Source organism: Schistocerca nitens, chromosome 7 (genome assembly GCF_023898315.1).
Source record: "Schistocerca nitens isolate TAMUIC-IGC-003100 chromosome 7, iqSchNite1.1, whole genome shotgun sequence".
NCBI classification, from domain to species: Eukaryota; Metazoa; Arthropoda; class Insecta; order Orthoptera; family Acrididae; genus Schistocerca; species Schistocerca nitens.
In genome coordinates this window covers 572,775,657-572,847,745 of record NC_064620.1, presented here as the reverse complement: position 1 = coordinate 572,847,745, position 72,089 = coordinate 572,775,657, and the positions used below count along the sequence as shown (strand labels likewise).

At 41.3% G+C, this 72,089-nt stretch overlaps 1 protein-coding gene across 1 annotated transcript; it reads right to left on the bottom strand.

The window, feature by feature from the left end:
* Positions 1 to 35,116: 35,116 nt before the first annotated feature.
* On the bottom strand, positions 35,117 to 69,351 carry LOC126195314 (exosome complex component RRP41). Its single transcript, XM_049933873.1, has 5 exons — positions 69,253 to 69,351; positions 68,992 to 69,159; positions 43,305 to 43,511; positions 36,013 to 36,222; positions 35,117 to 35,420 (listed from the first exon to the last, which is right to left on the bottom strand). The coding sequence occupies exons 2-5, from the start codon at positions 69,151 to 69,153 to the stop codon at positions 35,244 to 35,246; spliced, it is 756 nt and encodes a 251-aa protein (XP_049789830.1). The 5' UTR covers positions 69,154 to 69,159; positions 69,253 to 69,351; the 3' UTR covers positions 35,117 to 35,243.
* Between the last annotated feature and the right edge of the window lie 2,738 nt (positions 69,352 to 72,089).

Sequence of the window (72,089 nt, the reverse complement as noted above, 5' to 3'; positions counted from 1 at the left end):
AATTACATAGCTGTGGAAGTATAGCAATTGCAAACTGTATCTTAAAATTATAGTCATGCACAAACATTTTCTTGGTCCTTTTCTTAAACTGACCCTGTAAGGGGTTCACCACCCTGCTTAAGCAACTGTAATTTTGATGTACTGCTCATGCGCTGCCTGCGACAGAAAATATTTTTGCTGCAATAGAGTCGCAGGTCAAAGCAGTCTCGGCAGTTGTTGCAGTCACTCGCTGCTACAGTACAGTTGTAGTTTGTCGCTGGTACAGTACAGTTCATAGCCATGTACTGTAAGGTAAATTTTATTATTTTTATTGGCTTGCACATAGTTAAGTCACTTGTCTGAGGTGTCAATGTGAATTTGTTTCAATCTTTTTGTGATTCATCTGCACCAGTTGACCCAGATTCGTAAAATTCAATTTCTCATATAATGGATTGCAGGTCTTTATCAATAATGTAAAAGATACTCAGAATATAATTTTTACCAGTCAACAAAAAAAGGAAGGAATAATTTTGCCTTAAGTCATTACCAGTCCTGATCCAGTCATTTATTTAAATTTAAAAATTTCAGAAATTTTCTCAGATCATAGTAATCAGACGACCAGCTGTGTCAATAAGCAAAGTCAGTTTTTGTAATGATTCAGATCTTAGACAAATGTTGGCTGGTATTAGCAGATAGGTCAGCATTGCACTAAGCTGTGCCATTCATGAACAGATATGTAGACAGTGTTATCTGGTGACACCATCGTGAGGTAAGAATTTTTCAGTTTATTCAGATTGATTTCACAGGGCCATGGCGTAGTGCTGCTTATGTCAAAATTTATCAGTTTTCATGAGTTATGATATTAACAAAAAAACTATTTTTATTATTTTATACGGGAAGGTTACACTTGGCGACCCTGCCAGAATCGTAATTTTGAGAATTTTCTGAGAAGTAGTCAGCTATATATCCGCTCTTACTTATCCAGTGTTAAGTGTAGTTTGAGTTTGGCACAATGCATTTGCTAATTTGTCATATTTTTTTCACAGATTATCGGCAATTTATCGCTTTTTGTTATCATTGTACTTGCTCCGCTTTGTCTTTGTTTGATTTTGTGTCCACCTTTGACATATGAAAATGCCGCGAAAAACTGCAAACAGTATATCGTAAAGTGGAATGAATGAAAACGACCATTTGAGTAGTTTAACTGATAATACTAGAGACATTCAGTTTCACAGTTCTAATTCTTCAACCTTAGATAATCTGTGTGTGTCAACAACCAGTAACATTTCAAATTTAAACGATGTTCAAACAGATTTAATTATGTCCACAGTAAATGTAACAATAATTGATGACGCGGCGCGTTCCACTACAACGAACGCTGCCCAGTTCCACACATCTGATGTGCAGAATTTACACAGTGAGCAGCTAAATGTTACTAATGAAAACGAGCAGTTTACTGAAAATACGTCAGATTTATTTGGTTCCTATGTAGTGACCAACACTGTACAACCAATCAGCAGACCTTTTCATGAATCAGACAATGACCAAATAGTTACAGAACAAGTATCAAATGCAGATATACTATTACACAGCATAAAAAAACAATTTTGACGTTGATCAAGTTATGGCAATATTGGTACAACTTAATGAATCGAACAAACAAATTAATGAAAATTTCAAACAGTCAGATGAAAAACACTACAGGTCGATCAAACAAAGCAATGGAAATTTCAAACAGATTAATGTAAGACTTGACACCTCTATTGAACAGCTTCCTCAACAGATTACAGCCATTGCCGTGGAATGCAATGAAACTAAAAAACAATTACGTGAGGAAATTAAGGCCTGTACCAGGAACAGTAGTGATGAAATCAGATCCATTGCACAAGAGATACGCAACACACACGAAGCTACAACAAAGTTACTTAGAGATGAAATCAAAGCAGTCGCTAAACACTGTTCAGAAAAAAACACAACACAGTTACACGACGAGATTAAAGCAGTATCAGCAGAACTTTCGCGCGCTTTGCATGCGAAAATTGACGACAAATTTGAACAACAGAACACCCAAATTGACAAACGTTTTAATTACCACCTACAAAACAGCAAAACGCGTTACCGCAAATTCATATAAGAACGGAACAAAGTAAAGAAGCAATTCATGTAAACAATTACTACACGGAGACAGGAAGATAAGCAAAAGTTGTTCACGAAAGCAAAAACATACGTTGACACCATCATTGCTACAGTATCGGATGAAATTAACACGGTCAAACAATCGAACACGGAATTACAGGATGACCTTGCCGATCTTAAAACAAAAACAGACAGTAGTATTCAGACCTTAGAGAACAAGTACACAGAGTACTTTCAGATAGTTACTAGCAGACATTAACAACTGGAATTAGTACAGGATCCCGATGCCATTAAAGCAGACTTTAAGAAATTAAACAAAACCACGCGTAAAATGCAAAACCAGATTGCTGTGTGAGGCCAGAAATGACAATCAGGTAAGAGCACTAACTGAAAAATTTGACGAATTAGCCAGTAGAACTGACGTTATCGAGGAAATTTAAGACATTTAAAAATGACAGAACACAAATTCACCCACTGGCCTGGATACAACAATTTACTTTTCCATTTCCACCAACTTGGCCTGTAACGCACAAGCTAGAATTTATTTGTAGCTTTTTAGAAGGCGAACCGGCAACTCGAATAAGACCGATCGCAAGACAATGTTACTCAGTAGAAGGATTTCAAAATGCTTTTCTGTCAGCATATTCGTCGAAAACGACATAGCGCAGTATCAAGGATCAGTTAATCAGTCTACCGAATTATGAAAACTCAAATTTCTCCACTATCACGCAATTCTTTGAACGTATGGTATAGCAAAACCAATATTTATGCGAACCATACAGCGAGTCGGCACTAATCCAGCTATGTATTTCGAAATTACCACGATCGTTGAGTATCGCTCTTAAATGGACAACAGAAAGAAAACAGTTCGGCATTTAGAGATTTATTACAGCTTTTGGAAGCCCAGCAGTCAGATTATTCATTCATAAATAAAAATTTTCCACAACAAAACCAAGGCCAACAGGTATATGGCAACTACGAGCAGCCTCGCTATTTTAATAAAAATGGCTCTGAGCACTATGCGACGTAACTTCTGAGGTCATCAGTCGCCTAGAACTTAGAACTAATTAAACCTAACTAACCTAAGGACATCACACACATCCATGCCCGAAGCAGGATTCTAACCTGCGACCGTAGCGGTCGCTCGGCTCCAGACTGTAGCGCCTAGAACCGCAGGGCCACTTCGGTCGACGCTATTTTAATAGCAAGGGAGACAGACGGTCCGGAAATGAGAAGAACTATCAGCATGACTTTAATAACAGACAGAATTTTAATTAGAAGTGTGCACAAAATTTTCAGCAACCGCAGACACATTTTGGCAACAATCGAGGCATTTCCCCACAACAGCAACAGAACCAGCCGGTTGGCATACCTAACCAACAATGTAATTTCCGAGATCAGCCAAACTTTGATGTTACACCGCCTGCACTTAAATTCAATGAGCACAGTTTTCAACGCACATTTAATAACAGTAGGTTTTGACAGCAGCAGAATAACTCTCAATCACAGATTATCATGAATGAACCAGGCAGTCGATATCATCCCCAACCTAGTACGTCAGGACGAAGTAACAGAACAGTGCAGATAGTTGAAATGCCACAGCATCCTCCCGCAAATAATATCACGCAGAAAGAATTTGACTAGATACAGTACCGGTCATCTTCCAGTAACGTGAGAAACACCTTTGATACACAAGATTTTGTTCACGAAAATGTCATTACTTTTGACAATATACGAGATACGCTTTTACATGAAAAACCAGTTATACAAAAAACTATTTCCCACCTTGTTGTTGAAGTAGAAATTGGATCATTCACATTTTAGCAGTAATCGATTCTGGATCACTTATTTCGGTAATAAATGAAGAGACCTGCAACAAATGTAGCCGGCCGAAGTGGCCGTGCGGTTAAAGGCGCTGCAGTCTGGAACCGCAAGACCGCTACGGTCGCAGGTTCGAATCCTGCCTCGGGCATGGATGTTTGTGATGTCCTTAGGTTAGTTAGGTTTAACTAGTTCTAAGTTCTAGGGGACTAATGACCTCAGAAGTTGAGTCCCATAGTTCTCAGAGCCATTTGAACCATTTAAACAAATGTAACAACGAAAACAATTATCCTATGTTACCACTATGAAAAACTAAACAAAGAGGTGCAGTATCCGGTAAAGGAGTAGATGTAAAACTACAGACACACTTATCATTTTTTATTGCAGGTCATACGTTTCACACAAACTTTTGGATTGTTCATTTATTGACAACAGACATTTTAGGCACGAATTTTTTGGTACAACACGACGCAATTATCGATTTCAAAAAGTCTTATTTGATGTTAAAAGATGGAAAAGAGCGGCTGTCATCGAAATTTCAGCACACATTATCAGCAGAAGAAGAGGCAGTTAATAGAATAGATGTCTCGCGTGGATCTTCACGGAGATAACTTGTCCTCCGATGTGTGATGGAGGTCGCAGCAGTTATTGCTTTGCCTCCCATGCATGCCGATGTAATGCGTCCTCACTTGTAGATTGACTTCTTGGGTGTCTCCTCAGCACAGTTCAGCAGTGCTAGCTAGGCAGTGAGCAGGTGTGGCCATCGGGTGGTGACGCTGCGCGGCAGTTTTCGGCCCAGCGTCCGGATTTGGGCGTTGTGTGACCGGCCGGCACGTTCGTAAAAGGTGCGGGCGGTCGGCGGCGTTCCCCCAGACGACGGCGGCGTATTGGAGTACAGGGCGGAGCATCGCCTTGTACAGAGTGATGCCCAGCCGTGGTGGTAGTTGGGAACCGGGGTTCAGCACCGGGTAGAGTATGCGGAGCCTGTTCCGCACTTTGTTCTTCACTTCGCGGATGTGCGGACCCCACGTGAGTCGGCGGTCGATGGTGACGCCGAGGTAATGCGCCGTTGGACGCCACGGGACAGGGCTTCCACCGACGGTGAGCGGTTGCAGACCTGCAGGAACGAGTCTCCTGGTGACGATCAGGAACTGCGTCTTGGCCCCATTGAATTGTAGACGCCACTTGACGGCCCAGGCTGCCAGGGTATCAACGGCGAGCTGCAGACGGCGGTGCATGACGGCGGCATTGAAGCTCCTCGTATATAGAGACGTGTCATCCGCGTACAGGGCGAGCCGCACACGGTCGATCTTCGGTGCATCAGAAATGTACAGCGAGTACAGGAGTGGCCCCAAGACCGAGCCCTGCGACACACCGGCGTTGATGCAGCGGACGGAGGACAAGCCATGCGCGGCCCGCACATGGAAGGTCCGATCTTCAAGATAGGAACGGATGAGACGGACGTGCGACGCCGGTACCACAAGTTCAAAAAGTTTGAATAAGAGGCCGCGGTGCCACACACTGTCGAAAGCACGCGACACGTCCAGGAACACCGCGCGGAAGAACTCGCGCTGCTCGAGGGCGACGAACACATCTTCCACTAGCCGAAGGAGTTGGTGAACTGTTGAGTGGCCCCTGCGACAGCCGAACTGCTCTTCGGGCAGGAGGCCTTCCTCGTCAACGTGGCGCTGCAGTCACCTGATGTACACCCTTTCAAAGACCTTGGAGACGTCCGGCAGTAAACTAAGAGGCCTGTAGTTCGTGGGCTGGCACAGACCCTCCCCCATCTTCGGAATCGTCACGATCTCTTCATGCTTCCAGGACTGAGGAAAACTGCAGGACCGGAGTATTTCATTAAAGACGTTGGCGAGATGAGTAACAGCCACCAGCGGTAACTTCTTGAGAAGGGCGTAGGAAACGTCGTCTGGGCCCGCAGCTGTCCTGGGGTTCAGGGCACATAGGATGGACGACACCTCTTCCGCCGTCGTCTCTTCAATGACGTCATCGTCGTCGCGTGCCTCCAGGTAGCGTGGGAGCCGGTCAGCAACCAGGTCGTCGTGGACAGCGTCGGTCGGGTCTTCTATCGGCGTAAACGCAGCCTCAAAGACGTCTGCGAGGGCATCAGCCTTCGCAGTTGGTTCACAGACAGCCTGACCGTGGACCATCAGCGGAGGGATACGTTGCGTGCGGCGTAGGAAACTCTTCGTCGTCCGCCAGGCCGTGCCGTCGTCAAGGCAGAGGGTTTCGACCTCGTTATTCCAGTCGCAATGGCGATGGTTGTCAATGGCGGCCCGGATGTCCCGACACATCCTGTTGAGGAGGCGCTTGGTGTCGGCATTTCTTGTCCTCTGCCACTCCCGGTAGACCCGGTTCTTCTCAGTGATGGCCGCAAGGTAGTCCGGCGCAGCTGTCGGGAGTAGTCAGGCGGAGTCCGTGGTCGGGACGGCGTTGCTATTTTGGCGGCGTCGATCGTGGTTGCCGCGAAGTGCAGAAATGCTGCGTCCGATCCAGCGTCCGCAGGGGGCGGTGCGGTGGCGAGTGAGTCCGTCACGGCTGCTTGAAATCTGTCCCAGTCGATGCCAGCAAGCGAGGTGCCTCTCCTGGGCTGTTGTAGGGCATCCAGGTCTATATCAAAAACCACTGGGAAATGATCAGAAGACAGTGCCGTCCTCGTCGTGGCAGTCATCTGATGAGGGATGCCCTTGACGACCGCGATGTCGATTATATCCGGGTGGCTACGGGCAGAGAAGATAGTCGGGTCGTACGGCCCCACCACAAGCGCACAGTGACGTTCCGCTACCCTGAACAGGCAGCGTCCAGCAGCATTGGTGATCCTGGAGTTCCAGGTGACATGTTTAGTATTGAAGTCCCCGGCGACGAACACCTACCCCCTCAAGGAGAGCAGAGCATCTATGTCAGCAGGGTCCAGTGGACGGGACGGCAGTCAACAGGCAGTGACGAACGTGATGGCGCCCGCCGAGGTATGAACGACGACACCAGTGGCCTCCAGCGTTGCCAGTGGTGGAAGTTGTATCACGTGATGACGAATGCCATTGCGGATGTAAACGGCTGTCCCACCACCCGCCGTCATCGATCGGTCCGGTAGCTGGAGTAGTTTGCCGCCCTGACGTCGACCCCAGGCTTAAGGTGGGTTTCGTTGATAAGGCAGATGTCGACGGCTTCGTCTCGAAGAAATTGGCGAAGTTCGCCGGCTCGGCTGTGGACGCCGTTGGCATTCCACGCGGCGACCGTGAGCCCTCTAACGCTTCCCACGGTGCAGCTGGTGAGGGTTGACAGCTGTACAGTGGTAGGGGTCGGTGCGGCCATCGGCACTGCAGCGGTGAGTTGCTGCGACAGGACCTCGATCAACTTCGTGGCACTGGACACCAGGGCGGTGAGCTGCGCGACGAGGTTGGCCAGGTCAGCGGCGGAGGCAGCAGGCGCGGCCCCGTCGCTGGAAAGGGGAGGCGTGGCTGCTTCGCTGTGAGAGTCCACCTGGGGCTGCTCGACTGACGGTGCCGAGCGCTGGGTACCCACGGGGCGTCGACCCCCGCGCCGGCGGTTGGCGGGGCGCGGTCCGGCAGACGTCTCGGGAGAGGCAGTTCCCGGTTCCGCCACTAGCAGCTGTGGTGGAGGCGCACGAGCCTCAGGTGTAGGCACGGCCTCGGATGCGGGGGGAGCAGGAGCGGCCGACGTCGTCGGGACGGCGGAGGGCGCCCCTGACGCTGCCGCCGCGAAAGAGACGCCGGGCTGTCTCGTCGCTGGCTTCTTCGGAGGTGGCGCTGGTGTTTGGCCACGTTGGCGAGCGATGGCACGCTTCCACACCTCACACCCACGATAACTGGCCACGTGTGCACCGCCACAGACTGCACAAGTCGGCTTCTCGGTGGGCGGACGGGGGCACGCACGTCCTGCGTGTGCGCCGGCGAATTTAACACATCTGTCCGGCATAGAGCAGTGGCGCGCGACGTGATTTATCCCCTGGCAGCGAAAGCACTGCACTGGACCTCTCCTGGAGCGAAGATCTTCGGTCCGAACCGGAACGTCGGCGACCCGCGTCAATTGGTAGAGCTTGCGGTTCTCCACGGTGTCGGAGCAGACGACCAGGAAGAGCGGCATATCATCGCGTGATTTAGGCGACTTCATCTTCACGACTGCCCGGATGTAGAAGCCCAGGTCAGCGAGTTCACGATGCAGGTGATCGGCTTCCATGTTGAACGGGAGGTCGCGGAATACAATCTTCAAGACCTTGTCAGGTGCGGAAGCGTGGGTATAGAATGGTATACCACGCTCAGACGCCTCCTGAGTGACCCGGCGATAATTGTCAGCAGTGCGGAGTGTGACCCTGTACAGGTCACGCCCGCAGGCTTCACGGTGTACACGGCCGTTGTCCAGCTGCGCAACAACTTCTGCAGTTCCCCATAGGGCGGCCGAAACTGGAGGACCACCGGCGGAAGATGGGAGTCTTTCTTCGGCGCAGGATCGCGCGGCAGCTGTTCCGGCGCGTCAGCGAGCGCGTCGAATGAGTTGGCGACGGCAGTTGGAAGCGTCGTCGATGACTGCATGCGTCTTGCTGTTCGCCGGGCCGGGAAAAAACCGACGGCGTCAGGGACGAAATCTTGATTGGCCCTCTTCTCGATCGGCGAGCTGCGAACAGCGGACGTCGCGGCTGTTGGCCTCCTCTTCTTTTTCCCGCTTCGTCCGCGTGGCTGAGGCGCGATGGAGCTCTCATCTTCAGAATCGGGGAGCGGAGCAGACAGCGCTGTCTTCAAGGTTTCCGTAGCTGTGTCCATCAAATCCATAGCTATCGCACTGGTCGTCGTAAGTGGGGGGCCAGATGGGGCCGCCGACGGTGCAAGCGCGGCCGGACGGCGATATGCCACACCCTCCGCGTCGCTTGCAAGCGCAGGTGCGTCCTTCTCGCGACTGCACATCTCAGCGACTGTGTGCGTGGTGTGCGTAGTAGAACAGAAGTGTTTTCTATATCCCGTAATATATACTGGCATTCCACCTTTTTCACAGATACGTATGTACACAACTACGATACATTAGATGAATTTGATTACGACGTGATACAAACGATTTCTGAGAAAGTAAAACAGAGCAATGCAAATACAGTTGACGAACGTAGTCAACTACGCAATATTCTTTTACAGCAAACCCCAGTTTTTGACAACATCCCTGGTACTATTTCCAGTTTTAGATATCAATTTCAAGTTAAACAGCACGACACATTCAAAGGCAAACATTATCCTATTCCTTATGTCCATAGGGAACAAGTCAAGAAAGAACTACAAGCTATGTTGGACCAAGGTATTATCGAACCGGCAGTTATTCCGTATATAAACCCGCTTCACATTGTCAAGAAAAAAGACAGCTCACTTCGCATTGTACTTGATTCTCGTCACGTTAATGACATTATCATTAATGAAACAGATCGCCCACAGACACTAGAAGAACTTCTTCAGAAATTTCATGCTACTGCTATCTATTCCACCTTAGATTTAAAATCCGGGTTTTGGTAGATTCAGCTACACCCGAACTACAGAAAGTACACAGCTTTTCTCTGTTTTGGTAATTGTTATCAATTTTGCAAATTACCGTTTGGTTTAACAATTTCTTCAGCAGCACTTATTCGTGGTATGAACACAATACTTCCGAAAGAACTTAAAGATAGAATCACAACGTACTAGGCGACATCCTTATAGCAGAAGCTAACTGGTCTCAACATAATTTCATTCTTGACCAACTGTTACAAACTTTTCGTGCACAAGGACTCACAGTTAACCTTAGCAAATCGCACTTTGACAAAACCTCCATAAAATTTTTGGACGTATAATCTCAGCAGAAGGCATTGAACCTGACCCTGAAAAACTCCAAGCTTTATGTGATATTACTGTTCCAGCGACTAAGAAACAACTCCGTAGTTTTCTATGATTAATTTTTTTTTCGTAAATTTACTCATTACTTTGCTTTGGACACCCATAGATTATGCCAGTTGACAGGCAAAAACACTATTTGGTCGTGGGATAACCAAGCACAATCTGAATTTATTAATATGAAACAAGTCTTGTTGAACGCACCCTTTTATTACACCCAGAGCCCACCAAAAATTTTTCCATTGCTACAGACAGTTCTAATACCGCCCTAGGCGTACACATTTTTCCGGAAATCGAAGATGATGGTACCGTACTACAGTAATCAAAAACGTATTTGCAAGTCGCATACTATTACCTGCTGAACGAAATATTCCGTTACAGAGCTTGAAATATTATGTGTTGTATGGGCATTTGCCAGATTTAGGCATTTTCTTTATGGAAGACATAATACCGGTTACGCAGACCATAAAGCTTTACAGTTTTTACTTTCCGCCAAATTCACACACGACAGATTAAGTAGATGGAAACTTTATTTACAGGAGTTTGATTTTACAATGGTTCATATTTCCGGTGCGAAAAATATTGTAGCAGCCGCACTATCCCGTTCTCTCAGCAACGATCAGCAAGACTTCGCAGCCAACTTCTGCCAAACAAATTTCAGCCTCATGTATAATTCAACAAGTTGCATTTGAAAATTTTATTTCGTCCTCATTACGAGACGTTGAGAAAGAACAAAGATAATGTATGACAAGAAATTAAATACCTTTGGCAATATAGGGATAATGTTACCATTAGAAACAAACTATACTGTATGCAACAACATTGTGTTTCGCCGCTCTCGCCCTGACAGCAACAATTGGTTACTCTGCATTCCTGAAGAGCTTGTTAACAAATTAATTTGGTACACTCATTTAAGCTACGCCCAGGGTTGTGATATGTACGAGAATTCTCGTACGCATACGAGAATTTCGTCATTTGTACGATGTACGAGGCAAAAGTGAATATCGTACACGAACATACGAGAATTTTGCCTAAAACTTTTTTTTTTCGTTTAATCCGATCGATAACTGGAGTCGTTACAGACGACTTACTCTACCCTATCCTATCCTAACTTAGTCTACAGATATCACAGAAACATACATGCCCACGGGGGAACTCGAACCTTAGTAGTTGCGGGCTCGTGGCTGGTGACACCACACCAAGTCGTGTGGCTATGGAGGCTGGTCCAAATTTTTTACCAAATATACATTATACACATTTGTTTGGAAAATAATCAATTCATCTGTTATATTTAAAAAATGATTAGAAACTGTTACGAATCCATGCAGTCTCTGTCAATCAACAAATTTCAGGCAGGGGAGAGAGCGCCAAACTACCGACATGACAAAACGATTAAAGTCGAGAATGAGGCTTAGTTCAAAGCCTGGCCCTGGAAAATAAATTAAATAAGCTAACAATAACGAATCACTTTGCTTTACATGACATATTTCACTCAGTTCGAATTGCCAAGTTTCCGAAATACAGCGGCCAACGAATCTCAAAGCACTAAATGGAACTTTAATCGAATATTATTGGAAAGCAATTAACAGTAGACCTAATTACCCTACAATACTGTGGAATTGTTAAGTACAAAGGAAAGACATTTCATCAGACGGTATTGTTTCGTCTTCAACAAACGATACTCTTAACAATGCGTATTTCGCGTATAGTCATTACGAGTACGTTTAGCTGAATTCATTTACTGTGTAGTTTCTTTTTGTAAGTGTTTCGGGTTACTGTGCGTTACTGTGAATGGAGAAATGGGAAGTGACAGTGAATATGAAAACACAAGCACGAAACTTCCGTGCACGCCGGAGAAAAAACGTCTAAAAAGAGATGAAATCTGGAAGACAGAACGGCCTGTCCATCGACAACAAAAATTTCGTGATGAGTGGCTACATATGCCAGGTTTACGTAATTGGCTGGTGCGCGATAGTGATCCGCTCAGGGCGCGATGCAGATATTGCAATACCAGCATGGTTTCCGAAATCCAGAATATTAAAAACCATGCCAGAAGTAAGAAGCACCTAAACATGGCGCAGTCTGCTACCGTGCGACAGCCTTCAGTTGCTCAATTTGTCACAAACGCACAACCAAGTAAGAGGAAGGTTGCTAAAGCTGAAATCAAATTGTCAGCATTCTTAGCAGAACATAATGTGGCATTTTCAGCTGCTGACGACCATTTATCCGGTTTGTTAAAAGATATTTTTCCAGACTCGTATATTGCAAGGGCAATGACTCTTAAACGGCACAAAGCATTGTTTCTAATGTTATTGGGACGTCACACAGAGAAGTGTTGGCGAAAAAACTACAACACGCCAAATTTAGCATAATGACGGACGAGTCCACCGATATCGGGACTGTGAAAAATTCCTGCGTGGCGATCCGCTTTTATGACAACGATTCAGGTGAGTAATAATAATAATAGTTTGTTTTGAAATAATAACCAAATTAATTCTAAAATAAATTTTCCTGTTAAGTTACCACATTGTATCACTTCTCCTTTTACAGGTTGTATTGAAAGTAGGTGTTGGGAGCTATATAAAGTTTATGAAGATGGAGACTTAAATGTTGAGAAAGCTTCTACTGCAGAAAATCTCCACAATGGTGTAGTAAAAACGTTTCAACAGCATAACATTCCAGTTTGCCAATATTATTGGCTTTGGAGCAGATGGTTGCAATATTATGATGGGAGTTCGTAATTCTGCAGCAAGCAGATTCCGAGATAGCTGCCCGGGAATTTTTGTAATGAAGTGAGTTTGTCATTCGGTGCATATATGCGCAAGCGAGGCGTGCAAGAACCTTCCAAGAGCTTGTGAGGACGTCGCGAGGAATATTTATGGTTTTTTCAAACTCACTGCGAAGACGCAGGCAGAGTTAAAGGAATTTCAGGTATTGTATCATTTTATATCTCATAGACTTTATTTTACGTCCGATCGTGTGGAAATAGGCTAAACATTATGTTTTATTCCAGGTATTTTTAAACTTGGAACCACACAAATTACTACATCCTTCACAGACACGTTGGCTGTCAATGATCGCGGTTGTTAGGGCAGTGCTGGAAAACTGGGATGCTCTAATGCTGTTTTTTAACCAAAAATGGCTTTAGAGCGAATTCTAAGTGCTGAACAAATTTTTAACTGTTTACGTGACTCCTTTGCAAAAATGTATTATATGTTCTTAGAGTGGATTCTACCAAACTTTACTACTTTCGACGAGTATTTCCAGTCTAGAGCAGTAGTAATTGTTGACCTTCATGACAAGATTAGAGCTCTCTATACATAAACACTTCTGTATTTCATGAAATGCACTTATGTCATGGGAAAAAATCTCAGTGATGTTGACCCAAAAAATGCAGCTCATCATCTGGAAGATTCACAACTGTATTTGGGTGTGAAAATTCTGAAGAACGTCGGCACACCAGAGATAAAGAATCACCCACATCTTATCAAGGATTTTTATCATCGATGCAGGAACTTTCTTGTGGTGAGTACACCTCGTTTGCCTGAAATCATATATAATTTGTGTTTTATTGTTTTCTATACATTTGTGTGTTTATGTGTGGCATACCTAATGAGAGCTATTAATTCTCAAATATTACAGACAGCTTCGTGCCAGATCAAATTACGGTATGATATGGAAGATAAAGTGCTGTCCAAACTAGCAGCACTCAAACCTACAAATGCCCTGTCACAAAGTTTCCGAGATACAACACCTTCACTCATGCCTTTAATGGAACTGTTGCCACGTATAATTGTTCCCTCAGATCTCGATTTAGCACAAACTACAGATGACCAGTGGAGGCGTCTCCCTCTGGTTTTGGCTTTGTCTCCCAGACGCACTACAAAAGGAACAATCACCGGATAAAATGTGGAATATATTAAATAACGAATCTGAAGAATTTAAGGAATTGAGCATTTTCGCTCTCTAAATTTTGAGTTTACCTCATTCAAATGCAGACTGCGGAAGAGTTTTTTCTAATGTATGTAAAGCAATGAAGCTAATAACTAGTTAATAATATGATTTCATACTTGTCACGTTATTGAAGTTTCATGTTCAACTTCAGGTAAACCTCATGAAAACCAAAATTAGGAAGAGACTCCAAACCAGTACACTGAATGGAGCACTTCTTGCCTCTGAATGCATTAAAGAATGACCAGGAAACAACAGAACATGGGTAACTTTTGAGCCAACACACGAAATGTACAAGAAAATGACGCCGGACACTCTTCATAAAACGAAACAGGAAGAAGATGTAGACATTGAAATTGTTTAATAATTACAAATTCTTGTTCACAATTTTATTCATTTGTAAATAAGGTTTTGTAAAGATATACACACACAGGGTGTTATAAAAAGGTACGGCCAAACTTTCAGGAAACATTCCTCACACACAAAGAAAGAAAATATGTTATGTGGACATGTGTCTGGAAACGCTTACTTTCCATTTTAGGGCTCATTTTATTACTTCGCTTCAAATCACATTAATCATGGAATGGAAACACACAGCAAGAGAACATAACAGCGTGGCTTCAAACACTTTGTTACAGGAAATGTTCAAAATGTCTTCCGTTAGCGAGGATACATGCAACCTCCGTCGCATGGAATCCCTGATGCGCTGATGCAGCCCTGGACAATGGTGTATTGTTTCGCAGCCGTCCACAATACGAGCACGAAGAGTCTCTACGTTTGGTACCGGGGTTGCGTAGACAAGAGCTTTCAAATGCCCCCATAAATGAAAGTCAAGAGGGTTGAGGTCAGGAAAGCGTGGAGGCCATGGAATTGGTCCGCCTCTACCAATCCATCGGTAACCAAATCCGTTGTTGAGAAGCGTACGAACACTTCGACTCAAATGTGCAGGAGCTCCATCATGCATGAACCACGTTGTGTCGTATTTGTAAAGGCACATGTTCTAGCAGCACAGTTAGAGTACCCCGTATGAAATCATGATAATGTGCTCCACTGAGCGTAGGTGGAAGAACTAAAATGAGCTCTAACATGGAAATTAAGTGTTTCCGGACACATGTCCACATAACATCTTTTCTTTATTTGTATGTGAGGAATGTTTACTGAAAGTTTGGCCGTACCTTTTTGTAACACCCTGTGTGTGTGTATTCCTAGATCTAATAGAGGTTTTTGTTACATCTCTGTTGCTGTTGAACTCACTTCAAAATTTGTTACCTTTACTCTGCTACGCAAAGCTACTGCTAAATCTGTTTCAAATACATCAGTAAAACATTTTTTTACGTCATGTACTGAAAGTAATTTCCGACAATGGACCACAATTTCGATCTGCAACATGGACACGTACGTTACAAGCTAGAAACATTTCTCTGATTTATACATCCAAATATCATGCTTCTTCCAACCCTTCTGAACGTTGGATGAAGGAAATTGGTAAATTATGTAGAATAAACTGCCATAAGAAACATATTGATTGGGACACACGCATTTTTTCATTCCAAGATGTAATTAATTCTATACAAAATGAATCTACAACGTTATCTCCTACTGTTATTTTAAAGAACGTTGAACCAACCAATAAAATTAATGAACTGGTATCTCTTCCTACATATCCATGACATAATTTACATTGCACTTAACAACATCAAGCGTGCCGCACAGCACCGCAAAAACAGGTTTGTAAACTCCGTGAATTTCACATAGGACAGAAGATATTGGTACGCCCACATTAATTATCCAACAGAGGAAAGGGTAGATGCAGTAAATTTAAACTTCTATACACTGGCCCATATAGAATCCGCAGCATTCCTCACCCCAATGTAGAACGGTACACATCGAAACTTTACAAACCAGAAAGTCAAAAGGTAACCACGACGTTTCCAACGTCAAAGCCTTTATAGAATGAACTGGTTTTATGATTTGTCACACTGTAATGCCATTTCCAGTTACATTTACGTCACCACATACTGATTAACTTGAACTTACTGATTAGGATTGTATTTTTCTTTGCAAATGCCCGACAAGATGAGGTTAGCAGATCGTTTTTCTTGTCGTAATATCAGACCATGCACATTTTATAAATAGCAATTTTTTTTGGCAAATTCCCAGTAACTTGAACTTATTATGTCAGTTCACTTACTGTAATCACAGACCTAGCATATTTTCCACATTATTTTCTTTATGCCACTACATTGTGCTATTGTGTATGCATTTTGCACTTGAAAATATTCTTGTCTATGGATTTGTACCTACCACATTTTTCTATTATGCAATGCTATATGCACATATCTTGACATATGTTATAAAACAAAAAATAATTTTTTGCTATGTTATATTTGATCATATCATTAGAAATAAGTTTTCCCTTAATGTGTATATAATGTAAATGATAGAGATTAATCCATATTCATCATTTTCAGAAAGCAATACCCTGTAAAAGAGAGAAATTAAGTAACTACAGTGTTTACTGTAAACTGATGTGGGTATTTTACCATCAGAAAGAAAGAGAGAAAATGCAACATTTTGCCATGGAAAGTAATTGGACAGGAATTAACAACCATCAACAAGAATATACTATAAACACCATATGATAACAGTCTTGACTAATTATTATTATTTTTTTTTCAGAGTATGACGTGATTATGGCAGACTATCAAGTAAAACTATATATGTTAAATTCAGTGATAAGGTATGTTAGACGTACGAAATTCTATAATATTCTCAGAGATGAGAATGGTGATGGTAATAATATTATATGAAGAAAATGATATTAGAGAAATGAGCCTTGAGCTGACACAAACAAATGATGGTGATGAATACTGAAGTCTTTATTTTCTTCATATGATGATAATGATGAAGTTCTCCCTTTAGTTATGAGATGTTATGTAGTTATTTAAGAATTTGTTGTAGTTTCTCTTGACAATATGTCATATATTGCATAGTATAATGAGGGAATATTTTTTGGGAGAGACAGCTAGAATACATTCATATTAAACACAATTTTTCATTACCTGTTTATTCAGAGTTTATTACTTTTCTGCATAATAGGCATACATTTCTTCTTTCAGCTTAATAATCCACTTTGTATTTTTTCCAGGAATAACATTTCATGTAATGAGAATCATTTTTGAAATATGTTTCTATGTTATATGCTACAGACACTTAATTATTAAGACTGCACCAGTTATTAAACCTGCACCAATACTTGTATTTTACCTACTTCTTTCTGTCATTCATGAATGTGATCACATATACTTTACTTATTTGATAACCTTGCTGCAGCCGACTCATGACGAATGACATTAATCATTTTATTTCCAGTAGTAAATCAAAAGCAAATATTAACCATTCATCCCAAAGCAATGCACTGCTAGTCCAAAATATATTGCAAAATTCCGTTCTTGTGTTATGTATCGATTTCATTACCTGTATGTATCATTAGGCTAGGCACCTTGTACACTAGGTTAAATGTTGTACATTTTAGGTATCTCTTATGTAACTTGAACAATATTGTATGTACTTACTAGCAGCTAAATGTTACATGTAATAACACCTATTTCTGGATAATGATTTGTATATCATGTGTATCAGTTAATGAAATTTCGACAGGCCACTGAGCGCCAACACTTCTCCAGCTACGAATATATACAATTACTACTGATGATTTCTATGTTACACTTATTTAATGTTTTAATTTTATTGTTTGGCCTTTGAACGCCACAACATTTTTGTAAAATTGTCATGTAAAGCTTCCAAAAAGTGACATAAATGAGTAACATAAATTTTTTTTCTTGATCTACTTATTATGTCAAATCAAGTATATATCTATGTAAAACCACCAATGGAATTCTCATGTGAGCTTACCTCACATATGTTATGGAACAGAAACTTGGCTTATACTTTGTAACTTTGGATTGATGTCAATAACATAATTTTCACAAAATGTTATAATACTAAATGTATCCTTCAACCTCTGACCCAATTATCACCAATTAACAAGACGTTCCTATATCGTGCCCATCCTCATGCACTAATTTTTTGCACTAATTCTGCGTTGTACAGATTATGGATTCTACAAGAATGTGGTGTTGACATATGAAACTGTCCACCACACTGACCAACGGAGATGTTATTATGGGCCTAATGCTTGGTGTACCTCATGTACTACCAAAAGAGCAACATGCAATATTAATACTACATTTCAGTGTCTTGGGTACACTGATAAATGCTTTGGAAAAAAAAAAGAGACCTTTAGATTGTCACACTTCGTGTTGGGCTTCTGTGAAAAGATATGGACTTTTCAATGCAGCTATGTGCAACCCACTGTGCTTCAACCATGATGCTATCCTTTCCATTCCTCACCTTCTTCTTATAAAAGATACTAAAGACTTATACAGTGCATGTGCACTTTATCTGATTCTTAATATTCATAACTACCTTTGTATGTTCAGTACTTAGGTAAGTCCAATTGACTCACCATCACTGCCAAATTTTTACCCCCCAGTGGAGGGTTATGTAAGGGGTTCACCACCCTGCTGGAGAAGCATAATTTCGATGTATTGCCCACAAGCTGCCTGCGACAGAAAATCTCTTTGCTGCAATAGTGTCTCAGGTCAGAGCAGTCTCGGCAGTTGTTGCAGGCGCTCGCTGCTACTGTGCAGTTGTAGTCTGTCGCTGGTACAGCAGTTCATAACCTTGTATTTTAAGGTAAATTTTATTATTTTCATTGGCATGCGTGTAGTTAAGTCACTTGCCTGAGATGTTAATATGAATTTGTTTCAATCTTTTTGCGAGTCATCAGCACCAGTTGACCCAGATTTGCAATATTCAGTTTCTCATATAATGGATTGCACGTCTTTATCAATAATGTAAAAGATATTCAGAATATAATTTTTACCAGGAACAAAAAAAGGAAGGAATAATTTTGCCTTAAGTCATTACCAGTCCTGATCCAGTCATTTATTTAAATTTAAATATTTCATAAATGTTCTCAGATCATAGTCATGTGTTCTTTAGTAATCAGACAACCTGCTGTGCAGCTGTGTCAATAAGCAAAGTCAGTTTTTCTAATGATTCAGATCTCGGACAAATGTTGTCCAGTATTGGTAGATAGGCCAGCATCGCACTAAGCTGTGCCATTCATGAGCAGATACATAGACAGTGTTATCCGGCGACACCATCATGAGCTAAGAATTTTTCAGTTTATTCAGATTGATTCCACAGGACCATGGCGTAACGCTGCTTTCATCAAAATTTTATCAGTTTTCACGAGTTAAGATATTAAGAAAAAAAATTATCATTTTTATTATTTTATACAGGAAAGTTACAACGTAACACATTTTCAAACACTGTCAGCCATAATTTGTCCTATATTCTGTGAATTAAAGTCAACAGTAACTTTGTTCCATACCTTTTCTTTATGGACACAGAAACTTAAGATTTCCAGTAAAAACTTTTTTGGCTGGGGAGAAGTTTTAAGACAGCACCTTCTTCTGCTTACTTTCCTCCATTTTTGTAACACAGAACCTTCAATAATAAATTTTGGGGGCTTATAGGAGCACAATCTTGGTTCACTGCCAGGCCACTTGGAGTCCTGCGAATTTATCAATCCATCATCTCATTTTCCTATTGGGATCTTTAAAGCCTTTCACATTTGTTTTTGTTTTGTAGCGAACAGAATCTGGTTTCATCACACAGTGTATCTGATTACGATTTATTGCGTATATTTCAGTCTCAATTGCATTGTAAGCACTTTTGCTCGTATTCTGCTCAATTTCTGTTTGCATCCATAATATTGGGTAGAGTATATGATTCCATATTTGTTTTTATTTCATATAAAAGAAGCTGTTTTTCATTGCATGGTGTTCTGTGGATTTGTGTATATTTCTTACTGCTTATGAATCCATGTGTGAACTGCTCAGTTTAAATGCATTGCAAGTATATTGCTTTTATTCTGCTGTATTTTTGTTTGTATCCATTTTCTGTACTTTCTCACATTCAAAGGAGAACTCCATGTTAACAGCTTTTGTCAGAACTGGTCATCATCATCATCATCATCATCATTTAAGACTGATTATGCCTTTCAGCGTTCAGTCTGGAGTATAGTCCCCCTTATAAAATTCCTCCATGATCCCTTATTCAGTGCTAACATTGATGCCTCTTCTGATGTTAAGCCTATTACTTCAAAATCATTCTTAACCAAATCCAGGTACCTTCTCCTTGGTCTACCCCGACTCCTCCTACCCTCTACTGCTGAACCCATAAGTCTCTTGGGTAACCTTGCTTCTCCCATGCGTGTAACATGACCCCACCATCTAAGCCTGTTCGCCCTGACTGCTACATCTATAGAGTTCATTCCCAGTTTTTCTTTGATTTCCTCATTGTGGACACCCTCCTGCCATTGTTCCCATCTACTAGTACCTGCAATCATCCTAGCTACTTTCATATCCGTTAACCTCAACCTTATTGATAAGGTAACCACCCAGCTTTTGCTCCCATACAACAAAGTTGGTCGAAAGATTGAACGGTGCACATATAACTTAGTCTTGGTACTGACTTCCTTCTTGCAGAAGAGAGTAGATCATAGCTGAGCACTCACTGCATTAGCTTTGCTACACCTCGCTTCCAGTTCTTTCACTATGTTGCCATCCTGTGAGAATCTGCATCCTAAGTACTTGAAACCATCCACCTGTTCTAACTTTGTTTCTCCTATTTGGCACTCAATCCGTTTATATCTCTTTCCCACTGACATTACTTTTGTTTTGGAGATGCTAATCTTCATACCATAGTCCTTACATTTCTGATCTAGCTCTGAAATATTACTTTGCAAACTTTCAATCGAATCTGCCATCACAACTAAGTCATCCGCATATGCGAGACCGCTTATTTTGTGTTCACATATCTTAATCTCACCCAGCCAGTCTATTGTTTTCACTATATGATCCATAAATAATATGAACAACAGTGGAGACAGGTTGCAGCCTTGTCTTACCCCTGAAACTACTCTGAACCATGAACTCAATTTACCATCAACTCTAACTGCTGCCTGACTATCTATGTAAAGACCTTTAATTGCTTGCAAAAGTTTGCCTCCTATTCCATAATCTCATAGAACAGACAATAACTTCCTCCTTGGAACCCGGTCATATGCCTTTTCTAGATCTATAAAGCATAGATACAATTCCATGTTCCACTAGTAACACATCTCCATTGTTTGCCGTAAGCTAAAAATCTGGCCCTGACAACCTCTAAGAGGCCTAAACCCACACTGATTTTCATCCAATTTGTCCTCAGCTAATACTTGCACTTTCCTTTCAACAATACCTGAGAAGATTTTACCCACAACGCTGATTAAAGAGATACTGGTATCCAGCTTTATTACATCTTGTCATGTAATGAGTAAATAATTCTGTTATGAATGGTGTTGCTTCTTGCCACCGAGTGCCTTGCGTTTCACAGTCATTTTAAATGCGTGCATGACGATATAAATGAGTATGCTTTGCAGTTTTAGTGACTAGACCATTATTCCTTGCAAATACTAAAACTGCAACAGTAATTATGCAAATGTGTTCACATGTTATTAACTGGTACTGCAAATAATACACTTTAGCAGAAATCTATGTGCTAGAATCATCCTTTTGCTCAAATTAAAATTTCGGAGGCCTCCATTAAATGGATGTATGAAAAACAAATGCAAACAAAAATAACACAGAATATAAGAAATATAAGTACTTACAATAAATTTAACTTGAGCAGATCACACACAAATTTGTAAGTAGTAATAACCAGACATGGGTCCACAGAATAGTGTGTAATATTTTATATGAAACAAAAACAAATATGGAATCACTTACTCCAACCAACAGTATATTACGGATGTGAGAAAAAAATTAAGCAGAATATGAGCATCATGTTTACAATGCAATTCAAAGAGTGAAAAGTAAACAAGATCATATTGAGGAACACAATGTGACAAAATTGGCTTCTGTGTCATGCCATGTCACTTCAGATGATTTTTTTATGTTTTGAGAAGTTGTGAAGCACAATTATTTCCACTCAATAATTGCCACATAGTTGTGCAATACTGGGTTTCAGTCACAAGGCGAACAAAATGGCATCTGCAAAATTTTACATTATTAAACTGCAGCTACGTGAAGTTAATCTTGGTTTTAAGATTTCTTGAATATATTGTGTTACAAAAATGTTTCAAACAACACATTTCACCACCAGACTATGAAGCCCAACCATAAAGTATAAATGAAGAATATCATTATCTAAAACTAATATTTCGCAAAGGATGAATACATATTTTTGAAGTTAACTGCCAGTCCACTACTGTTGTTCTCTTTCTGTAGCACAGGCCTTGCAATTCTTGTAATTTGGCATTCTGCAATAGATAGTATGTATCAATAATGTGTGATTAACATCTGCGGTCAAAGTGTGATAGTCATAATGGTAGATTATTTTAGCATTGCTGCCAAGCACCTCTCATGATAATTTACATCAACACTGAACCCCCTTCAAATCCAAGTATAGTGTTATACAATAGAGTGAAGTCCTGAAAAAGAGTTCAGTTTCTGAGCTAAGGTCAAAATAGACCCCCAGTCACCGATGTTTATACAACTGTCCCTATGTGCCTTATTTCCTAATCTAATTGTATCAGCAGCACCTGATTTAATTCATCTATATTCCATTACACTTATTTTACTTTTGTTGATCTTCATCTTACAGCCCTTTATGAGACACTATCATTCCATTCAATTGCTCTTCAAAGCCTTCTGCTGACTCTAACAGAATTATAATATCATTGGCAACTGCAAAGTTTTTACTATTTCTTCTCCCCAAATTTTAATTGCATTTCCAAATTTCTTCTTTTTCCCCTTAACTGTTTGCTGAACGTACAGATGAATAACACTGGGTTGGAGCTATATCCAGTCACAACCACTGATTCCCTCCCATGCCTTTCAAATCATATTAACTGTAATCATGCTTCTGTATAAGTCATCTATAACTTTTTGCTGTCCGTATTTTACCCCTGCTACTTTCAGATTTCCAAATGCATGTTCCAATCAAAATCATCAAAAGCTTTCTCTGAAGCTACAAATGTTAAAAATGTAGGTAAGCCTTTTTTCAGTCTAAGATAAGTTGTTGGGACAGTATGGCTTACATTTCTCTGGAACCCAAACTAATAATCCTGGAGACTAGTTTTTTCATTCTTCTATAAATAATTCACATCAATTATTTGCAACTACAACTTGTTACACTGACCATTTCATAATATTCACACCTCTCAGCACCTGTCTTCTTCAGAATAGGAACTACTACATCCTTCCTGAAGTCTGAGGGTATTTCATCTATCTACTATTATCCTGCATTCAAGTGGAATAGTTTTGTCATGGCTGGCTCCCCCAAGGGCACAATAATTCTGTGAGAATGTCATCTAATATAGGGGACTTACAGAGCTCTGACAAATCATTCTTGTCACATCCCCCAGCTCACGTTCATCTGCTTCCTCTTCCCTTTCTATAATATTTCCTTCAAGTTCAAATCCCTTATATACTTAGCTGTTACATACATTCCTCCCAGCTTTCCCTCTGTTGCTTAGTACTGTATAGCCATCCAAGCTTTTGATACTTGATACAGTACTTCTATTTTCTCCAAAGATGTCTCTAGTTCTCTTGTAGATAGCATCTATATTTCTCATAGCCGAGCATGCTTCTGTAGCCTTTCATTGCTCATCTAGTCATTCCTGCTTTGTCAGTTTGCACTACCTTTCAATTTCAGGTTTTAGAAAACTGTATTCCGTTTTGCCTGCCTATTACCATTTACAGTAACTGAATTCTTTTATTGTATACGTTGATTTCTGTTGTATGTTTTTACATACACTGTTTAATTGCTTAATGCAGGAGGGGGGGGGGGACTGAGAAATATTGCAATAAATACCATAATTGCAGCACAGTATAGGTGAGTGTCTAAAATGTGCTCTTTATTTCAGATGTAAGGCCAAAGGCAAGCAGCACTCCTGATCACCGGACAGTAAAATGGGTAAAATGAAAATGCACTTGACAAACAGACTGGGAATGAAGCGCCTTTCTGCTCAATGAGAAAACAGAGGTAGTATCGATAAAACTGTAATTTAATCAGCCCAAAACATTATGATCAACTACTGAAGAGCGTTGTTTGGAACACACTATAGCGGTGATTCTGCATAATTTGAATTCCTTGAGTCCTTGGTAGATTTCAGCTTGTGTGTGGAACCAGGTGTGTGTGCTCTGATTGAGCAATGCTCATAAATTATGGGCTGGTGGTTTGTGGGTGCAGAGTGGGCACCTGATAGCATCACAGAAGAGGTGAATTTTGTGGCCAAAATATCAAAGCGATTTCACAATCATACTCCTCAGACCACTGTAGCACGATTCTGCTCTCATGGCAGGGACATTGTCCTACTGGAAGATGCAATCACCATCGGCGAAATCATTGAACATGAAGGGATTCAGATGGTCCACAATAATGTTCAGGTGATCCACAGCTGTCATGGTGCCTTTGGTTAACACCATAGGTCCCACGGAAGCCCGGGGAATCTCCCCACCCTCACGGGTCTGTATCTGCGGCAAGGTGCAGGCTTCGAGCAGACATTCACTTGAATGCTGGCATATCCACTATCTTGCTGATACCAGTCCTTTGCAAAGGTAACTGACAATGATGTTGGATCAACACGAGAACAAGTACAAATTCTCTCTTGCGGAGCCCCATGTTCAACAATGTGTGCTGAACTGTGTCCTCTGAAACACTTGTGCCTCAGCATTGAACACTCTTGTTAGATCTGCCACAGTTTGCCACTTTACAGAGTGGCCATTCCCTTGACTTTCCCATTCTCTAATGGGGCACGAGCATGCCACTTCTTGTCACCTGCTTGTTGTTTCACTGACGTTCATCCACTTTGCATGGATACTGAAGACAGTAACACGCAAACTGCTAACCATCTTCATGTTTCTGAGATGCTCATTCCCAGGTGCTGGCTCATACCAGTCTGCTCTTTGTTAAAATTGCATGTGTCAGTAAATTTCCCCATTTGTGGTCCATATCATTGCTGTAACAGTTTCTATTCATTTTTGTTTCACTTGCACACTTTTCTTGCCATGTCACGTGCCCACAAATTTCCCAGGTGGCATTGAGTCTCAGGTGTACCCTCATCGTATAGCGCAGGGTCAGAAGCTTGTATGGGAAAAAAAAGTGTGACAGCCCAGTTTAGTAAGTCATTTAATTAGTTGCTTGCGTGTCTAGTGGATCATATGTGACCTCTTGCTATGATATGAAATGAGTCAGTTTTACAATCATAGTACATCATCTCTATCGAAAATATCGCAACTTGCTCACCACTTATATTATCTCTACCTCTCCTGGACCCCCCCCCCCCCCCCCCACACACACACACGGTTTCAGTTTGTGCTTTGCAATAATTTTAATATTCAGTAACTAACTGATGATGTGCCGATCTTGCTACGCTACAGCACCTCTGTATTGTAGTCGTCGTACAAGCATCAATATGATATGTTATTTAATTTTGCATTTTTAACTATTTCAAATGAATACATAAAAACTAAAAGGAATATTAATTTATTTATAAAGCATGTTTTTTATAAAATCGGCAAGTTCCATAAAATGCATTACAAACATGAGCCAAAAGGAAACAAAATTTCACCATAGGTCCCACGGAAGCCCGGGGAATCTCCCCACCCTCACGGGTCTGTATCTGCAGCAAGGTGCAGGCTTCGAGCAGACATTCACTTGAATGCTGGCATATCCACTATCTTGCTGATACCAGTCCTTTGCAAAGGTAACTGACAATGATGTTGGATCAACACGAGAACAAGTACAAATTCTCTCTTGCGGAGCCCCATGTTCAACAATGTGTGCTGAACTGTGTCCTCTGAAACACTTGTGCCTCAGCATTGAACACTCTTGTTAGATCTGCCACAGTTTGCCACTTTACAGAGTGGCCATTCCCTTGACTTTCCCATTCTCTAATGGGGCACGAGCATGCCACTTCTTGTCACCTGCTTGTTGTTTCACTGACGTTCATCCACTTTGCATGGATACTGAAGACAGTAACACGCAAACTGCTAACCATCTTCATGTTTCTGAGATGCTCATTCCCAGGTGCTGGCTCATACCAGTCTGCTCTTTGTTAAAATTGCATGTGTCAGTAAATTTCCCCATTTGTGGTCCATATCATTGCTGTAACAGTTTCTATTCATTTTTGTTTCACTTGCACACTTTTCTTGCCATGTCACGTGCCCACAAATTTCCCAGGTGGCATTGAGTCTCAGGTGTACCCTCATCGTATAGCGCAGGGTCAGAAGCTTGTATGGGAAAAAAAAGTGTGACAGCCCAGTTTAGTAAGTCATTTAATTAGTTGCTTGCGTGTCTAGTGGATCATATGTGACCTCTTGCTATGATATGAAATGAGTCAGTTTTACAATCATAGTACATCATCTCTATCGAAAATATCGCAACTTGCTCACCACTTATATTATCTCTACCTCTCCTGGACCCCCCCCCCCCCACACACACACACACGGTTTCAGTTTGTGCTTTGCAATAATTTTAATATTCAGTAACTAACTGATGATGTGCCGATCTTGCTACGCTACAGCACCTCTGTATTGTAGTCGTCGTACAAGCATCAATATGATATGTTATTTAATTTTGCATTTTTAACTATTTCAAATGAATACATAAAAACTAAAAGGAATATTAATTTATTTATAAAGCATGTTTTTTATAAAATCGGCAAGTTCCATAAAATGCATTACAAACATGAGCCAAAAGGAAACAAAATTTGTTTATATTACAAATCATTCTTTGAAATTTTAAATTATACGAAATTCTGAGTAATGTAACATATAAATCAGATATTTTGATCATACAATTAAAAAATTTCACTAGCACACCATTAGCTGCAGTTTTTGCATTCAAATGGAGCACACTATACACAAATAGGCTTTCTGCTTGTGTTACAGGTATAAGCAGTTTTTCCTCTTCATTTTTGATAGGCAAGCGTAGCATGTTCATCTGTTTTTACCTCATTTTTCAAGGGCTGGAGCTTGTTTTTAAGGTGCGTTGGGTCCAAGAACTCGGGTGACTGTCGCTCTTAGTTTCCATGGCAACCTGTTGTTTACAGCACACCAATGCACCTGAGGCAATGCTAAAGCATGTCCTAATATTTTTAGAAAAATTCCTCTTTCTGTTGGCTTGGTAAATTGAGTGTTGTACAGCACATATGCATTTACTCCATTCAATCTCCCCCTTTGTGGAGTTATAATAGGCAAAAATTTCAGGCTTAAGTGGTTTTTTTATATGGTTTTAGGGCGCAAAACTGCTACGGTCATTATCGCCAGGTCTGTGACTTAGGAAAAGGTAAAAAAACCAAACTGGAAACCAGCAGCAATGGGAGCGCAACTCAAAAAAGTGGGGAAACTAAAAACAGAAGGAAAGCTTAAAAAACCACTACAGAAGGTGGGTTGTTTGTCCCCAAAAAGAGCTTCAAATGACTGACGTCATCTCACTGGCACTAATAAACTCGAGAACGCGATCGGCTGAGCACGTGTCATCTGCTAAAATGGAAGATATATCAGATGACAGCTCTAGACGGGCAAGTAATGGAGTAATATAGGGGCACTCAAGTAAAACGTGTCTCACCATCCACAGTTGAGAGCAGTGGGGACATAGTGGGGGAGGATCACCACTTTAAAGATGTCGATGGCTGAAAAGATAGTGCCCTATCCGAAGCCTAGTTAAAATTACCTCCTCCTGACGACGAATTCGGGAGGAAGAGGTCCAAGCACAGGGAAGAGCTTTCACGTCCCGCAATTTATTATTGGGAAGTGTCGACCAATGTGCGTGCCATAAAAGAGCAACACGACGACATAAAACACTCCGTGGATGGGCGAAGGGAATCACGCGAATAGCAGGCTGAAGAAGAGAGAGTGCAGCCTCGGCCGCTATATCGGCCGCCTCATTTCCACAGATACCAACATGTCCTGGGATCCAGAGGAATGCCACAGAGACGCCCCCCAAGTGGAGCAAGTGGAGGCAGTCCTGAATCCGGTGGACCATAGGGTGGACAGGGTAGATAGCTTGGAGACTGAGGAGAGAGCTGAGCGAATCTGAGCAGATAACATACTGTATCCGCTGATGGCAACGGATGTTTTGGACAGCCTGGAGAACAGCGTAAAGCTCTGCAGTAAAAACCGAACACTGGCCGGGAAGCCGAAATCGATTAGGGGTGTCGCCAATAATATAGGCACTCCCAACACCAAATGATGTTTTTGAGCCATCAGTGTCAATAAATGTGGCATCCTTCATTTGTGTGCATAGAGCAGCAAAGGCCCAATGATAAACAAGAGAAGGCGTTACATCCTTGGGAAACTGACAAAGGTCACGGAGCAGGCAGGTCTGGGGCCGGAGTCAAGGCGGTACTGTACCCCAAGTTGTCAAGAAAGTTTTAGGAAAGTGGAAGGAAAGAGACTGTAGCAGTTGACAGAAGCGGACTCCCAGTGGTAGTAGAGGGGAAGGGTGGACTGCATACCCTAAATCCAAGGAGGCGTTGAAAAAAATGTCATGGGCCGGATTAGCAGGCATGGAAGACAGATGGCTAGCATAACGACTCAGAAGGACAGCTCACCGATTGGACAGTGGAGGTTCAGCAGTCTCAGCATAAAGGCTTTCCACAGGGCTGGTGTAAAAAGCTCCAGACACTAAACGTAATCCACGGTGGTGGACAGAGTCGAGACGCCGAAGAATAGACGGTCAAGCAGAGGAGTAAACTATGCTCCCATAGTCCAATTTCGAGCGCACTAAGGCGCGGTAGAGGCGGAGAAGGACCACTCGGTCCACTCCCCAGGAGGTACCATTCAGAACACGGAGGGTGTTGACGGACTGCAGACAGCGAGCCGAAAGATAGGAAACATGGGAGGACCAGCACAGTTTTCTGTCAAATGTAAGACCCAAGAATTTAGCGACATCCCCAAATTGAAGGATGACAGGCCCTAGATGTAAGGAAGGCGGAAGAAACTCCGTATGACGCCAAAAATTGACACAAACGGTCTTACTGGGATAAAAGCGGAAGCCAGTTTCGATGCTCCAAGAGTGGAGGCGATCGTTCAAGAAGGCTGGTCCATTGAGAGCTGTAGTAGATCGCAAAATCGTTCACAAAGAGGGAGCCCGAGACATCAGGAGTGAGACAATCCATAATTGGATTTATGGCAATGGCAAACAGTACAACACTTAGCACGGAGCCCTGAGTTACCCCGTTTTCTTGGGAGAAAGTATGGGAGAAAGCAGTGTTCACCCGCACTTTAAATGTGCGCTCTGCCATGAATTCATGTAGAAAAGGGGGCAGCCGACCTTGAAAGCCCCAAGAGAACGCCTGTCCTCCAACAGGTATTGTATGCTCTCTCCAGATCAAAAAATATTGCAACTGTTTGGCGTTTCCTGAGAAAATTGTTCATGATATAAGTGGAGAGAGCAACAAGATGGTCAACTGCAGAACAATGCTTTCGGAAACCGCATTGGGCAGGTGTTAAAAGACTTTGGGACTCCAGCCACCAAGCTGAATGGCAATTCACCATATGCTCCAAAACCTTACATACACTACTCGTGAGAGAAATGGGGCAATAGCTAGAGGGGATATGTTTGTCCTTTCCAGGTTTCAGAACAGGAACGACGATAGCTTCCCGCCATCTTCTGGGAAAAGTACTGTCGATCCAAATTCGATTATAAAGGCGGAGGAGGTAACACAAGACTATGGTATGATCCACATTTGGATGTGGATACCATCTGGTCCTGGGGTGGAAGAGCGAGAAGAAGAGAGTGCATGTTGGAGTTCCCACATGGAGAAAACAGTATTATAGCTTTCACAATTTTGAGAGGAGAAAGCAAGAGGTCGCACTTCTGCTGCACGTTTCTTCGGGAGAAAAGCTGGTGGGTAATTTGAAGAGCTCGAAATCTCAGCAAAGTGTTGACCCAATGAGTTAGAAATTGCGACGGGGTCCACTAATGTATCACGCGCGACAGTGAGCCCAGGGACTGGGGAGACACTAGGCACGCCGGATAACTGTTGAATCCGACTCCAAACTTCCGAGGAGGGAGTGAAGGTTTTAAATGAGCTAGTAAAGAAGTCCCAACTTTCCTTCTTGCCATCGCAGATGACTCGACGGCATCGAGCACGGAACTGCTTATAGCAGATACAAATGGCCAAGGTGGCGGAACGCGAAGAGCATGTCACCGCTCACGTATTGCGTCACGGCATGCCTCGTTCCACCAAGGAACTTGGGGGTGTCGGGGCAAATCGGAGGTGCGAGGTATTGAACGTTCCGCAGCTATAAGAATAACTTCTGTAATATGAGTGACCTCATCGTCGACGCTAGGAAAGTGACGGTCATCGAATGTTGCTAGAGACAAAAAAAAGTGTCTAATTGGCTTGGGCAAAGTTCCAGCGCCTCGGGCGCATATATGGCAGTTGTGACTGCAATCTAAGGACACATGGAAAGTGGTCACTCAAGTGTGTATCAGCAAAGCAAGAGCGAACCATTCGAAGTACTGAGCTAGCGGAACAGTACTGACTGAAAGGTCCAAATGGAAGAAATTTGTCGTGGAGGCAGACAAAAATGTAGGGTTCCCAGTGTTGAGGCAAACAAGATCCGCTTGGTGGAAGACGTCATTCAATAGTGAGCCGCACGGACAAGGACGCGGAGATCCCCAAAGCGGGTGGTGGGCATAGAAGTCCCCAACCAGCAAATAGGGGGGCAGAAGATGACCAAGGAGATGAAGATCAGCTCTTGCCATAGGTGTGGATGATGGAATGTATACAGTACAAAGAGAGGAGGTGTATCCAGGAATGGAAAGACGGACAGCAACAGCTTGGAAGGAACTGTTTAAGGGGATTGGGTGATAATGGAGAGTATCATGGAGAAGAATAATGAGTCCTCCATGTGCTGGAGTGCCTTTAACAGAGGGGAGATCAAATTGGACTGACTGAAAATGGGGGAAAAAAAAAGTGATCGTGGGAATGCAGCTTTGTTTCCTGAAGACAGAAGATGACCGGCGAGTAGGATCGTAAGAGGATCGACAATTGACCCCGATTGGCTCGAATGCCACGGATATTCCAATGGATAATGGACATAGGGTGGACAGAAAAGGGATGAATGCGACCAAGGTTGCCCTCAACGACTGCTGAGAGCCGGCGGCCGACAGCGTGGAACAGAATTCAGCCAAAGGCTGTTGTTCAGGAGCAGCTCCTGCCACCAGCGATCGGCCGGTTGAGCGGCCGCCTGCAGTGCACCTCGGCGACACAGACGACGGCCGACGACGGTTCCCGCAAGGTGGTGCTGTAGATGAGACATGCCGTGGCAGAGAAGGAGAGGAACTGGGCTTCTTATTAGCCTTCTTGGAAACAGGACATTGAGATGAAGGAGGAATCGATGGTTGTGAAGTCGAGGTACGTAAAAAATCTTTTTTGGAGGTGTGTGATATTGGGGCTTGTGATTTAGCAGAACCATAGAATGAGCAGGTGAGAGTGGGGAGGTTGAACGGGCAATCTTTGCGCTGGCAGATCTGACGAGGTGAGATCACAAGTCTGCATGGCTGCCTCCTTTGTAGGCCGAGGAGAGGCAAGGACAGTGCTGTATTTACCTGCGTGAGGCACAGTGGGCTTTCGACTGGCGAATAACTTTCGAGCAGCAAAGGTAGACACCTTTTCCTTCACTCTGATTTCCTGAATGAGCCATTCGTCTTTAAAAATGGGGCAATCTCTAGAGGAAGCAGCGTGGTCACCCATACAGTTGATGCAACGAGGGGATGGAGGTGGACAAGCACCCTCATGGGCACCCTTGCCACAGGTAACGCATTTGGTCGGATTGGAACATGACTGGCTGGTATGATTGAACCGCTGACACCGATAGCAACACATAGGGTTTGGGATGTAAGGGCGAATGGAAACTATCTCATAGCCTGCTTTTATGTCCGAACTCTGTCAAATGTCAAGAAGACAGTACGGGTTGGAATCAAGTCCTTGTCAACCCTTTTCGAGACTCGAACAGCCGTTACGCTCTGGTCAGACAGGTAGTTTTGAATTTCCTCGTCGGACAATCTGTCAAGGGAGTGTGTATAAACGACCCCACGTGATGAATTTAAAGTGTGGTGCGCTTCCACTCGGACAGGGAAGGTGTGTAGCAGTGAAGTATGCAGCAATTTTTGTGCCTGGAGGGCACTGACTGTTTCTAACAACAAGGTGCCATTTCGTAATCGCGAACAAGACTTTACAGGACCTGCAATTGCGTCGACACCTTTTGAATACTGAAAGGGTTGACTGTGGAGAAGTCTTGACCTTCGTCTGACCGAGAAACAACAAGGAACTGTGGCACTGATGGAAGAATTGTCCGTGGCTGAGACTCATTTAACTTTCGCTAATGAGCAGACATAGTAGATGATAAGGAAACCATTGCGGAAGTATCCCCCATGATTACCGGCATCTCCGATGGCGCGCTCCTTCCTTGTGGGGGCCCTCTGTGAGGGCACTCCTGCCTTTGGTGATTGTTCACACCTCCCGAGAAACAGACAGAGGGACCAATCGGCACTTTCGGAAGGTATCAGCTCGGGTAATCACCCCCTCCCTGGGCCTGACCGTTACCAGGGGATATGTAAGTGACCTACCTGTCAACCCGGAGCGGGGAATTATGCGTTATCCTGTCACCGGCTACGCATGGGAATGCGTCGGTCGGCCTTCAGACATGCAGAGGGAGGAAAAAAGAGAAAGGGAGGAACAAAGAAAGGGAAAGGAAAGAAGAGAGGTCTCAAACGCCGCAGCGCAGAAAATGGTAGAGAGAAGAGGTAAGGAAAAGAGAAGGACAAAGACTCGCCAGGAGAGAAAGCGAAGAAGAGAGACATAAGTTTCGAGTGTCCGTCTCCGGACGTAGGCACGAAACATACTCCCAGAGGGGGAGAAAGGGAAGGGAAGAGGCAGAGGTGGGGGGGGGGGGGGGGGAGGGGAAGATGGAGAATGGGGAAGGATATGGAAAAGGTGGGTATGCAGCCCGGAAAGGAAAGAGGGCCACACTAGCTCGAAGTCCCGTGCTCGCTACGCACGTATCCACAAAAGAGTTGTGGACCCCCTGGGGGTCAGGCTTAAGTGTATACCTGTCTGCTTCATCAGAATGGAACGGCACATTGACAAAATTACCACCATCAAATTCCCCGCCCCATCATAGGAACACAGTGTTCTTGTACTCTTGAAACCAAGTAACGCAGATTTCAACATACCCAAGTTCCTTCATATAATTGACCAACGCAACAGATGTAAACTGATTGTCAGCAATAACACTGCAACGAGAACCATAAACTGGTTTACATAAGCAGACTGAGTTGGTACCAAAAATTTCTTTTCTTCTGATGTTAAATTTTGGCCACTGGAACCTTTTCCACAATAAATGTACCCACTGTAGAAGTGATAGGTTTTAGTATGGCTGTCATACTCATAATTTTGATGCTGTATTCGGCAGGTTTTTGTGACACTTAGACAACAAAATAAGAACAGCCTCGAAAAGGCACCAACATTTCATCTAGAGTAACACTTTCTTCAAAATTGTACAGGCTTTGGGAATTAGAAATAATTTTTTCAAATATACACACTACAGCTGCAAGCTTATCACCGAATACGCTTTCACTCATCTGCTGCATTGATGTATTGTAAGCAGTGCAGTAGTATCTGATTACTGCCGAATAGAACAATATACCAAAAGATGCTCTCAGCTACTGAGTCTAATTCAGTGAGTTCAAGGTGATTTTCATTTGAGATTTTATTTTTATAAGCAACTACTTTTTTATTTGTTCATTTCAAAATTTCACATCATTTCATTATCCATGAGCTTACACCAAATGAAAAAAGGGTCATGCTTTTCATTTTTGGGCAACTTTGAAGGGGGTAACTTGATGATGATATTATGCGAAGGAGTTATAACTGCTCTGTTCAGTGCATTCTTTGAACACTTTTACCTGTTCTTGCCATAAAAACTTCTTGGGGTTATTTCTACAGGATCCAGGTCTACCTCTCATCAGATGATGAAACTTCTGAAACATCCATTTCTGAATGACTGCTGTAATAAATTTCTTCATTTTCAGAATTCTTGGCTCTCTCCTCTACAGTACTGATGTCTGAATTGCAGTCTCACAGGCCATACCTCAGCAGTTAAAGGTTAAATTCTTTACATCACTTATAGGTGGTCAGATTTATTTATGAGTGAATACCATATTCCTGTCTGTGTGATGGGTAGTGAAACTCTTCTCCTAGTATGATATTTATGAACGTTACTGTTATTATAGACTGTAATTCACTATTGACAACAAACTTAATAAGGGGGTAAATGTACTGTGAGACTGTTGTGTACATGCAACTGTTTATAGAGCTGTCTACAAGAGATTCTACAGTGGACATCACATATTACCCTTATTACATGCTCACATATTACCCTTATTATACGCTCACATATTACCCTTATTATACGCTCTTTTGCAATGAAGGCCTTTTCTCCTTAATGATGAGTTACTCAAAAAAAAATGATAGCACGAGACATTAGTGAATGATCTTCTCACCTCCAAAATCTGATATCATATAACATACAGTTACAGAGCAAAGGAATTTAAGATCTATAACATGTTGACTTCCAGTTCACATTCTTATCAATTAAAAAATATAGAAATTCAGAATATTGTTTCTTTTATAGATTTATACTCATGCATTATTACTAATGGTGTGGTCACGCATTGTCCAATACTTAATTGCATTTATTGTGTTTTATTCAAATTCTGTGACAGTCCACTTGGAAAGAACCAGTTATAACTTTAAATAAATAAATATCTGTATTTTCAAGTGTTGAAATTACTCCATTTGGCACGATTATAATACCTGCTGTATGAAATTACTCTTGGATATACAATGAAAGATCATTTATGTATAACAAGAAAAACAGTGGATCTAATTTCAATTACTGTAGTGAACCTTCCTTTAGTGAATGTATATAGTTCCTAACATAACATTTAAATGCCTCTCCAGCATAGTGTACACGATGTAATGGCTTTATTCAACTTGGCACTTCACAACATACAGCATTTCTCTCTCTCTCTTCCCCCCTCCCCACACTGTTTGTACATGTATAATGATCAGATAGTTGCAGTTATCAAGGAAGACAGGGGAAGGATCTCATTCACAACAGGTTTGGAATTGCAAGAATCTTATCACAAAATAAGGGTTGTAGACACAATGAAATGGTTTTATAGTATCAAAATATAGTACTCTCAATACTTGTTGCCACAACATAATTTAGAATCCACAGACAAGTTCAAAGTTATTGTTTTTAAGTAAAAGTGAAATCACAGTTCATTTGCAGACTTAATTCCCCAGTTGGATGCAACACCAGCAGTTTGTACATGTTCAATTACTTGTGCATTCAAAATCCGATGGATTTCACGACATCCCTCCAGTGCACACTCTACCACTTCATGGAAACTGTCAATATGAAACCTCTGTGACATCTCCATTACAGCTATCTGAAATTTAAAAAACAAGGTGCCGTTACTGAACTACAACAAATAAAAGTGCTAGATATACTGAAAATGAGGATATCTACCAAAACAGGTCTATACAGAAAATATCAGAAGTAATGGCAAAGCCAAGGTTAATCTCCTTTGGGCATCTCTAAAAAATGAATGAAAACATGCTGATGAAACAAATAATATTGTATTTCTAGAGAAAGAAGTCCACAGCACCACAGATTAGAGAGATCAGAAAAGGACTGAAAATATCAATATCAGGGAACTGGAAATAACAGAAAGAATAAAATACTAAATTTAGGAGGCTTACAAGGCAGAAAATGTAAAGACTAAGGAAAAACATGAAAAAAAGAAAAGACTGTGTGTGGAGAAGATGAAGGAGTACTGCAAAACAAAGGAAACAGCAAAGAAATAAAGAAGAACTGAAATGCTACATGATACCGGTTGGTCAATACGAAGATAAAATAAATAAATACTGCTGTTTTTCATGAATGCTTATTTCACTGGCAACAAAATTTAACTCTAGAATGGAAACTTTTCTTCCTTTTCAAGAATGCAATACTCAGAATATGAAAGCAAAGACTTTTACCTGGCCAGATATTGGCAAAGCTGCAATTGTAAGATTACATCCACCAGAAATTTCTTCCACGTGGCTTATGTCAACCATTGGTTTATTGTTACTCGCTAGAGTGGCCGAGCAAGATATCATGTACTCCTTCATGGGAATACCAGCATCAATTAATGCAAGAGTAGCTGCATTAACACAAACACAGTAGTTTCCACCGTCAGCCTGCAGAACCTGAAAAACGAATACTTGTAGAAAATATTAAAATAGCAGAAACTCCTGGATGCAAACAATCCATAAAAATGAGGACAGGCAAAACTAACTGATGTTTGGTGCACAACCACACGTAACAGCACAGATGTGATTAATTTTTGCATGAATACTCGTTTTCCAGTGCTATCTCTCTCTCTCTCTCTCTCTCTCTCTCTCTCTCTCTCTCTCTCTCTCACACACACACACACACACACACACACACACACGTGCGCAGAACCCCTAGCCGTGTTATCACAGATGATGAAGCCTGGATTTTAGAATGTGATCCTGAGACAAAGCGGCAAAGTGAGGAGTGGCACACTGAGACATCTCCTCGACTGAACAAATGAGCAAATCAAAGATTATAACAACGCTGATTTGAAACTTCCTGGCAGATTAAAACTGTGTGCCAGACCGAGACTCGAACTCAGGACCTTTGCCCATGAGGAGGAGGCGTGAGTCGTGCTTGGGTAGCTCAGTTGGTAGAGCACTTGCCCGCGTGTTCCTCCAGTACAAACTGTCAACCAAATGTTTTACAAAGATGTCCCTGAAAGGCTTAGGAAAAGGTTGAATCAAGTGAGACTGATGACAACACCCATGTTACCTCAAAAGGCATTCCTGTTGTTGCACAGCCCCTATTCACCTTTGTTGAAAGTACATCATTTTGGAAGTCTGTGGATAAATGCTGCGGTAAAAATTACAGGTGCTGAATTTTACTAGTATACTAGTGTCATAAGTCCCTTAAAAACCACGCAAAGCCACTGAGCTGACTACACAGTGTTTACTCCTAATGGCATCTGTGTAATCCAGTCCTTCATAGAAGTGAAACTGGAATACACTAGCAGCATAAATGCGCAGTATATGTAGCGCACCAGTGTGTTCATCAATGTGGGACAACGTTCTCACTCATATGAGTACACAATAATATGCACCATGTTCTACAGGTAAACTGACAGAGTATGAGCTAATCTAGGGTTGGTCAGAGTGGACGTCTGACACCATCTCCAACCTGCATCAACATTCACTGAAGATGCTTAGAAGTGGCCCTGTTTTGAGTTTATTTTCTGGGCTAGTTTCTGAGGCAGTGTATAGCACGCAGAGCCTAATTTATAGGTACAATCTGGAAAGACCGAGGCCCTCTAAAATTAAAAAATGAGGCTATGTTTGAGAAGTTGTCTGACTAATGCATTGCTTTACAAGATGATTATTTTCAGAGAAGAGCGTTACCTCAGAGCCCATGTTATCTTTGTCAAGTGACAAACTTTTTAGATATCCATTTCAATCTTACAAAGCCATCGAGGTGACAGAAAAGCAATTGTCACATCTCTGATTGAGCAAGTCATTTCGATACCTCAACCAAAATATTACCGCAGGTACTACAATCTTAATCCTTTGAGCACCAGTGGTTCCGCCACAATCCACTATTTCATGCTTTTCATTTTTCAGTACAAGTGCCTGAAGGATGAAACCATTTATGTTGCAAAAGCTCTGAATCATGGCTCAGAGTGTTAAGAAGGGTATGTGAATGGCTGGTTGCAAAAAATGGAGAACATTCTTGTCTCCTGTAGCATTGCATTGATGCTCCAGTCGTATCACAAGTTGTAGCATGTTTTGTTGTTCAGAAAATGTGCAACAGCAGCAATTGTCACATTTTTGGACAGAACATGCATGGTTGCTATTTGTCTGCAAATGATTTCACTGTACATGAAGCTTCCAATACCACTTCTTGCAGAGCATGTAGATTATCAGCAACAGATACATCAGAGAGGGTGTGTGAGTAATCAAATGTATATATGTAATTCTGAGCTTTCTGAAATGGAAAAGAAGGGAACTTAATAATTTAGAAACCAGATCTTAAGTTTCCCTGTACTTGCCTACCATACAAAACACCTGGAGTTATTTTATATTTTAGGTTTTTGCCAGGTGAGCCGATAATAATGTGAGTGATTATGATGAACTCACCCGGTTAGGAAACTTAGAAAATTGACATAGTTCAACTTGTCAGGAAAGAAAACTAAATCATTTTAAGATGATGCACATTAGCCACAAGATACTGTTGGCAAACAGCTGCATTTCTGACATAGCTTAACTTAATCAAATTGCTAGGCGTTTTGTAACAATGTTGATGCAAAACATTAAATGCAGAAATAATAAATTAAGTGTTGTGGGGGAAATACATGTAGAAGAATAAATGTGACTTTTAAGCTAAGAATTTTATCATGGTATTGCAAAGTCCAGGACGGGAAAAAATAAAACTCAGGATAAGGATCCAGTCATCTGCAGCTTATGGACACTTTGCACAGATACCCATACTACAATATTAAAAACATAAATATCACTCACAGATTAGGCCTTAGACCTGTTCCGACCGCTGCTTACAAGGCACTGTGAGGAGCAATCTATGATTGTGGAATGTGTTCAGTTTGTTGATAATGCTTCCAGCCATTATCACCAGTAGATAAAACGTAATGGTCCCACTATGCTGCTTTATTCAAGCAGCTCTTCATTTGGTCCCACAAGGCTGAGTGGTCCCCATTCTAGACCTCCCTAACTCAGATCAAATCTGACAAGGCACCGGGAATCGAACCTGGATCCTTCTGCACCAAAGGGAGCAATGCTAACAGTTTGGCTATGGAGGCAGTTGAACAGTATATTCTGTCACTTATAAAAGTCCAGTCTTCTTGCAAGAAGAGGTCAGATGGCAAAAAACTTACACAACAACAACCTGCAAAAAATCATGTGACGTTCCTAGCCACATAATATCTGCATTAATGTACCACATTCTTTGCTATTAGCCAGAGCTAGTATCTCTTGCTCTAAGTGAAACACTTCCTTGCGATGGTATAATGAAAATATGCTGCTTATGTATGTGGGTTGTTACTTTTATATAAGGGTTATTGCAATGATACACACAACTTGGTGCCTCAGTTGTATATATGCCACAATGGACAGAACAGGAGCATACTGCAACTGAAATGCAAACCAATATCAAGACAAATCAATGCTCAGATGATTCAGGCCCAGCCTCAAGTCATACAAAGTCCAAAGAAAAAGGAATGGCTGAAAGGAAGTTTTGTTAAAGTAAGAGAGAGCGAATCAAAGTTTTCTTTACAGATTTTGCATTTAAGCTTAATATGTTTCGTGCACACATGTGCATGCAGATGTGCAGGTGAAGTATTTGACAATTAAAAGGACCACCAGCAAAGTTCTGAGAAAAAGTAGAGAGGTAAGAAGGAAAATCAAAGAGTGAAGAAGAGATGAGGAAAGGAAGATGTAGTAGGTGAAATAAGGTGGAGTAGAAATGTTCTACGAGTGTGAAGCTAGCATGGGGGCAGGAGCAAAAGATATCTAACAGGGAAAGCTGACACTGACTTTGGGGGCATCTAACAAGGAGAGGTCCCCAGCAGTAGGACTGATTGTTTGAAACAATTTGCCAGTAATAAGACGGCAGGGGAGGGGGGGGGAGGACAGAATTTCATGTGATGGCCTATAGCATTAGAAAAGAAATGTTACAAGGACTCATAGCATAGTGGAATGGTTGTAGTACATGCCTCATATGCAGAAGGTTGTAGGTTTAAATCTCATCAGGTGCTACAATTTTTTTTATTTTTTAATCTTCATCAAAATTACTTAAGTCATATTTTATTCAGTCAATGGGTTTAAATGTGCATTTTTAATTTTTATTCCTTGTTAAGTCATTTTAATGACAGTGACAACTTTTCAATTGCTCTCATGTTTTCTTCCTAGCACTCTCTCTCCAGCTGGAATCTCTGTGTATGGGAATTTAATTATATAATTATTTTTATTTATCTATCACAATATTCAAACATTTGGGAATGCCAACGTATCAGTTAAAAATCAAAAGACCAAAATCTATTTATATGTGCATTTGGTTTCAAAAACATATGTTTTCTTGGATGGCAATCATCATACAAACATTTAAAACAAATTCTTATTGCACTATGGAAAAAATAATGCAGATGAAGATTTAAATGAAAGAACGGATTATAAGCAAAACTAAATTCAAGCCAAATGGGGAACAGAAATAATGAATAATAAATGCAATAACATTGTTGAAAATATAGGATGATGAAACAGAAGAAATTAAATCGATGTTAATGAATGGGTTTAACTAAAATCACATGGACAAAGATTCTATGAGCAGAAGGAATTGTAGGAAGAAAAACTGAGAGCAACTGAAAAATACAATGATAAAAATGACATGATGAAGAAATAAAAATGATAAATTACATTCAACCAATGAACTGAATAAAAATAATCATCAAAGTCATTCTGATAAAGAGTTAAAAATGAAGAATTTCACAGCACCTCATGAGAGTTGAACCCATAACATTTGCACTTGAGGCTTGTATATTCATTATGCTACGTAAATAATCCATATACAGTTTATTTTTTTAAAGCTGTAAGGCATCACGTGAAAGCTCAGAATTTGTTTTCTTAAGTTACTCACAAACAAGGGCCCACCAGGTTAATACTTGCAACCTTAACCTGGATCACCGTATAGATGGTTTCAAAATGTTCATTCCACTGCTGGGGACTTCTCCTCGTAAATGGCACATGTTTTGAAGTAGCTGAACTCTACCACATTATGTCAGGTAGCTTGTATGCTGTGCAAAAAGTTGGCATTTGGCTACAGCTTTACTGGTGGCCATTCATCTGTGTGGATAGTTCGTTATGTAGTAGTTGTAATGCAGTTTACATATTATTTGTCTGTTTTCATAGGTGGTGCTGGTGCTGCATCCTATAGAGCAAAATGCTACATAAGCGCTGGAATATTTTTTGTCTGGTAGCATTATCAATATGAAAGTGCCAGAGATGTCCAGGGAAGCACTTTACACTGCAGACCTGCATAGGCTGCAAACAGTAACATAGCAGCACAGCCCACATTGACTTTTCATCTAAACTTCTAAAAAGCTGTTAATCTCTCGTTATTTTATCTGCTGCCATGTACAAATGATCTGCTGTCTAGTGGCCAAGACAGGCCACAATTTCATAGTATTAAATTGTACATATACATAATATGAAGTTTATTTGACTTTTATTTTTTAACTAAGTTTTAATAGAGCTGCAGCTTTCAAAAACAAACTTCAGACTAATTAGGAAACTGAAACACTTAAAATTAACAACTCATGTGTTAAGATTAGAAAACAATACTATGAAAATGATAGTTGCTACTCACCACATAGCGGAGATGCTGAGCCGCAGACAGACACAACATAAAGACTGTCAGAAAGCCTGGCCTCAGCAGCCAGAGTGTGTGTATGTGTTTTGTCTATTTCCGATGAAGGTCTTGTTGGCCGAAAGCTCACTTTCTGACAGTCTTTTTTGTTGTGCCTACCTATGGCTCAGCTTCTGAGCTATACGATGAAGAGCAACTATATTTTCACAATATTGTTGCATTCCATCCTGGATTTTCCATTCTAAGATCAGGAAACAGGAAGGTCAGGAAGAGTTTAAATTTATACAATGCCACTACCAACGCTGTCCAGGAGGGAGTACCAGCCTTTCACTCCTGGGCAGCCATCAACCCACCAACCACCAAGGGCAAGGACCCCAGCAATAATCTTTTGGGTCTCTAGCCCTCAGATGGTGTGGTCCTACAAACAGGATACGTTGCTCTACACAGCAGCATCTCACTTTTTTTTTTATGAGTCAGCCAACTGGAGTTGTCAAGTGCAGTGATGTACATGATCACAACACCACAACAAAGTACAACTACTTTTGAACATGATCAAAATTCAAAAGGACAGATCGATGCCCATACATTAATGGTTTGATTTGGCTTAATAAACTGCCATAATTTATACAAATATCTAAGGAGATTGATTTTTATACAAAATTAAAACCTTTTCTGATAGAAAAATGTTTATATTCATTCAATGAATTTTAAAACACTGCTTGTGAAATGAACCAGCAGTGTGTCAGCCATAAACTAATAAATATACAATATTGATATAAGATGCAATAATTGTAATATGTAGCACTTTGTTAATGTCATTATTATTTATGATTTTGTAAAAGCCATCCTTGTGCTGGCATAAAGCAAATAAATAAATATATAAATAAAGATTCAAGCACAATATTTATGTATACCTGTACATTACCCAGAAAATCTTATTTTAAAATTCATTCCAAAAGTTGGTGCAACAGCAAAATAAACATTAACGGATTATGTGAAGGTAAACTAATCCAACAAGTTATTGATTTTATTCACACTTTCCATGTCCCACAACTGGAGAATCAAACACATATCCAATTATTTGACCTGTGTCCTCAGTGTGCCACATATTTAATGCCTGTTTTGAGAGAATGAGGTAGGAACTGTTCAACATATCAGCATGTACATGTACTGCCGAACTTATTTTAATGTTTTTCATCTAGTGGGAAATGAGAAATGTGTTTTAGAAATGTTCAAAATATCCTCAATACACTGAAACCTTTTTACGGACATCCCCAAAACATTTCTAAACAGTTTACACACAATGTTGGGCAATAAATTTCCCTCATTGTTTCCTAAACTGCAAGAGAGTAGCTGGAGTAAGTCAGTACCATTTGATTCCTTTTAAATGGCAGAAAAAAATGTTACAGTTTACATTTCACATTAACGGATTTAATAAAACTGAAAACATAAAACATGCATTATTTTATCTGTGAATAGCACATTGTAAAAATTAAGAAGCAACTGTGTAATGTGGATCGATATAACACCCGTCTTCAGTACTTTGGCCACTTCTGTGCAAGTGCTACTGTCGCAGAAGGAACACCTACTATGAAAAGTACGCCACTGCAAAATACATGACCACAACAAAGCGGACAGAGGATCCCCCTAACAGGTTAAGTGAGAAGCAGCTGCTGTTAGCCAGCAGTAGCAACTTCTCTGAGGCTTATCCCTATTTCTCACCAGAGTTGTCTCTGTTTTCCAGATAGCCTTGTGGCCTGCGCACAGTACTTTCCACAACGGCAATGTTTACAACCACTGAGTAAATACAAAAAATAAAACACTAACAACCACAATCACAAATGGGATACCCATTCCTGTATACCTCTACAAAGACATCAATCTGGGACCTCGGGTAGAGCTCTGTTTTAATTGCCGCCTGCAGAGCCTGGCGCAGATGTTGAGTCATTTCTTGAGATTTTCTGTCACCTCTGGGCCTTCGTTTACGTTCACCAGTGCTGAATGTCGCCATACTGTACTGGCAGTTGACATACACCTGGTCATGCATGGCTTTTGTTTTGCTTCCTCGAATCTGGAAAGTCAAACAATAAACATTTTACTGCCTTTGTAGTTATCTGGATGTAAGGAATGGGATATTTAATATCCAAGACTGGTTCTCCTATTATTAAGATTTCTGATATGTTACACAATAAACACAACATGAACTAATTCGGACACATGACCAGTAGTCACCCTCCAGCTGTGATTAGTACACTAGATGTTAGCCAGTCAAGGCTCGCCATGACCTGTCACGGAGCGGAAGGTGTAGCCCCATCTTACCAGGGTCCCTCAACCACTGTACCATGCCAATTCAGTCAATAAGTGATCTACCTAACAGTATGAACACAAACATTTAGCCAGCATGAACATAAAAATGATTTCAGATAAAAATATTCAGTCCACTCTGGATTATTTCACATGAAATCATGCAATGGCCATTGCACTCATATCAAAGGTGTTTGTGAAAATTTGGTTTAAGATAACACACAATGAAAGAATGTTAAAATATTTTTTCCACACTATTTTAATCAGAACTACAGTTAGGAGGCAATTTCAAAATGTGGGTCTTTTTCACAAATTGCCACAGAGAGACAGTGGCTTAAAAGTTTGTAGCCACTATAATTTTTTTAATTTTTGAACCAATTTCATTCAATTTGCTCTCACTGGAAAGATAAAAGAATTATCTATAATATAAAATTATTAAAATGTTGAAGTTATACATGTACATATTTCCTATCTACAATAAATGTCATTTCTAAAGCTGCTTCACCGAAATTATAAGTTTCGGTATCTTAATTTTTGTTTTACTTAATGCCTATTACCATACTGATCAACATAAAAAATGAGAAGCACATTCTTCTCTTTCTTGCTAGGTCACACACTTCTTTAATAAAATGGTAATGACTTACCTCAAACGGCTACATACCAATACATGAAACAACAAGAATCACAAACACAGGCTGCACTCGCACTGTGTGTGTGTGTGTGTGTGTGTGTGTGTGTGTGTGTGTGTGTGTGAGAGAGAGAGAGAGAGAGAGAGAGAGAGAGAGAGAGAGAGAGAGAGAGAGAGAGAGATGCAGCCGCTGTGAATTGGCAACATTATTACAATTGTTCTTACTCTGAGCATGCTACAAATCTATCTGACACTGAATTACTAAAGTATCGGTGAAATGTTGACAGTTTTTCTTCTCCTCTATGGCTCTATTTGGAAGCATTTCAAGACACTTTCATGAGACTCTAAAGGAGTGTGGTAAAAAAACTGCTATGGTATTTTTAAAGTTGTTTCTTTAACTACAGCAAGGAATAGTCTCGGACTTATCCCAGGTACTAAGTGTTGTACAACGTCCTGTGCAGTCATTCTATTTCCTACACTAAATAGATTGCCAGGGACGGATGTGGGGTTGGGTGATTTGGGGGAGGGGACCAGACAGCAAGGTCATCAGTCCCATTGGATTAGGGAAGGAAGTATGCTGTGACCTTTCAAAGGAACCACCCTGCCATTTGCCTGAACCGATTTAGGGAAATCAAAGAAAACCTAAATCAGGATGGTCGAATGCAGGTTCCAACTATCATCCTCCCGAATGTGAGTCCAGTGTGCCAACCACTGCGCCACACCGCTCAGTTTTGCCAGGGACGGATGAATGAAGTTGAATGAACAGAATATAAATATGATAAGTCTACAACACCTAAAAAACTTAATGAAAGTCAAGAATTATTTGAAATTTTACCATGTAAAGTCACCTAAAAGACACAAGACAGGCAACCAGAGTACATTCAATCTGAGTCTTGTCCCTTAGCACTGAAATTCCATCAAACAGCAGCAGATGTGCTACATGTCCCAGTAAAAAATATGTCTGAAGAACACGGCAATGATAAACGCACATACTGTCATAGTTTAAAGCAAATACTTCAAGGGTAATGTATCAGAAGCTGTGTAAAAAAAAAAAAAAAAAACCTGCAGATTCTTACCTTAGCACCAACTTCACGGGTTAAAGAGAAAATCCGGACATATTTTAGCACAATGAATACACAGCGAAGAAATCACGGGTATTGCTAAAAAAGATGACATTTTGTCAAAAGAAAGCTATTAAGTGGGAAACAGAATAGGTAAGGATGTGGAAACACATGTACAGACATTTTACTATGAAGATTATGTAAGTTGTATTTGTACCTATTACAGAGTTTGTCTATCACTCCCTTCAAAAACTTGCAAAATAATGTATAGAACAAAAAGTATCCTTTGATGTAATACGAAAAATGTGTACTTAGGTTTCAAAGAAAAACATCCTTCTAATAAAATTGCATTTAACAATAAAATAATCTTCCCGGTTTACAAGCAGCATCACTTCAAATACAATACACTAGCTTTCAATAGTTTTTTCTATCATTGCCATGAAGAGTTAATACCACTTACTGCCAGGGCAACCACAATGTTCTGCTTATGCACGTGTAATGGCAGTGTCTGGAACCTTCCAGAGAAGGCTGGAAAGACATGTGTGGAAGGCAAGTTGGGCAGCTCCCAGCAGCTCCTTCCCACTACAGAACTGAGTGATTTCAGATGGCGCAAGGGGCCAGTGCTATAACTGAAACCACCGCTTGTGTGACCCCACAAGCGTCATGCCTACGTCTTTGCTTTTAGTCTATGTCCAAAGCCCCATGCCCTAACTTGGTATAACCAAGTTTTGTGAACTCTGCCCAAAAGAATGTGTTACAGTTGTGGAATGCATGATGAATGTGCATGTATTTATCACTAGAATATAAAACTGATGATACATGCTGCAACTGCAAAAGAATCATACATTGAACTTTTACAAAAACTTGTTTGCAGTTGTTGTTGTTGTTGTTGTTGTTGTGGTCTTCAGTCCTGAGACTGGTTTGATGCCGCTCTCCATGCTACTCTATCCTGTGCAAGCTTCTTCATCTCCCAGTACCTACTGCAACCTACATCCTTCTGAATCTGCTTAGTGTATTCATCCCTCTACGATTTTTACCCTCCACGCTGCCCTCCAATACTAAATTGGTGATCCCTTGAGGTCTCAGAACATGTCCTACCAACCGATCCCTTCTTCTGGTCAAGTTGTGCCACAAACTTCTCTTCTCCCCAATCCTATTCAATATTTCCTCATTAGTTATGTGATCTACCCATCTAATCTTCAGCATTCTTCTGTAGCACCAAACTATTTATCGTCCATGTTTCACTTCCATACATGGCTACACTCCATATAAATACTTTCAGAAATGACTTCTTGACACTTAAATCTATACTCGATGTTAAAAAATTTCTCTTCTTCAGAAACGCTTTCCTCGCCATTGCCAGTCTACATTTTATATCCTCTCTACTTCGACCATCATCAGTTATTTTGCTCCCAAATAGCAAAACTCCTTTACTACTTTAAGTGTCTCATTTCCTAATCTAATTCCCTCAGCATCATCCGACTTAATTCGACTACATTTCATTATCCTCGTTTTGCTTTTGTTAATGTTCATCTTATATCCTCCTTTCAAGACGCTATCCATTCTGTTCAACTGCTCTTCCAAGTCCTTTGCTATCTCTGACAGAATTACAATGTCATCGGCGAACCTCAAAGTTTTTACTTCTTCTCCATGAATTTTAATACCTACTCCGAACTTTTCTTTTGTTTCCTTTACTGCTTGCTCAATATACAGATTGAATAACATCTGGGAGAGGCTACAACCCTGTCTCACTCCCTTCCCAACCACTGCTTCCCTTTCATGCCCCTCGACTCTTATAACTGCCATCTGGTTTCTGTACAAATTGTAAATAGCCTTTCGCTCCCTGTATTTTACCCCTGCCACCTTCAGAATTTGAAAGAGAGTATTCCAGTCAACATTGTCAAAAGCTTTCTCTAAGTCTGCAAATGCTAGAAACGTAGGTTTGCCTTTCCTTAATCTTTCTTCTAAGATAAGTCGTAAGGTCAGTATTGCCTCACGTGTTCCAGTATTTCTACGGAATCCAAACTGATCTTCCCCGAGTCTACTAGCTTTTCCATTCGTCTGTAAAGAATTCGTGTTAGTATTTTGCAGCAGTGACTTATTAAACCGATAGTTCGGTAATTTTCACATCTGTCGACACCTGCTTTCTTTGGGATTGGAATTATTATATTCTTCTTGAAGTCTGAGGGTATTTCGCCTGTTTCATACATCTTGCTCACCAGATGGTAGAGTTTTGTCAGGACTGGCTCTCCCACGGCCGTCAGTAGTTCCAATGGAATGTTGTCTACTCCGGGGGCCTTGTTTCGACTCAGGTCTTTTAGTGCTCTGTCAAACTCTTCACGCAGTATCTTATCTCCCATTTCATCTGCATCTACATCCTCTTCCATTTCCATAATATTGTCCTCAAGTACATCGCCCTTGTATAGACTGTCTATATACTCCTTCCACCTTTCTGCTTTCCCTTCTTTGCTTAGAACTGGGTTGCCATCTGAGCTCTTGATGTTCATACAAGTGGTTCTCTTATCTCCAAAGGTCTCTTTAATTTTCCTGTAGGCAGTATCTATCTTACCCCTAGTGAGATAAGCCTCTACATCATTACATTTGTCCTCTATCCATCCCTGCTTAGCCATTTTGCACTTCCTGTCGATCTCATTTTTGAGACGTTTGTATTCCTTTTTGCCTGCTTCATTTACTGCATTTTATATTTTCTCCTTTCATCAATTAAATTCAATATTTCTTCTGTTACCCAAGGATTTCTACTAGCCCTCGTCTTTTTACCTACTTGATCCTCTGCTGCCTTCACTACTTCATCCCTCAAAGCTACCCATTCTACTTCTGCTGTATTTCTTTCCCCCATTCCTGTCAATTGTTCCCTTATGCTCTCCCTGAAACTCTGTACAACCTCTGGTCCTTTCAGTTTATCCAGGTCCCATGTCCTTAAGTTCCCACCTTTTTGCAGTTTCTTCAGTTTTAATCTACAGGTCATAACCAATAGATTGTGGTCAGAGTCCACATCTGCCCCTGGAAATGTCTTACAATTTAAAACCTGGTTCCTAAATCTCTGTCTTACCATTATATAATCTATCTGATACCTTTTAGTATCTCCAGGGTTCTTCCATGTATACAACCTTCTTTCATGATTCTTAAACCAAGTGTTAGCTATGATTAAGTTATGCTCTGTGCAAAATTCTACCAGACGGCTTCCTCTTTCATTTCTCTCCCCCAATCCATATTCACCCACTACGTTTCCTTCTCTCCCTTTTCCTACTCTCGAAATCCAGTCACCCATGACTATTAAATTTTTGTCACTCTTCACTATCTGAATAATTTCTTTTATCTCATCATACATTTCTTCAATTTCTTCGTCATCTGCAGAGCTAGTTGGCATATAAACTTGTACTACTGTAGTAGGTGTGGGCTTCGTATCTATCTTGGCCACAATAATGCGTTCACTATGCTGTTTGTAGTAGCTTACCCGCATTCCTATTTTCTTATTCATTATTAAACCTACTCCTGCATTACCCCTATTTGATTTTGTGTTTATAACCCTGTAGTCACCTGACCAGAAGTCTTGTTCCTCCTGCCACCGAACTTCACTAATTCCCACTATATCTAACTTTAACCTATCCACTTCCCTTTTTACATTTTCTAACCTACCTGCCCGATTAAGGGATCTGACATTCCACGCTCCGATCCGTAGAACACCAGTTTTCTTTCTCCTGATAACGACGTCCACTTGAGTAGTCCCCGCCCGGAGATCCGAATGGGGGACTATTTTACCTCCGGAATATTTTACCCAAGAGGATGCCATCATCATTTACTCATAGAGTAAAGCTGCATGCCCTCGGGAAAAATTATGGCCGTAGTTTCCCCTTGCTTTCAGCCGTTCGCAGTACCAGCACAGCAAGGCCGTTTTGGTTATTGTTACAAGGCCAAATCAGTCAATCATCCAGACTGTTGCCCTTGCAACTACTGAAAAGGCTGCTGCCCCTCTTCAGGAAACACACGTTTGTCTGGCCTCTCGACAGATACCCCTCCGTTGTGGTTGCACCTACGGTACGGCTATCTGTATCGCTGAGGCACGCAAGCCTCCCCACCAACGCCAAGGTCCATGGTTCATGGGGGGTAGGTAGCAGTATGGAAAAAAATGGGGGCCTCCTTAAAGTTTTTGAAAATATTATTTTCTAGCAACTGATCCAAACTATAATCAATCCACATTGGTCACATTAAAAAAGACAGTCAATGAGTTTGTCGAGACTCTTGTTCAAAAACTCCTATACTTGACACAACATCATTGCACACCGAAACTCAGAGTTGTTAAGCCTAAAATCAAGCACTCCCTGATACTTCCTGCATCATTATAGTGGATTTTGCAGAAAACTATACCTATTTGCTTCAGGATGTTCCACAAGGCTTTTACTGGCAGAACCTTCATGTTACACTTCATCCTTTTGTTGTGTACTATAAAACAGATGATTGCATGAAGTCAATGTTGTTGTGTTGGGTAAACGATTGGCTCCAGTCAATACAAGCACATTCTGTGCTTTTCAGAAAACTGCTCTCACCTACATACTGAACAAATACCACACAGCCCAACATTTTTTCACCAGTCATGGAAAAAATGACTGTGACAGAGTTGATGATATTGTTACATGTTTAACCACAAGAGCTAGTTCGTATCACCCATATCACAATCAAAATGTGTGTTTACATTTTGTTACATCAGAGGAGATAAAATATACTCACAAGTAAGTTGCAAAAACAGTATAAAACTGGTACTACGATTCCTGGGACATAAGAATCATTTTTCACCCAAACCACTGAATGAAAGCAGGTTGCTGATAAAGTATCATCTACTAAATTCATACAAGTTCACTGTTGGTTTCAGAACATGGCCTCTGTCACTATTAATGAAGATATGTTCACTGCAGCTATCTACGATAACTAATGGTGGATTGGTCGAATTTTAGAGATCAGTGAAGCATATACAGAGGCAAAGTTCAAATTTATGAGACCTAGTGGAAATTCCTCAGTTTATTCATGGCCAGTATACGCTGATGTTTGCTGGCTTACTTACAAACATATTTTAATGAGTCTGCCTGCTTCTAGTACAAGCAAAAGCACCAGTCACTTATATACTTTCAGATCAGACACAATGTCTCCCTCGATAACTTGTTTAAAAAAAAATGAACACCTTTTTTCAGTGTTATTGATGTATTTCATCTGAACTGAAGATAATTTACTGTACACTAACTAATTGTCATGAAATGAAACAACATACATAAAATTATGTTCTTTCAGTTTTAAATCACTAAAATGAACAAACACCCTTCTGAGTTTTTCACTGAAAATTATAATGATTAGAATTAGGTGAAAGAAAAATTCCCCACGGTAAAACTCAGTGGCAGCTTGTGGGTATATAATAATACGATGTGTAACTTGCCTGACAAAAGGAAGAATTGTTGTTTGTGGAACTTGGTTGGTTTCTACATAACTAACCACAGTCTATGGCAAGAACGAAATAAACATCACTCTCTGTTTTGCATTTTTGTGTAAGTGGGAGTTTTTTAGCATTTTTATTTTTTTGGACAAATGTTCAAGATCTCTAATTCAAGTATTAGTTAAAGAGTTAACTTCTGGGCTGAAAATCAGGTTCAAAAAATGGTTCAAATGGCTCTGAGCACTATGGGACTTAACATCTATGGTCATCAGTCCCCTAGAACTTAGAACTACTTAAACCTAACTAACCTAAGGACATCACACAACACCCAGTCATCACGAGGCAGAGAAAATCCCTGAGCCCGCCGGGAATCGAACCCGGGAACCCGGGCGTGGGAAGTGAGAACGCTACCGCAAGACCACGAGCTGCGGACTGAAAATCAGGCATTCTTATGTTGCACCCACATTACAACTTATGGTTGTTACACGCTTCTTTGTTAAATGTTCACTTGTTGTCACACTTTTTTTGATTTCGCCACTTCCTCAGACATCGGATCTTGTCTGGAGTGCCCTAGTTTCTTCACGGCTAACTTTTCCTCGTAATTTTCTTTTTTGTTAGTGCTTAATACAGGTTCAACAGAGTTCATGTTGACACTCCACAGAAGGCCGATTCCTGCACAGTAGACAACCAGCTCCAAACATAAACTGCCATTTGCAGAAATGATTAAATTCATGTAGCACTATCTACCAACAAGGTTACTTGACTAGAATACAAATGAGGCACTAAGAGCCATAAGAGCCAAAAGCACACCATCTTCGTCCCCCAATATTTAAGTGAATATCAGAGAAGGCAGTGAGACAGTTTTTTGTGAATATTCAGATTTATGTACAATGCGGGCCTACAGTATAGAGAAACCTGAACCACCATAAGTTCAACAGATGTCAGAAGCATGAGTAAATGCTATAGTCTCTCAGTCAATGATGATGTGCTGTTTGGTGTTCAGTACCTCAAATGGATTACTCCATGATAACTGTAGTGTCGGCAGACTTGCCAACACTACGCACACTAATTGAAAGAGGCGGCCAAGATGCACGCGCTAACTCACGAAGGATGGAGTGAGGTCTGAAACAGGATACGTAATGAATGCTATAAAGAAAAGTACGTAGCTTCTGGAATACTTAACTTTAATCCATCCTTTGTATACATCGTTCTTGATGAGACATCTGGAGATTGTGGCGATACAAGTGAGACTCTTTAGATACAAGCTATCTAAGGCTAATGGCGCCTTGCTAGGTCGTAGACATGGACTTAGCTGAAGGCTATTCTAACTGTCTCTCGGCAAATGAGAGAAAGGCTTCGTCAGTGTAGTCGCTAGCAAAGTCGTCGTACAACTGGGGCGAGTGCTAGTAAGTCTCTCTAGACCTGCCGTGTGGTGGCGCTCGGTCTGATCACTGACAGTGGCGACACGCGGGTCCGACATGTACTAATGGACCGCGGCCGATTTAAGCTACCACCTAGCAAGTGTGGTGTCTGGCGGTGACACCACAATAACATCCAGAACTTAATGTACTACATCTCACTCAGAATCCTACAAAAATAGGTTTTCCTATCAGTATAACTATAACTGATGTGCAACCTAATTTTACTATATGGTGAGTTAATTCGCATATCTGTGGAGTGTGCTACCACCTAGCCGTGTTTACGGCGAACGCAGATAAAAGCCTGCAGCAGTGTGCTACCTCCTGGTGGCACTGACGTAAACTTGTAGTAGAGTGGTAAGGGCTATCAATGCACGCCTTGAACAATGTACATTGTTTATCAAATCCGTATGTATTTGGCCTGGAAGGCAAATATGTGAGGCGAACACAGATAAAAGCCTGCTGCAGTGTGCTACCTCCTGGTGGCACTGACGTAAACTTGTAGTAGAGTGGTAAGGGCTATCAATGCACGCCTTGAACAATGTACATTGTTTATCAAATCCGTATGTATTTGGCCTGGAAGGCAAATATGTGATGCCAGTTGCACATGTGCAGAAGCTCCTTAAAACGAGCACAAGTGAAGGTGTGCTCGCGACCATGTTGTCAAGCTTCACCAACTCTAGAGCACCAATATGTAGCACAGTGCAGTAGATTTAGTATGGATGCCGTGTGACCCTGTTCTAAATAACAATAAAGGCTTTGCGAAGGCATTGGAATCTGTAGTGTCACCGTCCTTACGCATTGGTGACTTCTGCACCCACTATAGTTCTTCCAAAATGAGGGCCACCAAGTGGCGATTGCAGGGCATTGTAAAGAAAGCAGAATATTGGGCACTGGATGTGCATGGTTCTGATGAAATGTAGGGACCTGTGAGGTAATACTGATCCTACAACATGTTGAAAATAACAGTGTGTTGTAGCCTGCTCACAACATCAGTGCAGATTACGGTAGATTACAATCCTGTCTCACTTCCTTCTCAACTACGGCTTCCACTTCATGTCCTTTGACGCATAACTGTGCTGTCTGGTTTCTGTACAATTTGTAAATAACCTTTTGCTCCCTGTGTTATATCCCTGCTGTCTTTAGAACTTAAAAAAAGAAAGTCATCTAGTCACCATTGTCAAAAGATTTCTCAGAATCTAACAAACGCCATAAATGTAGGTTCACCTTTCATCGACCTATCTTCTAAGATAAGTGGTGAGGGCATGGTGGCACCAAGATAGTCAAGGATCTGTACATTTTTCAAGGTGTCTGATGTGAAATGCAGTGTGGCCTTACATTATCCTGTTGGAATATGCAACATGGTATCCCAGTCATGAAGAGTGTGGCAACAGAGTTCACCTCTCTTGCCACATTCTAGCAAACATTCAGCCACAGAAAACTACGAAGCCAGTCCTGTTGTCATAGCCTACAGCTCCCCACATTATGATTCCAAGAGCTGGAGATGTGCGGGTCCCAAGAATTGCTGCTTCCTGTGATTTTTCACCAGGATGCATACAGACATGCTGGCACTGATCTCACCACCAGAAACAGAAGCTGAACTCATCACTGAACACCACAAAATACCACTCGAGCTGACTCTGGCTCTATACCATCCAAGTCTCTGTTTTCTGTATAACACTTAGAAACTTGAGATCTCAACGTGGCACCCAGTAATGTGTTCCCAATTATTTGTTGTGATACACTGCCCGAACCTCTCCCAATTCCAGCTGTTCTCATCTATTCATTGGAGCTAGCTGAGCAATCCTACAATTTTCTGGTGGCACAGTCCAGCTGGAAGGACCTGTGCCTACTCCATTTGCTCCACTGTCATCCTGAGTCCATCTCATCACCAACCATTCTGTAGTAATCACACTATAGCCAACTGTATGTTGTATCTGTATTGTGCTGCCATGTCTCTTGTACCAATGATTCTACCATTCTTAAGTTTGAACGATGGTGATAAGTAGCACATGCATGTCGTCTGGGCACGCTGTATTGTGTTCTCCAGCAGGACAGTTCCAGTAATAAACACGCCCAACAGCCATCATATAATCGATAGGAATGGCTTTCTTCTGAATCAAAAATATGCTCACAAAAGGATGAAATTTTAATCAACTTACACCACAGGCATGGAAGTACTGGGGTATCAATTTGGTAGCATTCAGTCGAGGTGTTCATGCTGTAACAGTCTACATTGATGCCAGCCTATTTTGCACACTTGTCACTTTGAGAGTAGTTGTGAACAGATGGGAATAGGTGGCATGCCAGTTTTAACACAGAAGCCACAGAAGGATCTCATTCTAAATGCCCCTGTAGCCAACCATAGTCTTCTCGTTGTGGCCTATTGTAGTGGTCTAGCAGATCTGTACACCATGTGTCCACAATCATTTCAGGACCATAAGAAGCCTAGAGGACTGAAGGTGGTCCTTCCAGTCCTATGCGCGGAGCTGTCCAAAATGATATTCTGCAAATAGTACCAAACACCTTATCAAAACAAAAATAAACAAATAAGTAGACAAGTACCTAGTAAGTGCTTGCACATTAAAGAATATTGTACAGATGCCAGCAGCACAGTCATGTTATCAACAATGGACTCTACCTCTAGTCTTATACTGCAACAGACTACAGTGCTGCCATTCTAAGATTCAGATAATGCGGCAGCTGAATTCCTGCTACCAGGTCTTTCCCTGGCAGGAGGTAAGGACAACAGTGTGGTACATTCTTGGGCATGTCCATTCCTTCCCAGTACTAAGAAGAGCAATTAAATTACCTCCTTCCACTAGTAACCAATCTCTCCTGGTGTCCATCAAACAAAAATTCACAGACACAAACAGTTTTTGCACAGAACAGTCCATGGGAAAATGGGCATCTGAAATAATACTGTATAACAGCACAATTTAAATTATTACAGTTTACAAATACCCACTAGAAAACTTTCGGAAGTCCTTAGAAAAATTATTATTACATCATCTGTCTTGCGTAAGGAGGCAAACTATCATTTTTGATGATTTCAATATAAATTTTTTGAAGGAGTCCGAGCAACAGAGCGATATAAAATTTTTACTTAACACTTGCAGTCTAACTTCAGTTTTGAACTTGCCACCAGAGTTGTGCAAGACAGTAGTATCTTAATAGATGATACTTTCGTATGCGAGATCATGCTTATTTTATCCATAAGAGATGACATGGTGAGGGGTGTGGCTGTTTTATTTGTATGTAGAACATAGTCAGCAAAATTAGTTTTCATGCAGTTTAAAACAGGTTATCAGATCATGATGGCCAATTAACCATAACATACGAACGATAACTCTAAATCACATATTAGCTACGAAAACCATTACAATAGTACATTAACTCAAAACAGATACCTTCTAAACAAATCTGCCAAAGCATATGCTCGAATTATGTACATAAAGCAATTCTAAATTTAATGCATTTATAAGTAAATTTCTTTCTGCATTCATCTCTTGTTTCCCCAACAAAGACTCTGAAATATGGCACCTGTGAAATAACAAAAGGTATCAAAGGATCATGTAGCAGAAAAAGAAAACACCAAAAAAGGTCAGGATATGCACAAATGTGCAACTGCTTTCATATTGCAGAATATAATTTACTGCAAAGATATAAGAAAATCACGAAGTTTGCATTTTATGGCAAAGAGTAATAATTCTAAGAATAAAATAAAAACAATATTGAGCATAGCCAGAAGAGGAGCAGGAAAGTCTAGCAGGAAACAAAATGTTTTGTTTTGTTTTAGGGTACAAAAATAACTGGTGTCATAAGCACCCAAGTCAAAACTATAGAACATGAAAACAGAGAGGAATTAAAAAATGATTACATTTCAGTCGCAATCGACACAAGAGAAGACAGCTAAAGATTTGGAGAAAGGGCTATAAAATACACTATAGAGAAACAGAGGTCCAGAACTAAAAATTAAATGAGCTTCGTCATATTGCTACAACAGATAAGAAGTGAAATATGGTTGACAGCTCTTGTATTGTTCGCTAAAAAGGCCGATAACTCAGATGGCAAACCCAAGAGGGAATGAAACAGTTAAAAAATGGGCATTCCATCAGGAAATGGCAGACAGTTAAAACTTCGATGCAGTGTGCACTAAGTGATGAGGGAGTGTCGCTTAACAAGTGGCGATGGTTAAAACAGCTGTGTCCTATACGCAACCTAGTTAAAATGACCTCCTCCCAGCAGGGGGAGGGGCCGAGAGGAAGTCGTCCAAGCCACTGGGAGAGGCTTAATAATTCGGAGCTTATTTCCATGAAGAGAGGACCACTGGCGATGCCAAAGTGACACTGCCTCCTGACAGACGGCAACACACGAGATCATCGGAGGGAATATAGGAACTAGTGAGCTGAGGTACGAGGACTGCAGCCTTGGCAGCAGCGTCAGCAGCATTGTTTCCTGGCAGGCTGACACAACCAGGAACCCACATAAACATCACTGTAGCTCCATCAAGAGTGAGCAAGTGACATTTTTCCTGGACCCATTGCACTAAGGGATGGGTGGTGTACAGCACATAGAGCCTTTGAAGGGCACTGAGAGTGTCAGAGCAGTGGATGCAATTGAAAATCCTGTGTTGCCAGATGTACTCCGTGGCCTGATACAGGGCGAAGAGCTCGGCTGTAAATAGTGAGCATTGTGCCAGATGCTGATACCGAAAAACATTGGTGCCAATGACAAAGGCACACCTGACACCACGGTCAGTCCTAGAGCCATCAGTATACACAAAGGTACTATTGTGAAGATCCCCGAGAAGGTCCATACGAAGGTTGTGAAACTGAAGGCGATAGAACAAGGCTGGAGTAGTGACCTTAGAAAGCGAATGAAGGCCAAGGTGAACAAGAGCCACCACATGAAGCCAAGGCAGTGAAGGGTTCACACCCACTACGAAAAGTCCAGGTAGTGTGAAGTTAAGCCGATGGAGCAAGTGCCAAAAGCAGACTCCAGGAAGTAACAGTGAAGAGGGGTGCACCCCATACTGGCGATCAAAGGAGTCATTGCAGGAGGCAGCTTAGGATGGATTGCCACGCATGGCAGACATACAGCATGCATACCTGCTTAGGAGAGAGTCATAGCGTTAGGACAGCAGTAGTTCAGCAGCTTCAGCATAAAGATTCAACCGGACTGGTGTAAAAGGTGCCAGTGGCCAAACAGATGCCACAATGGTGGATAGTATGGGGTGATGGTGTAAGAGGGACGGACGTGCAGACACATAAAGAAAGCACCCATAAACTAGTTTCGAACAGACAAGAGACTAGTACAAATGGAGAAGGGTGGTTCGATCTGCACCCCAGGAAGTACCGAGAAGGACACATAGGACACTGAGGGACCGCGTACAGTGGGCTGGCAGGTATGACACATGAGAGGACCAAGAGTGTTTCCTACTTAGCATGAGCCCAAGGAATTTCGTAGTTTCAATGAACGGAAGAGCAACAGGCCCAAGATGAAAAGATGGTGAGAGACACCAATTGCTAAACAAGAAATTCATACAAATGGTTCTGTCAGTGGAAAAACGAAAGCCATTGTCAATGCTCCATGAGTAAAGACGATCGAGACATTGCTGAAGACGCCACTCAATGAGACAGGTCTGTGGCAATAGATGGCAAAATCATCAACAAAAAGGGAGCCAGAGATGCATGGCAGAACACAGGGACTCAGGACTAAACCCTGAGGCATACTGTTTTCCTGGATAAATGTGTCCAACAAGATGGAACCCACACGTACCTTGAAAACTCGGTGTTTTAAAAATTCCTGAAGGTAATGGGGCACGTGGCCATGGAAGCACCTCGTGTAGAGGGTATGGAGACTAACAGTTCTCCAGCAGGTGTCATAGGCCTTCTCCAAATCGAAAAACGCTGCCACAGTCTGGGATTTCTGCAGAAAAACATTCCTGACATGTGTGGGCAAAGTGACGAGACGGTCAGCTGCAGAACGGTGCGCTCCAAAGCAGTGGTTAGTAAATTGGGAAACTCTGGTCACCATACTAGCCGGGCATGAATCATACGTTCCATCGCCTTGCAAAACACAGGTGATGAGAGAGTTGGGTCAGTAGCTAGAAAGGAGGTGTGTGTCCTTAGCAGGCTTCACGCCAGAGTCTGGGAAACGTGCCCTGTGCCCAGATGCAGTTGTACGTATTAAGCAGAAAGAGCTTGCCCGTAAGAGAAAGGTGCTGCAACATCCGAATGTGGAGAGCGTCTGGCCCTGGGGCAGAGAATTGGGATGAACTGAGAACACTATCTAGCCCCTCATAGTAAAGGCGGCATTGTAGCACTCAAAATTCTGAGAAGAGAAGGGTATTGCCTGAGCCTCTTCTGCTAATTTCTGATGGAGGAAGGCAGTGTGATAGTGGGAAGAGCTCAAAATTTCTGCAAAATGGCAGCTCAAGGTGTTGGAGATAGCAACAGGGTCCACAATGACATTGTCTGCTAGTGTCAAGACTGGAAAATGGGGAATGGATCTTGGTCCCAGAGAGCCGTCAGAGGTTGGCTCACACAACAGAGGAAGGGGTGGAACTGTTAAAAGAACTAGCAAATGAAATCCAGCTAGCTTTTTTGCTATCTCGAAGAATGCGATGACAGTGTGCATACATCTGTTTGTTGTTGTTGTTGTGGTCTTCAGTCCTGAGACTGGTTTGATGCAGCTCTCCATGCTACTCTATCCTGTGCAAGCTGCTTCATCTCCCAGTACCTACTGCAACCTACATCCTTCTGAATCTGCTTAGTGTATTCATCTCTTGGTCTCCCTCTACGATTTTTACCCTCCACGCTGCCCTCCAATGCTAAATTTGTGATCCCTTGATGCCTCAAAACATGTCCTATCAACCGATCCCTTCTTCTAGTCAAGTTGTGCCACAAACTTCTCTTCTCCCCAATCCTATTCAATACCTCCTCATTAGTTACGTGATCCACCCACCTTATCTTCAGCATTCTTCTGTAGCACCACATTTCGAAAGCTTCTATTCTCTTCTTGTCCACACTAGTTATCGTCCATGTTTCACTTCCATACATGGCTACACTCCATACAAATACTTTCAGAAACGACTTCCTGACACTTAAATCTATACTCGATGTTAACAAATTTCTCTTCTTCAGAAACGCTTTCCTCACCATTGCCAGTCTACATTTTATATCCTCTCTACTTCGACCATCATCAGTTATTTTACTCCCTAAATAGCAAAACTCCTTTACTACTTTAAGTGTCTCATTTCCTAATCTAATTCCCTCAGCATCACCCGATTTAATTCGACTACATTCCATTATCCTCGTTTTGCTTTTGTTGATGTTCGTCTTATATCCTCCTTTCAAGACACTGTCCATTCCGTTCAACTGCTCTTCCAAGTCCTTTGCTGTCTCTGACAGAATTACAATGTCATCGGCGAACCTCAAAGTTTTTACTTCTTCTCCATGAATTTTAATGCCTACTCCGAATTTTTCTTTTGTTTCCTTTACTGCTTGCTCAATATACAGATTGAATAACATCGGGGAGAGGCTACAACCCTGTCTCACTCCTTTCCCAACCACTGCTTCCATTTCATGCCCCTCGACTCTTACAACTGCCATCTGGTCTCTGTACAAATTGTAAATAGCCTTTCGCTCCCTGTATTTTACCCCTGCCACCTTCAGAATTTAAAAGAGAGTATTCCAGTTAACATTGTCAAAAGCTTGTTTATAATGAATGAAGTTTTCCATTGTAGGATGACATTTAAAAAACGGAGACAGAATGTCTCTGCGGACGAATAGCATTTTGACATGCCTCAGTCCACCAAGGGACTGGAGCATGGTGTGCTAAAGAGAAAGTGCGAGGAATGGAACATTCTGCGACGATAAGGATAATGTAGGATATTCCACCTGGTCATCACAACTTGGGAAATATTGTTCTTCGAAGGGCGCCAGGGAGGAGTAATTTGCCAGTCAGCCTTAGTCATTTGGGTGTGCACACAGGTGGGGTAGCAGTCAGCAAACCGATAGCATATGGGAAATGGTCACTCGAGTAGGTGTCAGAAAGAACGGACCACTCGAGACAATGGGCACGCTGGGTACTGCAGAAGAACAGGTCCAAATGGCAATAGGTGTGTCAGGAGTCTGAAAGGACTGTGGGTGCTCCTGTGTTAAGGCAGAAGAGGTGAGGTTGATTAAGAAGGTCTGTCAAGAGGGCACCTCTGGCAGGTTCTGGGAGAACCCCAAAGGGGATGATGCGCATTAAAGTCACTGAGTAGCATAAATGGGCGAGGTAGCTGCCCAATAAGCTGGAGGAAGTCTGCCCTGGTGACATCAAATGACAGAGAGTTATAAATGGTACAAAGGGAAAAGGTCGAGTGCAGAAGGAAAAGGCAAACTGCAACACCTTGAAGACAGGTAGTCATGGAGATCACGGAGATGGGTTGACTATGAACGTCATCTTGTATGAGCAGCACGACTCCCCCATGAGATGGAATGCCGACCTCAGGGGGAAGGTCAAAACGGACCGGGAAGAAATGTGAAAGTTCAAGGCGGTCACGAGGACACAATTTTGTTTCCTGAAAGCAGAGTACAAGGGGACACTGCAATTCTAAAAGTAGCAATAAACTCTTCTTGTGGCATCAAAGGCAGCAAACACTCCACTGGAGAAGTGTGACGATGAGGAAAAAATTAAGGGGTGTCACCTCGGCAGCTGCTGAATGCTAGCCTGCAAAGACTCACTGCTATAGGGCACAGAGGCAAGATTATTCTGCTCCATGACGTCCATAGAAGCATTGGCTTTCTTTTGCTGTTGTCTGTGAAGTCCAACGCAGAAAAACGGTTGGTGGTGCAGATCAGTGACACAGAGGCCTGCCTGGCAAAGGTATCGCATGGCGATACCATCGAAGAGGACCTTCGAGTCAGCGAAGAAGAAGACCGTCCGACTTTGCTAGACTTCCTCAAGCCTTTCTAGTTAGCAGAGGAAGTCTCAGGTGTTAGTTGGCAGGAGGGACATAGGACGTCTTCACAGTACTACTACTTCTGTCCTTTCTGGCCTGCCAGTTGTGTAGCCGGTGACTTTGCCCCCTGAGGCGAGAGTTTGATGGCTTGTTGCACACCTGGACAAGGGTACGGCGATGTTATCTTGACACTGAGCAATTTCACAACCTCAGAGCCAAATTTGAGGTCGCACATCTGTGTGACCATGTCCTTCATGGAGCAAGATGTAGCAAGAACAGAACTTTAAGTGCCAGATTTGCGACTAGCCAGTAACTTGCGACCGACCGGTTAGGGCACTTTTTCCTTTACCCACATGTCCTGGACAGCCCACTGATCTAGATACATGGGACAATATCGGGAGCAGGCGACATGGCCACCACTGCAGTTAATACAGCGGGGAGAAGGAGGCGGACAATCGCCCTTGTGTGCATCCCCACCAAAGTTACACATTTGGCTGGGTGCCGACAAGACATTGTAGTGTGGTTGAAATGATGACACTGGTAGCAGTTCATCAGGTTCGGAATGTATGGTCAGACTGTGATAATTTCATAGCCAGTTTTGATCTTGGAAGGAAGCACCACTCATCAAAGGTGAGAAAAGGAGTGCATGTGGGCACTAAGGAGGAATCTACCTTTTCATCACCCAATGGACGGCAATGAAATCCTCATCAGAGAGGTATGATTGGATTTTGGCCTCGGTCAGACCGTCAAGCAGCTTAGTGTAAATAACACCAAAGGAAGAGTTCAGAGTTCTATGGGCCTCGACACAAATAGGTTAGCTGTGGTGAAGCAAGGCGGCAAGCAGCAGTTATGCTTGAGAATCAGAAGTAGTCTCCAAAAGCAAAGTGTCATTCCGTAAATGAGAGCAGGATTTCACAGAGCCAGCAATTGCATCCACACCTATCTGAATAATAAATGGATTTACTGTTGCGAAGCACCGACTGTCTTCAGTACGTGAAACAACGAGGAACCGTAGTGCAGCTGAAAGGGTCTTTGAATTGTTAGCCTCATTCCGTTTGTGTTTCGTAAACATTGATTGTGAAGATTGGCTCATCGCAAGAAAATCCCCCATGATTGCCAGCGTTTTTGAAGGTGCACTCCTTCCAACTAGGAGCCCCCTTTACAAGGGGGCGCACCCGCCTTAAGTGACTGTTCAAACTTCAGGTCACACCTTCTGAACAGCTGATAGAGGGATTGATCAGCAATTTGGGAAGGTAGCAGCTCAGGAAATAACCCCTCCCTGCACCTGGCCTGTACCAGGGGGTACGTGTGAACCCTACCTGTTGATGCGGGGCTGGAAATTACGTGCTACCCTGTCACCTGCTACGCATCAGACGAATGGGCCGGCCTTCTGGGGCACACAGGGAGGAAGAAGAAAAAGAGGAACCGCAAATGCCAAAGTGGAGGAAGGATAGGAGAAGGGAAACATAGAAAGGAAAACAGAACAAAAAACTGTCTTGAGACTGTTCTTATGTCAGTGACAGACAATGTGAAACATTCCCAAAAACACACCAGACATGTTCCCCAAGGGAGGGGAAAAAGAACAGCAAGATGACAGACAATCAACACAGAAAGAAAAAATGCTGCAAATGCTGGGGCCCCATGGTAGCCAAGCATGAACCAGCCAAAGTGTGGTGAGCCCCCTTGGCAGAGGGAACAAGATGACTTAGTAGTTGAAGATAGTGAGCAAATGGTCCACAACGCCAAGCAAATAACAAGCCTATTTAACAATTACTTTCTAAATGTAACTGAGACACTTTCTACAAACAGCCCAAAATAAAAAGCATTGCAGTATATGTGACAGTCACTACCAAAAGCATTCAACCAATTCAAGGTCACACCAACTTCTAGGAAATACAGGAAAATAACTAACTCTTTTAAAAACAAAAATTCTCATAGCGTTCATAACATTTCAAGCAAATTATTAAAAGTGTGATGTTCAGACACAGCTACTATGCTGTCACATATCGAATGCACCACTTTCATAAGGTTCTTCTTGAGACTAGAAATTGCAGGTCGTGCACAGACTGCTACTTCACATTCAAGATGCTGATTGAAAGATGGACATAATTTGATCTTGAAGCACATCAGGCATTTACTGATTTTAAGAAAGCTTTTCACACAGTTGAAAGAAGAAAACTTTGGAAAATCCTGGCAGAAACTAACACTCCACAAAACACCATAAAAGCAATTCAGAACATACAGAGAGAAAATGTGATTACAGTCAGTGCTGTGCAACAGCTGTTGGTCTGGAAACACCTGGCCAAGGAGTAGGACAAGAATGCTGCCTCTCACTGTCTCTCTTCAACGTAAACAAATAAAATTATCAGTGGATGAAGACAAAATCCCAGTGCAGAATCAAGATAGACAGGTAAACTAACCTAGACACATGACTGTCTGCAGATGACCATATAATTTTTGCAAAATCTGAGGATGATCTACATAGATCAGTTTATAACCTGCAAAAAACAATAGCAAAAATCTACAACAAGGAGATCTCCCTCATCAAAACCAAAGTTGTGGCCTCCATAGCGAAAGACCACAAGAGAAGTAAAATTTCAATAAATAACACTTTCACTGAGAAAGTATCAACATTCAAATATCTAAAGATCAACTTCAGCTAAATTCAAGACAGTAATACGCAACACAAAATCACAAACTTAATATAAGTAACAGGACTAATAAACAGCATACTGAAACCATCTCTTGTTCAGTGGTACACCAGAGCAGCTATATAACACCCTGCCTAAACCTATCCTCTTCTAAGGCAACAAAGCTTGGACACTCCATAGAGAGGACAAACAAAGACTAATGAGTGCCGCGATACAGTTCATGAAACAAACGGCTGGCTACATTTGGGATAGGAAAAAATGTGATGAGATCCTTAAGCATCTCAAAGTAAAACCAATTCTCAACAGAGTACAGAACTATAGGACATCTTGGTAAGACCATGATCCTCCAAAAATTCTCAAATACCAACCCAAAGGTAGCAGAGGTGTAGTAAGACCTGCACAGAATGGACTGATACCATACCAGATCACTATATCTAATACTGGCTGGGGGTCGCAGGGGGGAGAGGGAGGGGGGAAGGAGGAAGAAGAATTCCTCAAGATATGTTTCCATGCAGACAGATAAATGCTTCCTGCTTCAGGAAGTTGCTAAAACAGATGTTAATAACAACTGACTCATTCCACACTATTAATTTTCTTCTCAAAAGTTTTGGGAAAGACAAATATATTCAAGAATGGGTATGCATATAAGCAAACATAAGATTCCAAGTCATTCACAATTTGGATTCCAGAAGGGCCTCCCACTGAATATGCCACCCGCCATTTCTCTTACCTTGCGTTAAAATATCTGAATGATAAGATTTCACCTAACTAGATTCTTTTGTGAGCTGTCTATGGTATTGAACCTTCTTTATGAGATGCTTCCAATTTATGCCTTTTATGGTGCAATGAGAAAGTGGTTCACTTCCATGGACTCTGCAGAAATTTATCCAATTGGGGGAGGGGCAAAGACTCTAAAATTGACATCAGTGTGCTCACGAAAGCAGGGTGTTCACACGATTACCTTGCAGTGCCTGGTACGCACCTTCCTGGATCCGCTGATTAAGGAAGGCCGATAGCAGGAAATAAAAGCTGTCTGTGCAAAATCCAAGTTGTCTGTCCGTCAGTTGCCTGACGTGCTGTCTTCATCGCCAGGATGTCCACAACAAGTTAAAGTAGGTGTGCCGCAATGCCACTGTCCACGTTTGTTTTTGTGTGTGTGTGTACAGTGATAAAAATACAGCCATGCACACTTAAAAACTGAATTATGGCTGTTAGTTTCGTTCACCTGCTTGCCAATCATAACCCCACACCACACAACTACTCATCCTAAATGAAATATCTTTGTAAAAATATTTTCAGATATTGGGTCCTTAGTGTTCCTTCCCGTCAATATTCCTGAGGAGATAAGATAACCTACAATCTTCCATGGAGCACAGCAGTGATCACTATTATTCGCGAAAGTTTGTTCAGTATCCGAATGTGGCATTAGCGTAGAATGATCACAAGACTGATGCAGGCAACATTCTTCTGTAAGAGTACTTTTCTTTGGTGATGCAGCAGAGCAGCACCCAGCAATAAAGACAGTGCTTCTGTAGATATTGGCTTTGCTGTATGTGCATGCGAATGGTGGTGATGGCAAATTTTTAATAACTGGAGCAATTGGGTAATCAGTCATGATGGACACACAGCAAGCCGTGAATTTACAGACCGTTATAGGGCAATTATGCTCAGAAATTTGGCAATTGAAAAAGCGGAAGATAGGAGCAACACGAGTTGCATAAATAACAGCCCTCCGAATGTAACCAGTACAAGTGCAATGGACTCAACAGTAGCTAACATCATCTTGTTCATCCATACAGCTGCAGTTTTTCACAGACCCATCATACCTACAAGCGAACTGTTAGTGACAATGAATGCTTAAAAACCATTACAGGCAATATTAAACAATGGAAAATCCAGGAAGGAATAATGACAACATCATGAAAGGGATATAGACTGCTACTCACCATACAGTGGATGTGCTAAGTAGTAGACAGGCATAACAAAAAACTGCTAAACAAGTGGGCTGTCACCCAACAGGCCTTTTTCTAAGGTACACACACACACACACACACACACACACACACACACACACACACACACACACACACACACACACACACACACACACACACAGAGAGAGAGAGAGAGAGAGAGAGAGAGAGAGAGAGAGAACATTTCTCCTTTGCTGGTTTGAATCCCCCTAGTAGAAACCTCTTTTCTTTTTTTCTGTGAAATACACTTTTTTCTGTGAACTGCACCATACTGCCGTATAAAGCTGATTTCCAGGAACTGACTTCAAGTTCTATAAGTATGAAGAAAATTGAATGGGGCAGTCCACAAGGCATTCTTGTCACTACTACAATTTTCCTCCCCTTCAGAAATATGGTCACCTCTCATAGCCCAGCTTAATTAACACACATGCACCAGAATGACAAGAACAACTCCAAAAACTAGAAAAGTTTTGTGAACAGCCTGAGAAAAATGTTATGGTTGGGAAACAAGAGTCAACAACTATGGAGGTTTGCCCTTACTCCCTGTAGGGAAATACGGAAGCATCCGATCCCGCCCGTCTGCTTTGACCGATGACGTCACAAATATGGCGGAAACAAAAACACACACACACACACACACTTTCCACAAGAAGCCTAATGACACGGGACAAGCGCGGGAAATGGGGTGTTTTGGGTGGGGGGCAAACTAAATATAAACAAATTTAGACGCCTTGCGTAGCTACAACGTGTAAGTGAAGACAGCTATGCATGAATACCCACCCACCTCCCCAGGGCTCGTAACCCCTGCAACCCATAGAAGATAAAGATGCTTCAGTAGCTGATTAGTGTTTTTTGTCTTTTTTAAAAAAAAAAAAATCTCACGGGATAGAACGAACAGATCAGAAAGATAAATATAATAAACTAAAACAGAAATTGGAGGAAACAGATAATTAAAATAAGTAATAAGTGTTTTTAAATTTAAAAAAAAAAAAAAATCTCACGAGATAGAACGAACAGATCAGAAAAGTAAATAAAATAAGATAAAACAGAACTGGAGACAGCCACACTCAAACCAAACTCCGCGCCATCATGACGTCACACACGACAACACCCTTACGTCACGGGTCAAAGCCGACGCGTGGGATCGGACGCTTCTGTCGACCCCCCTGTAGTATGCAAATTCTTCTTATGGTGAACTGCAGGTCTGGATTCAGAATTAGGGGAATATCAAACAGTCTTTAGGTGTAACAGGAAAATTCACAATAAGCCACAAACATAAAAAACACTATTATAAAAAAGGACTAAAAGAACATGCTGTACACTACATTACCCGATTTTTAAAATTTATTCATATGTTCCCCAGATTTATCAGGGAGAACCTTCAGAGATATAAAACAAGCCAAGCACACATTAAGAAAACAAACAGCAAGCCATGGAAACTTGAGGTCAATACTGCACAAAAGAAAAAGGTCATGATACTAGTAACTGCTATTTGTGCTTTACATTTAACCAAGTAAGTTGAATACTAAGTTGCTACTTCAAAAAATCTGTTGCTTTCTCCATTGCACTTAATACCTACTGCTTATCACTAAGGACAGCTTAACATTTACTTACTAAAACTGGTGTTTTTTCAATAGTCACCTACATAAATAAGCACAGCATCTTTCTTACAGTATATTACTACTTGCCGTGTAACTTTACAACAAACACTGCTACTTACCATGCAAATAACAGAACTTTTCAATCCTTGAGTGTAGCCATTCGTGTAGTTAGTGGAAAGAGTGGCTAATGGTAAGTTCTTAATTTTCTTTTAGATGCCTTTGTGTCTGTGTCCTCATGTGCATATATTCATAGGTCTCTGCATGGCTTATTTTTACCTTTTATTAACATGACAGAGCCCATATCAATATAAAATAGTCCAAGGACAAATAAACTACTGGTTCTGATACATAAATACACTCTGAACCCTCAACCAAATGGCAAAATTTACTGCGGTTTTGCAACCACAGTTCAGTTGAAAATTATTTTTACTGGGAAAAATCACCAATAACTGGGAATAAGTAAACAATCCCCTGTTACAAACCATCTGTAAGCTGTGTCGATATCTGCATTACACAATATTCCAATTGCTCGTTTCTTCCGAATAAACATTTGCCTTAGAAGATAGTTTTGGAAAACAAGAGAGAGAGTCAATACAGGGTCCCGGAGTCAACCTCAGGTGTCCACAGCACATTAAGTGGTGGCGTACACACACGAAAAGAAACAGTGCACAACTATTTTTATAATATCAGTTATATTTTGCAAGTTGCGTACAATCAAATGAACATTGTACAATTGGGGTTGTAACTGTGCCTTTGTTATGACACTGACTTTGCACTCACGACAATAGTGTTTGCTTTGTCCAACCATCATGGCACAGGTTTTCCTAAATAATGTTAGGCAGACGTCATAACACTTCCTTCAGCAAGGCCACAGTGCTATCATTGTATGTTTTAAGTTTGTGTATATTTGAACTGTTTATTTTCATTTTACTGTGATGACAAATCGTATATCATTGAGAGATGATACCTGGATGAACGCACAATTAAATAAAACAATAAACCACCACACAGCACAATGGGTAGTTTAACCCCATGTTTGCTCCATAATAACAAACAGATTCGTGGAATTACACACTGTGTCTCACTTAGAATATGACCATTACTGCCCACTTCTGGGGTTTGCAGGTTATTGCTTGTTAGAAAACAAATAAAACGAGGCTTTGTGAAATTAAGACTCGTTAACTGTAGATCACAAATACGACATATCACATACGAGTATCATGTTTCTTGTATACTCCTATAACACAATAATAGCCTACAATTTAAATGACAAATGGATACATAGGCAAGTTGTCATTGATGCTCTCATCGACGATAGCAAATATTTGTAGATCTTGGTTTGATTTATATTTTGAAACCCGAGTGTAAGTAAAGTAAGATATAAATTTAACAATAGTTTTCAAGAGACAATTTCAATTTACAGCAAACATTGTGAGAATGTAAAATTTCGTGTGCAAATGACAATTATTTATTGAGTGCAAGAACGAGTCAGGAAACATGTCATATATATATTCTTATTTACCTCATGTGGACCATAGACCGCTGCCAGCACTTTTGTGTTGCCTTGTTCCAAATATGCACTACCATCAGGCTGACTGAAAACACCTAGCTTGCATTTAATAACTCTTAGTTCAGTCGGCTTGCGGCCGTCTAAACGGTATCCTTCTTCCGACAGCAAATTCATTGTTTCCTACAATGAATATTTTTACGACTTAAAACAAAACTCTCACGAATATAGATTCAACATGTAACACATCACTGTATAACAACACATATTATGCACGACGACTGTTTTGTTTGTGGCGGATAAACTGTACCACGTGCTGTTACTTCGTCTGCACGACAGATGACTAGCGTTGAACTTATAAACAACCTTCCGCGCAAAGTTTAACAGGCGTCTATAAAGCTAGCGAAATGAGGGATGCTCAACTACCGGACCTACCGATAGATGGCTCTAGCGCATGCCGGCCAAAGATCATAATATCATATCATTGAGTGTCCGCCATATCTGAATTTGGCGAAAAACGAAGTGTTAAAACACGATTGAAAATGTTTTTCATTCTGCGCCCTGATAAGTCTTTTATATTGGATGTTCTAGATATCTACACATCAACATAATGAAGTGTTTCTAATCTACTGAGAAAAAACAGTGACAGTTCTGCTATGAAATTCCTAAATTCGAGTGTGTTTTGGAAGTTTGACAAGCTGACCTATAAATTGTTTACTATTAATTTTATGAGTGCTTTACTTATTTGCCCGTTTTAAAATACTATTTAAGATTCAATGGAGCTCAGCAAATTACCTTGGTTGCCAAAGCTTTTAACTACAGGTATAATTCGGAAAATCAAGTGTGGAAAACAGTGAAGACGTGTCTTGAAGAAAAAGTTGACATCGTTTGCTTAGGCGTATCTTTACTGACAACAGAAATTACAACTGAACTATTAAAGTATTACTTAGTTATTTTTCTTTATCTGAAGTGATGCATTACCGATCTGCATATATGCTGACACTGTAATTGCAACATTCACTTACGAATTTCGCTCTCTCTTTGATCAGAAATTGAAATGCCATGATTTTATTAACGCCTGTATATGACACAGTGTATTTTAACTGAGTGATAAGGTAGAAGCACCAGTTTTTGACAGTGCTTCAGTCTTTGATACGAGACAAGAAATACATTTAAATGCGACAAACACAAAGGCCAACGTTAAGGCCCCTCTTAAATGCATAACTTGTATCATTTGGAAGTTAAGTGTAGTAATAATATTATATTGGACTGATCCATGATGATGTAGGAAGTGAAGGAACTTGTTGAAAATAACATTGATCACAGCTGTTAATTTTAAGGTTGGGGTGTCTTAAAACTGTAATTTTCCAGTCTGACACCCAAATAATGACTGGTACCATGATTTTATTTTAAAATTGAATTCAAAACATGTCAGTGAGCAAAATTAATTACACTATGAATTACAACCATGGAATTTTATTTGTGTGAATCTTGGTTCCAGTCTTTGACATGGTGTCAATCACTGGAATGACTGGTTGTCATGATATGGCCCAAGCAAAAAACAAACCTGAAAGCGAAAGCTGTAGAAGCTGGCCACACAGGCACCCCAATGGCTGCTACAATCTGTGTTAGACAAGAGTGACATTATATTGCAAATTTAGTGTAAAAAGTTCCATATTGTCTGAATTTGTCCTATACTGACAGGACATTCTAGTGCAGTCGATTTTCTTATCTGCAAAAGTACACTAGCCAATACCAGTGGTACAAAGGTAGTGCCAAATTACAAACTATCCAGTAACAACAGAATTATTGCAGGACAATGTACAGTAAATAATATGTAATAACCTGAGACATTCAGAATTGGTTTGAAAAATTAGAACAGCATTTGGAAAGAGAGTAACATTTTGAAAATAACAAATGACATAAGTAGAGTTTTCAGTTCTTATGAAAGCTCGCTTACTTTTTCTTTTTTTTTATTCTTCCTCTCTCTTTTCCATTCTCAAGGGAAAAATGTGATAAAATAAAAGTGCAAGAAAGTTGTGTACAACGTTGGAAATGATGAAAAAGAAAATCTCACTATGCTTTTAACAGCATATGCTACTGTAAAGCTTGCTCCCCCTAAGAACATGATTTTCTCCCATCTCCCTCCCTCCCTCCCTCCCTCCCTCCCCCATGTGAAGAGTATTCCTGTAATAATAGCTAATAGCATACCAAGAACATGAGGGTGTCACAGTGGGGATTTGTTTTCTGGTACAGACGTCTGATACAACTATTCCACAGCAAAACTTACTTTCAACAGGTGTGGTAGCAGTGCATTCCCATAGGATAACAGAATATTATGTCCTCCAGGAATTACATTGGGTACACCATTTACAGCATAAACTGTACAGCAACTACAATGTTTTGTGAGCAAGTAATGCCAGTCAGTATCTTTAATTTTAACATAAGTTTTGACTCCCTGAATTACCTGCTTATACATGTGCTGGTACTACAGGTTATTGGTAAAGCAAATACTTATTGAATAGGTCTTCACACTTTTAATACTTAGTAGAAATTCTGAAAAAAGTAAATTCTTTTATTACTGTATCACCTCTATGGTGAATTAAGAGGTACTGACTGGTTTCGTTGAACATTTAATAGAAGCCTTCTTTTTACCTGCTATTGATAAAGAGCCATTCCAAGTTCGGTACATTACAATCTCTCGCATTTTTCATGAGGTTTGTTATTCTGTACACTAATATTTCTTCTTCTAAATGGCAAATATTGCATTCAGACATTGTCGGTATTAAAGGTAATTCATGAAATAAATTATATTTAAACCAGAAAATTAAAGGTTCCACATGACACATGAAAAGTACGTTGTTACACACATGTATGTACAGATTCCAAAATGTCTGTGAATTTGAGTTACAAACTTTTTTAAATAGAAATATGAAGATCACAATACTTTGGGCCTGCAATAACTCAAATGTAAAATACTTTAGTTCCCTATGGGAAACTTTGTTCTTTACGTGACTCATGCAACTGCTTTCACTCTTAATGGAAAACTAAATGGTTTATGTTAAAATTAACTTGCAAAAAGTGCAACCATTGTTACATAATTTCTGTGAAGT

What these genes read in the sequence shown, in the direction of transcription:
- LOC126195314 (XM_049933873.1), bottom strand. Translation starts at nt 69,153, where the DNA reads ATGAATTTGCTGTCGGAAGAAGGATACCGTTTAGACGGCCGCAAGCCG. An exon ending in CGGTCTATGGTCCACATGAG is followed by an intron (nt 43,512 to 68,991) that starts GTAAATAAGAAT and finishes TTGACTTTCCAG; the next exon opens with ATTCGAGGAAGCAAAACAAA. An exon ending in AGATTGATGTCTTTGTAGAG is followed by an intron (nt 36,223 to 43,304) that starts GTATACAGGAAT and finishes TTCGTTTTTCAG; the next exon opens with GTTCTGCAGGCTGACGGTGG.